Genomic DNA, 72,089 nt, shown 5'->3' on the forward strand with positions numbered 1-72,089 from the left:
TATTGTGAGCTTCTGCAAGGAAATAGTACCCATCAACTTATTATTATTCAATTCACTATATTGACAAAAATAAGCCAGTCCAATCTACTGTTTTGTGCATTCCTTAGCAGAGGTAGAGTCATCCAGGGTTATGGGGGGGGGTCATAGACCCTTTACTTTTTTTTGGAACAGGCCAGGTCCCTATGTATAAGTCAATCAGCTTAGGGAGCGTGAGGGCCACTAAGAAGAGTCCTTGTCCTTTCATGCTGATTGGAGCCAATCAGAGTGAAAGGATGTAAGTCAGCCACTGAGAAGACTCTCCTCAGTAGTTAACACACAGCCTCCCCTTTCATGCTGAGTGGGTCCTAGGGACATCTGTTGTAGTGGAGTGTGGGCTTGCAAAATGACAGGGAGAGCAAGGGAGATGTGGGAAGGTGGGAAAGGGGGCATGGCTGTGAGAGGGTACAGTGTAACTATCACAAAGGGACCCTGTATTTCTGAATTTGCCAGTACAGTACTGTTCCTTAGATAAGCTTACTGAAAGGTACTGTTCCATCATGATCATTATTGTTGCTTGTTTATTATCTTGGTTAAGGTGCTTTAAAAGCAGTGCATATTCCACTAAGTGTCTACATTACATCAATATGAAGAATGCAAAAATCTGTCAGGAACAGCCAAAGAGGCCTCAAGAGACGTTGTCAGCACTTCTCAGAGTGGTAATCTCAACTGTGCATCTCATCCTCCAGGGAGACAATTTAAAGTGAAACAGACAAACAAGCCAACCTTGAAAGACATCCAGATTCTTCTTAATAGTGTGTGTGTGTGTGTGTGTGTGTGTGTGTGTGTGTGTGTGTGAGAGAGAGAGAGAGAGAGAGAGAGAGAGAGAGAGAGAGAGAGAGATTAACTCCTCATAGTAAGCCCAGCATTGCCAAATCTCAAAACATTATCACAAGGCCCTAAAATAACAACAGCATAATCCAAACCTAAGAACTGACGTCCTCTCATTCTGGCTAAACCAGGGATACTCCAGTGGAAGTCCCTCAAACAGCTGCCTTGGGGCTATGCAAACTCAGCCAATGAAATTTAAGCAGGTGGAATTTACACCAGCATAAATCCCCCCCCCCCAAAAGGGCGCTCTACAGCATGATGGGAACAAAGACAGACTTACACCTATGCCAACTTATTTAAGCTTAGCCATGTGACCTGGCAACCCAGAGGAACTTTAACTCTGTTTTAAAAACTTGTTTTCTCCTCCTGAATGGAGTTTGGAATAGGCATAATTTACGCTGGCTTAACCAAAGCCAGTAGAATTTATGCCAGCTTCCTATACTCAGGATTCCTCTGTAATTTCTTGAAAATGCTGCCCTGGAAATGCACGAATGGCCACTTTTGAGTTTATTCCGAAACACTGCACAGAAGTTCTTTCAGAGTTTCCTTTGCAAATGGGAGTCCTTCATTTACTTCCAAAGGAACCAGTTTGCCTAAGTGTTTGAATATGTGTAATTAAGACTGGCCCAAGATGCAGTTAGAGAGACACCCTTATGCTTGCCTGTTTCTGTATCAGCATTGTGTAAGATTTGCTGACAGACTCTGGGGAAATACAGAAACGTGTGCGTTGTTAAACTAGAGCAGCTCCGTTGTTTGATTTGTCTTCAATCCTGACTCTTTTTTTCAGGTTTCTACCTGGAAGCCTTAAAGGTGCTTGCAAGACCGGTTTGGGCAGTGACATGCTCTGTAACACCCAAATGACTGCTTAATAGCTAGCTGTCTCTGCACTAGGGTGTGCAGATGCCACTGCATCTTTTTTAGCTGGAAGCTGGAAGTTCAGCTGATGCTAGCACCAGCTGAGTGAGATGCACATGGCTCCCCAGCTAAACGAAGCTCAGCTGATGAGTTAATTAACCCCAATATGCTGGAGTGTTTGTTAAAAATATGTCAGTAAATTAATCTGGCAAGCTGAAGATTTAAAACTGATTTTTCTGGAAAGTATCCTATGATTCTGTATCTGTAAGAAAAGAGAAAATTCAGCCAAGTACAGGTTTTCTTGCAACATTGTAATGAGAAAAACCACAAGGTGGAATTCTCCCTTCCCCCTACACAACTCTTAAAGATACAGAAGACCTCTTGGTTGCCAGGCCAGCCTCCAAGAGGTCTTCTGTATCTTTAAAAGTTGTGCAGGGGGAAGGGAGAAGTCTACCTTGTGGTTTTTCTCATTACAGTGTTGCAGAAAAACCTGTACTTGGCTGAATTTTCTCTTCTCTTAAAGATACAGGATCATTCTCCGGCCCTGAGCCTGGCAACCCTATCCTATGATGACATTTGAAGCCATAGAGTTTAATGCTCTGGTGCTCCTCAGTCCACCACAGGAACATAAGAGGAGCCTGTGGGATCAGACCAGAGGCCCACCTCAGTCAGCATCCTCTTCTCACAATGGCCAGTCAGATGCCTGTGGGTAGCCAGCAAGCAGGACTTGTGTAGAAAAGCACTCTCCCCACTTCTGATGCCCAACAACTGGTATTCAGAAGCATGCTGCCTCCTACAGTGGAGATAGAACATAGCTTCTGACAGTCTTATCCACCATGAATCTGTCTAATTCTCTTTTTTAAAGCCATCCAGGCTGGTGCTCATCACTCGTGGGACCAAATTCCAGACTTTAACTATTTTTATACATAGTTTATACTGTAATTAAACTTAAAATGATGGGTACAGTTCAGCCAAAATTAAGGGGCAAGACTGTAGCTCAGTGGCAGAGAACATACTTTGCATGCAGAAGGTCCTAGAATCCATACCTGGCTGTCCTATGCTATTCCCCTGAACAATACAGCAATATAATAGGTTTCCTTCAGAGGCCGAGTCTACACACCGTTGTAGAGGTGACATGGTATGTCTCTTTGTTAAGGGGGTTTGAGACACTTCTCATGATAAGGCTCCTTATTTGCCCCGTTTAATTCATCCAACATTTTACAAGCACTTCCCCTTCCTCATAGGGTATCTCCATTCCCCAGAATTGTGTAGCTGCTCCATTCATAGTTCTCTGTTTTAGTCCTTCCCACTTAAGCCTGGCTCTTCTCAGCTTTCCTTGCTGCCTTTGAGGCTGAGGTAAAGTTCCCTTTTGCGCTGTATTGTTGGCACCTGCTTCTACCTCTCTGTCTATTTGCCTTTCCTCCCCTGTCCTACCCACCACCTTACATGCAGACAGGGGCTGAGTTGGTGTCTTCAGGCTGCTAAGTCACCTCCTCCATGGCTTTATTAGCTGCATCTTCACCCAGCTGTGTCAGATCGAGTGAGGTGTGGTAGTTGGGGCTGTTCCTGGCTACGTCCTCTCACTGGCACCTTCAAAGGGGGCAGGGTAAGATTCCTGCCTGGAAACCCGGAGAACCACTGCCAATCAGGGCTACAGACAAATAAATACTGAGCGAGAAGGACCAGCGGTCTGATTTGGTATAAGACAGCTTCTGATGTTAAGCATTTGAAAATCCCATTGATGAAATTGAGAGAGTAAAGCACACGATTAAGCACCTCTGAAGCGCCATAGGCTGGTTTGGCTGTGTATAGATTGCTGTATTTAAATATTTAAGCTGGTTGCTTGTAACTTTTATTATGATTTTCTTCACATTCCTTCTGTTTCTTGTGCACAGATGCCCTCTATCATTGCCATCCTTTGAAAACCAGCACTCCTAAGCACTTAATACATAGTAATTCCATAGTGTTTATTTTAAGTCTAGCCAGCTGGAAAAGGCCATGCAGAAATATAGGGCAGCTGGGCTGATCTCAAAGAGGGGAAAAAAACAGTTCTGCCAGCAGTGATAGCATGGAGGACAATTGTGAAAAAGAGCTTTTTCACATGTAAGATTCTCCAGCACAGCCTTGTAATACATAAGTGACAGAACAAAAGTGGCTTTAATACTCTAGAATCACACATCCAGATGCTATGGTAGCACGTAGATTATTTGTTTGCTTATACCATTCTTAACCCGCTCTTCAGCCACCATGTCTCCCAAAGTGACTTCCAGGACAGACTTGCACCCAGGGCAATGCCAGATGGAGATCCAGCCCATCTGGAGGAGTGCCCAGATACAGGAGAAAAGACTTCAGAATGACCCTGGATATCGCTCTCGTGCTGCTCTCGTTTGTGTTTCTGCTTGGGAGTCTCTCACCTCCTTAGTAGCCCAGTGAGGACAGGACAGCTTTGCCCTGACACCACTGTTGCAGTTTGTTAATAACATAAAAAGAGCCCTGCTGGATCTGACCAAAGGCCCATCTAGTCCAGCATCCTCTTCTCTCAGTGGCCATCCAGATTCCAATAGGAAGCCTGCAAACAGCACCTTGGTATGCAGATAAACCATGTTCAACCCCATCAGTTGACAAAACAACACTCTAAACTCAACCCAGTCTGGGGAAAAGATTTTCTGCTTCATGCATTTTTCCTTGGACCAGTGACATAATCAAGACCCAATACAGTTTTTTAAACTTGCTTCAGCAGTCCTTTTTCTGTGCACCTACAGGGGCTCCATCACTCTCCAGGAAGGGATAGGGGAAGGTCACTGCCACTCCTGGTGGATGGGGCTCCAAAATTCCAAAACCCTACAAAATTTATGGGCCATTAACTTTTTCGCTCACTTCTGTTGGTGAGGATGTGGCACAGGCCTTGCCTCATGCCCTGTAACACCATATATTAAAACATCAGAAATGAGAATAATTACCTAATGTTCAGGACTGGGTAATGGTTCTCTGAACTTTAGCAGGAGGTTATAAAATTGTATACATAAAATGAGGGAAACTATCACAATCTGAGGAAAGAAACAATACTTCTTGGACTGTTTCTCTATAATATACAGATATTCTGTGGAATATACAGTATATATGATATTTGCCTCATATCTATCTGATTCCATGAACAGCTGAAACTTATATTAAAAAAATGGAAAAGAGGAAAATCAGGACTTCTGTTTTTAAAAGATCTTTAATTTTAACAATGTATTGTTATAACAGTATTGCAAAAGATTATAAAAATATTAATTAAAATAATAATTTCAGTGAGCTTTACACAAGCAGGACACATTTTGAGATCTGAATGAAAGACACACATAGCAAAAAAATTAAGGATGAATTTGTGTGTGTGTGTGTGTGTGTTTAGGATTTCATTTAGTATACCGTCTCAATTTTCATAAATTGTATTCAGCATTTAGTTCTCAAGAACAGAATTGAGTAAGTATCTTAATTACACTGACATTTTGCAAGCATTTGGGGCTGGGAGGAACCGCTATCTACTTTTAGCTTTAACCTTTCAGACAACATAACCAAACCTTTTAGTAATGTACTCAAAATTTAAAAGGCCATAATCACACAAAACCAAAATTGTTTAAGCTTAAAATTGCTGGAATTTTTCACATGATTTTCTTTTTCTGAACTTGCCATAATTTTTCTTTTTCTGAGAAAAAATTCAAACGTAATATTTTGCTTGCAAGTTGATGGAGAAGGAGAGATTTGTGGCATTTTTCTTCATTACATACTAGATACCCCACTGCATATTTACGTTACTAATAAGCAAAATATAACTGAAGCCATTTATGTAAGAAATACTCCTGTGCTTAAGGCACAGCTACAAAACTAGCTAACGTATAATGTATAGTTTAGCCCTGAGTATTCTTTTCGACAGGAAAGGAATAAACAAGATTATAGGAACATGGGAAGCTGTCTTAGACTGAATCAGACAATTGCTACATCTAGCTCAATATTGTCTACACTGACTGGCAGCGGCTCTGCAGGGTTTCAGACTGAGGTCTCTCCCGGTTTTACTTGGAGATGCCAGGCATTCAACCTGGGGCCTTCTGCATGCACAGCATATTATTTGTACATCTACTCCTTCTTTGGCTGGTGTCCAGGATGGTCTCCCTCATGCCATGGAGTTCTTTCTGGGAGGCAGGGGTGCAACCTTCCCATGGCTCTCAGCCCCCTGGTGGATGTCGGAAGCCAGCATGTGCTTGCTTTCAGCATTGCTGTCCCAAGGCAAGTGGCAGTTCAGACTGTTTCTGGCAGGGAAGGCAATGTGCAGAGATTCCTAGTCAGCTGAAGTTTCAGCAAACATTTCATGAACGTTATGGAGTGAGCAGGAAATAAGGAGTCTATGTTACCAAACCAATCTTTATTATTCCCTGTGCAAGTAGGTGTTCAAGAAAAAATGAAACACTCAACATTCCAAAACAACAAGGAAGTAATAGCTTGCTTTGTTCACCCAGTTCTTTCTAATGTGAAATTATTCTCTGGAGCCCCATGACTGTTATAATCAATCCATGCCTCAGACGAAAGGTGTCACAATGACTTCTCTCGGGAGTTGTGAGGCACAGTATGGAGAACTGTGGCAACATGCTTTTACCTGTCTTGTTTTTCCTGTTTAAAACACTGCTTTAAAAACTTTTTAAACAAGTTAGTGTGGAGAGGTTAAAGGAAAGTCAAAAGTCTCACCCAGACCATCAAAATCGCTGCACCTTATTGGGAGTAAAGTACCAATGCTTGTAACAAGTAACTGGAACCAGTGGGCATGTGATAAATGAGATATATAGTTTGGGAACTATAGTATGTGTAGTGTTAATATGACACAGCAGAAAATGGATTAACCTGAATTAACTTAGAAGCAGAAAAGCAAAATTCCTCTGTGGATACTAAAAGTGCCTGAGAAGGCCAAAATGCTTAGTTGCTGTTTGATGCTCAAAATGCTAGCTTACCAATGTAACGGGACACCTTCCAAGAAGATAGGGACTGAGCGAAGAATATGCTGTGCCTGGGGGAGTTAAGAACACAGCGGAAGAACGCTCAAGGTTAGAAAGCCAGCTCAATACAGAGACAATGAAATTCACTGAGAAAGTGTTGCTAACAAGATGGGAGGGGCTGTGTGTAAGGAGAACTTGGGAGCCAATATATCAATGTATCTGTGTAGCTATGCCTCAGACGGGTTTTCAGACACGAGTCGGATACCTGATCTCTCTTTTGCAAAAGAAGTTAATAAAGGTGTTGTTTTATATCTGGTTTCTCATCTGGTGATTATTGGAGTTTCCTCCAGATGCAAAGGGCCTTTTGGCGTAACAGGCAGGGGGCAATAGACAGAAAGGCCATGTATTCTTCCCTCACTGATTCCTTCTTTGGTAACTAATTGTTGATAAGTAGATTGCTTTTCCGAAGCTTGACTTCCTTCCCCCTCCTTGTCTGTTAGTGTTAATATTAAACTCAAGTCTCCATAATGGCCACATGTACATCTGTACTTAGAATGGTTTTATTTCCCAGGGGTAATAAACGTTAAATTTCTTTATTCTTTCAACCACCAGCCTTAACAGACTATTCATTTCTGCACTCCGCTGCTGTGTATAGGCCAAATTTCAATAAGCATATTGTGAGATCTTTAGACTGTTTGACTACAACTTTGCTTACAGATTTCATATCGTTTGGGGCTATTGACATACCAGAATGTTAATGTGCACAGATCTGATTTTTCCTTGTGTGCTTTTGTACATGTTTGTCAACACGTGAGCACTTCCAGTTAAACTCTCACTGTCTCCTGTCCACACTAGTGGGAAGTGCCTGATGGGATGTATTCTCACTTGTGTATTGTTATCCCCTCCCTTCAGTTAGTACTTCTCCACCCTCCCTGAATTCCAGTTCCAGAAACTTGATATCTGTTTGTGGGCATGCATTCAGATATTTGTTTACCTGTGCACACAGCCAATTTTTTATTTATTTTTGACGTACAAATTTTCCAGTATCATATTTTGCTGTGTGGCAATTTAGAAATGTTGAAGAGTTATTGGACTCAGTGTTTATGGAATGTCATAAGGAAAGCAACTGACTGTTCAAATCCATGAAGAAGAAGGAATCAAATTAAGTTTTGAATACTGGGGCAGGGGGAGAAGGGGTGGACTTCAGGCAATAACTTTTAATAAATTACTGACCATATTGATTTCAACAAGATTAATTATGAACCATAAGGCATAAAAAACACATGGTATTAATTTGGTTCAAGTGCAAACTTGCTAGGAGGTTGAAATTAATTAATATTGTGATTTTAGAGTGTATTAATTATTTTGGTAATAAAAATATAAGCCTTCATTTCTAGCTAATTGATCTTTGCACATAATACTTCAGGCACTCACTACACACTCAGGCCTAAATGCTGAGGTGGTAAACCTTATGTCTGGATTGTAATAATGCAGACTGTAAGGAGTGGGGCTCATGTGGTTGAATAGTCCTCCACATCACCATTCCAAACCTGTTCTAAATCACAGAGAGAAGGGACTAGTCTCATCTTCTCTATGGCCACATTCACACCAGACATTTATTCCACTATTATTCCACTTTAAACAGTCATGGTTTCCCCCCAAGAATCCTGGGAAGTGTAATTTGTAATGTGTGCTGAAAGCAGTTAGGAGACTCCTGTTCCCATCACAGAGCTACAGTTCTCAGTTTTCTGGGAAGAGGAAATGACTATTAAACCGCTATGGCAAATTGTAGCTCTGTAAGGAGGATAGGGGTCTCCTAACAACTCTCAGCACCCTTAACAAACTACACTTCCCATGATTCCACTGTTTAAAGTGGAATAAAAGTGGAATAAATGTCTGGTATGAATGTGGCCTACGACATACTAGTTTTTTAAAAAAATTGGAATGCATTACTGTTTTTTATCAGCAACTTTTCTGTAGACCAGGTGTGGGGAAGATTTGGCCTTCCAGATGTTGCTGAACTACTACTATTCCTGGCCACTGGGCATGCTAGCTGGGGCTGATGCAAGTTATAGTCCAGCAACATCTGGAGGGCCAAAGGTTCTCCACACCTGCTGTAGACCAAAGAGTAGTGCAACCAAGACACCAAGGAAAACTAGTCCTCATACACACAGCAAACCAAATGACTCAGAAGATACTTGCTTGAAATATTGGACTTGCAAAGTCTGATACTAACCATGTTACTGGGATTCTACTTAGACTTACATTCAAGTCAGAATACTTAAGACACGGATAGGGAATCTCTATCCCACAGGCCTGGTAGAGCCCTCAGAACCTTCCATCCGGTCCCCAGGGTGTCTCTTCCTCACCCCTGATCCCTCCACCTTGGCATCCATTCAGGCTCCAGATGAAGGGGAAAGAAGGAGGTTATAGGGTGTGGCCTGATCCAGATTGGGATCCTGGTATGGTGACAGAGGGGCTTTAACCCTTTGCTCCATGCTGCAGCCCCAGTCCAGCTCAGGTCTCCCTGCAACTTGCCTGCAATATTCCAAAAAAGGATTCAACATTAAAAAGCTTAGGAAAAGGCAATACAAAAACATGCATTCCTCAGAACAGCATCAAGCAGATATATGTATAATTAGTAAATATACCATCAGGGCAGACTTGAGGGTCAGAGAAGGGGAGTTGCTGCAGACTCCAGGAATTCCATTTCTGTCTCCAGGCTTCCTGTCCATTTGAGTGGGGATCTAGAGTACCTGTACCTGGCAAAGGGGAATAGGGACAAACTAGGGATCCTGATGGTTTACCACCTGCCCCACTGTTTAGCAGTTTCCCTGTCTGAGTTGACAGGAGGTTGTCTCAGAAATGGTGCTGAGAACTCCTGACTCTTGGTTGTGGGAGAGAACCAGAACCAGCACATCCATGCTGAGGCTATTAACTCTGGAGTGGCTCAGGACTTCATGGCTGACATGACATCCATGGGGCTCTGTCAACATATCATTGGCCCAATGCAGGTGGCAGCCCACACTCTGGATCTGGTTTTCTCAACCAGGCAGGTGGAGTGTAATCTCAGAGTGGGGGTTATTAACATCAGTCCCATGTCATGGTCAGATCATCTCCTGTTGAGAATTAGGCTCTCAGCTGCTTTCCCCCTCCATAGAAGCAGGAGACCTATTAGGTTGGTCCGCCCTCAGAGACTGATAGATCTGGGCGTTTTCTGGCTAGTATGACTGGCACTCCTGTTGAAGGCCTGGCTGATCAGTGGGATACATGGATGACCCAGGCTGTGGGCCTGATTGCCCCTAAGCACCCTCTCCCACTTGGTAGAGCCCAGTTGGCTCCTTGCTATACACTAGAGCTGAGGGAAGTAAAACAAGTTGGGAGACGGCTTGAAAGCAAGTGGAGGAAAACTCCAGACGAATGCAATCTAACACTGATGAGGCACTGAAGGCAGCAAAGAAGACATACTTTGCGACTTTCATTGCATCATCAGACCTTTTCCGGGGAGTGTGGGGCCTTTTCCAGACTATCCCAAAGGAGGTGGTGGAACTGATGGTGGCTTGCTGTGACTTGTTTGCAAAACATTTTGAGGATAAAAATGCATGCATCCTCCAGGAACTCAACTCCACTGTTTTAGCAGATTAATCTCAAGAGGTGTCCAGAACACTTTCTAGTCCTCTGTTGTTAAATGAATTTCACTTGGTAAGGGTCAGGGATGTGACAAGGTATTTGGCTTCATTTGGGCAACCACTTGGGCACTTGACCCTTGCCCTCATGGCTGATAAAAACTAGAAAGGAAGGGACAGCCGGCTGGGCCAGGAAGGTGATTAATGCCTCCTTGTGAGAGGGGCTGGTCCCTGCCTGCCAAAAGGAGATGGTGGTAAGGCAACTTCTTAAGAAATTCTCCCTGGACTCGGAAAATTTAAATAGTTATCAGATAGTCACTATTGTTCCCTTCCTGGGCAAGGTTCTTGAGTATGTGGTTGAGGACCAGATCCATGCTGTCTTGGATAACACTGATTTTCTAGATCCGTTTCAATTGGGATTTAGGCCTGGTTTTGGCATGGAAAAGCCTTGATTGCCCTGTATGATGACCCTTGTCAGGAGAAAGAGAGGGGAATGTGCCCCTATTAACCCTCCTTGATCTCTCAGTGGCTTTCAATACCATCAACCATGGTACTCTTCTGCAATGACTGTCCAAGTTGGGGGTGAGTGGCACTGCTTAACAGTGGTTCCAATCCTCCTTGGATGATCATTTTCAGATGGTGGTGCTTGGGGACTGTTATTTGGGCCTGAGGAGTCTTCAGTGTGGGGTCCCACAGGGTTTAGTTCTACCCCCTATGCTGTTTAACATCTACATGAAACTTCTGAGTGAGGGTATCTGGAGTTTTGGAGTGTGTTGTCAGCAATATGCTGATGATACACATCTCTATTGCTCCTTTACACCTACAAGTGTGGCAGTGGATGTGCTAGATTGATGTCTGGCCGCTGGACTGGATAAGAGTCAACAAACTGACACTTAATTCAGATAAGACTGGGGCACTGTTAGTGGATGGTTCCCTAGAATGGGTGAGTGAGGCATGGCCTGCTCTGGATGGGGTTACACTCCCTCTGAAGGAACAGATGCATAGCTTAGGAGTACCTCTGGATCCATTACTGTCATTTGAGGCCCAGGTGGCTTTGGTGGCACAAAGTGCTTTCCATAAGCTTTGGATGGTGGCCCAGCTACATCCCTATCTGGACAGGGATAGCCTAACTTCTGTTGTCTATGCTCTGAAGATGCACACCCAGGAGAGGGTGAGGTTGGACTACTCCCACTACCACCACCACTTCCTCCTTTTGCTGCTGCCGCTGGCCACCCAACTAGCCAGTGCAGATGGAGATGCTGGCAAGGAAGATTCATAGGGCCCCCCTTGGAGGCAGTTCCTCCTGGCCATGGGACCAGTCACTGGAGCTATGCAGACAAGGCAGAGTGGGCCTCTGATTTTCCCTATTGTGAGGGTCACATGCAGTTCCCCATCAACATCAACATGACAGCCATTCTCTTTAGCCCCCAGCTAAAGCCCGTCCTGCTCTCTGAAGACAACCTGCCTCCCAGAGAGAACAATGGACAATGGACTTGGACAATGGACAATGGCCTTCAGAACAATGGACACACAAGCCCACCAAGGCTTGAGTCCTGGAGCCTCGCAGCCAGTGGGTGCTCCCACTGCCCCCCCCGGAGCAAGGAGAGGCAAGAGAAATGGTGGCAAGCCGCACCAGGGGAGTAATAGCCTTTTACCTGCTTGTCACCCTCCTCCATGGTCAACATAATTTCCATTTTCTGACCTTTATATTTATTTATTTATTTATTTTGTTAAATTTCTATACCGCCCCATAGCCGAAGCTCTCTGGGCGGTTCACAACAATCAACATCAAATAAAATAAGCTACATATAAACAATATAAAACTATCTTAAAACTTTTTTTAAACTTTATAGAGTGGGGAGGGCAGCTTACAGGCTTCCCTTGGTGAATTCTGACTTTTATACTGTGTTTATGTATATGTTTATGTATATATAGATATTGTTTATGTATTTTGCTTTGTAAATTAATTTGATATGTTTTTTATTGTACCTTGTGTATTCTATTGTAAACCGCTTTGAGATCTTTTAGATAGTAAGCTGTCCATAAATGAAAATAATAATAATAATACATACTCTAATATATCTCTTATTTGGGAGGGGCAGAAAGTTGTTATTCATTACATGATGCAAAGTAACGATAAAGCTGTGGACATTATCTTAGTAAAGAGGTGTGGCCATGGCCCCGTATTAGTTAGCCAAGAGCATATCTATGTTGCTTTTCTTAATTGGGTCTGAGGCTCAAGGTGCCAGTTTTAACTCCTGATATTTTTATTTTAAGTATCACAATCAGCAGGGCAGGAAAAAGGTTGGGGCCTCAAATGAACGGCTGCCCTTTGGAAAAGACAATGTTGGGGCAGATGAGACAATGGTCTGATTTAGTCTTAGGCAGCTTTAATGTGATAATTACTGAAAATAAGAGAGAGATTAAATAGTGCATACAATACCATAATTTGTTTGGGTTTTTTTGAAAAACAACATGAAATTATATTTTGAAATATAGGCACAAAAAGGAAGCACACATCTAACAATACAGTAAGATCACTCAAACAGGGAAAAAGATAACTCACTGATTACAGTCCTTAGTATATCTTGGCTAAGCTTGTGGGACAGCTTAAGGAGAAACTCGTATTCATTGAGGAAGTCTGGATGTATAAGTTCTATTGCTGAACCATAGTTAGAAAACAGTCTCCTCTTTTGCAGGCTGGCTGGTGGAGAAGGAATGGGACAGAGGAATTTCAGGCTTCCTTTCATGGACTGCAAAAAGGGCTGGGGTGGCAGAGCTTGGCTCACTAATAGGTCTCCCTGGGAATGTGAGTGGAACCTGGGCCGAGATGATCACCTGACCCATAGAGAGTATTACCTGCTCATTAGCCTCTATTCTCTATCTTTTGTTCTGTTCTGCCTTTTTGTTTGTATTTCTGTAAATCTGAGTTTTAATTGAGATGATCCTATTCATTGTATTGTATAGCGCCTTGATCTCTTGGATGTTAGGCAATATAGAAAAAAATCAAATAAAATGGTTTTCCCCCAAAAAAATATTTATAACTTGACCTTTATCCAAAGATTTCAGGGCAAGGAACTGTAAAGCTGCCATTACAATACAATATATAACAGCAATAAAACAGATAAGCTGATAAAATGGCTCATACCAGCACATCATTACCAAAAGGTAACATCCCATCCCAGCTGAAACATTTATCACTTCCTTTTTTTTTTACAATAATTTTTATTCAAATTTTCATAAAACATACAAAACAAAATCATAAAACATTCAAAGACAAAAAACAAAACAAAACAAAAATAATTAAACAAAATAAAATAAAATATTGACTTCCCATTTGTCACAGATCAAATCAGTTATAGGTCTACAATATATAACAATCCTGTCTCTTAAATCATATTATAAAATCACTTTCCTCCAGTAGTTATCTTAATTAATCATCAAATCTCTTAAACATTACTTTATTCTTTCCACAAAAAGTCAAAGAGAGGTTTCAATTCTTTAAGAAATATATCTATCAATTTTTCTCCAAATAAACATGTCGATTAATCCATCTCGTTAATAATTATAATAATCTTATTGTCATAACCATAGTCCAAATAAACATTTCGATTAATCCATCTCATCAAAATCTGTTAGGTTCAATAATTTCAATAGCCATTATTCCATTATCCCTATTAGTTCCATCTTCCATCTTCAATAGTCCTGTTAAGTCCAGTAATTTCAGTGTCCAATCTTCCATTATCAGTATTCCATAATAATCTTGCTGTCGTAGCCATAGTCATATAATAAGAGTCTGATGGGAATTTCCTCTATCCCAAATATTTTCTTGCCATCCATTCTGAATAAGTTGCTGAAATACTGTTGTAAAGTCATATCTCTGTTCTTCTTTTTTACAAAATGCACTGGCTCATCTCTTGAGAGTTTTTCCATTGTCACATGGCTGCAGTTAATTCCATAGATTTTCTCTATATCAAACTCCATCACGTCATTCCAGTCCAAAAGATTATCCAAGCCATTGATAACTTTATCTCTAATATTTTCATTAATTTCTTCAGAGATAACGTTAAATTCCAAACAGTAGATTTTATTTCTAAAATCCATAAACTCCAGATCTTTTTCCAATTCCACATTTGTTCCAATCTCCAGGGCTTGTATCTTCCCTTTATTTTTTCTTTTCTCATCTCTGATCTCATTCTCCTCTCTCACAGGATCCCCTATTTCTTTAAGCTCCTGCGTCATTTTGCTCAGTTCAATTTTCAGCTCCTTACTACCCTGTCTCAGGGTTTGTTTCGTTATCTCAATCTCATCCATTATTTTCTGAAACATAATTACTTCCAGATTCTCAGCCACTTTCTTGATTGCCATTTTTAAAACCACGAAAACAAAGCAAAACAAAAATAAAGAAGAACCACTTCTTATTTCAGCAACAATTGGGTTAATATTCCAGGCTTGATGACATCACAGTATAAACAGAGCAGCCTGCCTTATCTCTCTATGTTCAAGAATCCAAAACAAATTTAGTTCCCAGCATCAAAACAGTTAGTGGCGTCGTGAAGAAGCAGATTCGTCAAAATAAAATAGACCAAAAAGAGAATAGTCCCAGACAATATAATATTCCTCGGAATAGAAATCAGGAATAGAAATCCCTCTTCTGTTTATATCTTTAGAATGCACTTCCAGGACAGCTTTTTGCGACAGAAACAGAGATAAGCTGTTAATTTCGTGAATAACAGAGAAGAGTTATAGCTCACCCAGAAGTTGTCCAAAGCCGATCAATCTGACAAATCTCCTTTTGCTGCAACAATTTAAACCAAGTAAAAAAAATAATAGAAAGAAGGGTGCTTGCCTGTTAGTCCGTTCTCTCTTTAAAGAAAAGATAAACGTATCGCTTAAACAGATAGAGCTTGTTCGAAAGTCCGTCCGGCATTGTTGGCTGGACCTTATCTCATAAATTAATGAAATCCAGTCCTCCCAACAAAAACAGGCTTTTGAGGTTGATCTCTATGTTTCTCCCTGCCCGGGAGAAATTTCATCAGTCAAAAAAAAATGTTCTGACTGATTTATATCTGAATAAGCTTCTTTTGAGGCGGGAGCCCATCCCAAAAGCAGGCACAAGCGAAGTCACCCTTCCCGGAAGTCCGAAACATTTATCACTTCCAAAAGCCTGCCTAAATATCAATGCCTTTAGCTGGTGTCTAAATGAGAACAAAATAGGAACCAGCTGAATTTCAGAGAGGAGGTAGTTCCATATATTGGGCACCACCATAGAAAAGACACGTGTACTTGACTGGAATTTGATCAGCAGCTTGGAAGGCCATAGCATCTTTTTTTAAAAAGTTTATTGGGATTCCTTTCTTTCACTTACTGAATACATTTATACATAATCTCCCTCAAATGTTAATAATCCACGGCTGAATAGAAGGTTGCTTGAGGAGACTTCTAATTCCATACTATACATGACTTGGGTGGTGTATACAATTGGTTAAGAAGGTCTATATACAGGAATCCAGGGGCAATTGGGTTCAAAATGGTGAGGAAACGTAATGGTAGGAGTTACTTGCAGTCTGTTGTGGAGAAATTCCTGGCAATGGTCAACCATCACGTTCCTGAATTCCCACAATGTTGAACATTTCCACCAAAGGTGAAAGCATAAACCAACATATCCATATTCCTTCCAACAATTATGACTATAGCTATCAGATATTATACTTTGATCCTTTAACCAAACTATTTTGGTTTTTTACTAGTTGAGAATTCCCATCGTTCTCTTTTGTGCTGGTAGCAGCAGAAAAATTGAGTCAGGGTCATTTCAAGATCTTTGTATTCTTTAATCTCGTTGATGCTAAGTTACATGAGCTTTTAAAAATGATGCATTACCCACATTTTAATTAGCAATAATACTGTTTTTCATTAGTTCCCATTTAATCAGCTTTTCAGCCTGGCAAAAAAGAAGTAATGTTCTTGATAAGGAGAAAGACAGGCATTCCCCTGCCTTAATTTAAATATATAGATTTCATTAAAATCTTTCATTGCTGAATATGCCATATGAAACAGGTTCTGGAAGGTGAAATTGTGTTAAGGCTATTGGGGCCCCACTTTATGACCTCTCTCATTGAAAAGGCAACTTATCTTGAAGGCAAAAGCTCATAAGGAAAATATGAGGGAGATAGCTCCCTGTCCCCACATTTAGGACCCGTCCAGATATAGCTTATGCAGCCTGGGGGGAGGGGTTTCCTGAATGGTTCCACATGATATCACTGTTATTCTCCTGGTATTCCAGAATAATGTAGGTCCTAGGCTTGTTATTCTTGAAGAAAGATCTGGTATGAGCTCACTATATATTCAGTAGAGTAGAAGGTGCTGGGTGCATTTTTGCTGTGTGATGGGGGTGAGAATGATCGGCATGACCTGAGCGATGCCTATGCCACGCCACTTCTGGATCACTTCAGTCTGATTGGAGAAAGCTAGCTGTCATCTGAGGAGAGCAAGAATAGCAGGCAACACTGAAGGAAGCTCTTGGGGTTAGCCATAGTGGTTGGGGGTATCATAGAGACAGCAGGAGTTGGATATTTACTAACAGACCAATTAAAGAATTGTGGAATACCAAGGGTGAAATGTTTTTTTTTTTAAAGCATACAGGCGCATAAGTTGGATTTTTAGTGGTTGAATTCTGACATGGGGAAGGGATTGACATTGTAAGAGTGGAAATGCCCTCAGAACACATCTTGACAATGGTGTGGATAACAAACTGCAGTTTCACTCTTCAAAAAGTATAGGAATCGTTCTGATGGTGTGTAAGATTCACAGCACATTCTGTACGGGCCCTTGGAGTATGGAGCATGGTGTTAGGCATATGCTACAGGTGCACAGCTCAGTAACTGGCTGACAGAGAATGAATGCAGGCAAGCTTTAAAAAAATCAGATACAGTATAGACTAAAGTAATAGTGGTCAGCAGGGATTATTCCCTGGCTGGGCCAGCTCCAGTGTGAGTGGATAGTGAGGAAAGTGCCCCTTAGTGGACCTTCCCTTTTGTCTGTGGCCCTGATACACTTACCTAGGAGTGGATACCATCTCCCCAGATAGCATCAGGCAGCTGTGTCTGTGTCTAATTTCCTACAGTACCCTGGAGCAATGCTATATTGATGGCACTGTGGGAAATTTAAATGGCAGCTGGACCTGGCTGAGGCTGCTAAGACCACTGAGCAACAAATAGGGGGTGGGGAGACATGAAGAGTGGGCCCTGTTGGTGTGCTGGGTCCCTGACAACTGCCCAAGGATTCCAGGTACTTAAACTGTTCCAGTTGCCTGGATGGGAACAGGGACTCTAGTCACTGATGAGATTCAATTTCTCCTTGTAAAACTTCATTTTGCAGCATTGGGATGCTCCAAATCCATCAGTTAATCTGGGAATTTCAATAAATATACCTAACATAGGTTTACCAATAAATGTTACAGTACTCTAGACAGTAGGGACAGGCAAGAATTTCACTAAAATTGAACTTGGCACTGGTTCACTATCTTTGCAGAACGATCCTGAATGCTGTGAGTTTCCCTGGCTTTTCCCAACAGATTTTTTTTAAAAAAAAGCATTGAACTTTGCTTTGCTAATGAGAAACAGAACAACCTGTCTCTTTGCTTTGTCAACTTGAAACTGACAAGCTTGTGTCTTTGCTTTGCTAACATGAAATCGACCAGCTTGTGTCTTTGGTTTGCTAACCTTAAAGTGACCGGCCTATGTCTTTGCTTTCCTCAGTCTGCTCTTTGCTTTGCAGCCTTTGCTAAGGTGAAACTGACCAGCATGTGTGTTTGCTTTGCCAACATGAAATTGACTGGCCTATGTCTTTGGTTTACATGAAAACAACCCCTCGCTTTCTCCCAGGGCTGGGGTGAAGGATTCAATACCATTTGGGAGGAGGAGGAGGAGGGATTGAGTGAGAAGGTACTGGGCAGAGGGAAAGCTGCTTTGATTTCCAAAAGCAAAACATTGTTAACAATATTGTTATATTTTTTGGAAGGGGGGAAGTTTGGAACAATAAAAGCAAAGAATATTGGAAAAATAACTAACCCAAAACAGAAGTAAGTCTTCCTTGTCAGTGGAGCTTACTCCCTGGTAAAGATGGGCAGATGTGTTGATGTTGGTTTCTCTCAGTTTCTCATTTTTTCCAATCTTAAGTTCAGTTCTCTACATTTCTGCATCAGTTCATGATTTTTTTAAAAAGTACTCATGAAAATTCATGAACATTAGGGATGTGTTAGAATTTTGAAAAATTTAATTTGAATTAAATGAAATATTTAATTCACTGTTTTTGTCCTCATGGACTGGGTTTTTTCTAGCAGTTTGCCTCAAAATATTGATATTAATATTGATATTTCCTTCAAAATATCAATATTAATATTGATATTTTGAGGAAAATATCAATATTTTTTAAATCTATGAAAAAAACTGTTTTAAAAATATTGATATTAATAACAATATTTTTTCAGGGGGGAAAAACCAAATCAGTATTTGTCACAAATAGTAAACTTTGATCTCTTACAAAGTGGTACCAGAAGGAAGTTCGATGGAGCGAAAACTGAACTGGCACCGAAATGCAGATCCTATCCCTAATTAGTATTTTAGTTTTCTTCTAGTATATACAATTTTGTATGCAATTTTGCCCAAAGTACATATTTTTGCAAGTGATTTCCCTAATATAATGGATTTTATTATTTTCACCTTTAAATGCATTTTTATATACACTTCCCTGAATATATGTATCTTTGTACAATTTTTTGGTTAGAGAACTGCATTGCAAAATTTGCACAAGTGTTAATTTGAAGGATAGACGTGTTTCACATATTGTTTTAGAAGGTGCAAATTAGGCAGGTTTGCATTAAAATGAGAACCATACCAAATTGCTCCATCCCATCCCTACTTCCTCGTAAGATTGTTTAGGATTCCCACCTCAATCAGGTTTTCCCCATGAAAATAAAATTGGGGCAGGAAGGACAAATGTGTGCCCTTGATTTTGACTATTGCAGGGTTTCCAATATATGCTCTATTAAATAAATAAATGATGATACAACCTTCCCCAATCTAGTGCCTTCCAGCTGTTTTGGACTACAACTCCCATCAGTTTGGGTCAGCTTGGCCAATGGTCAGGGATGCTGGGAGTGGCATCCCAAAACATCTAGTGGGCACCAGGTCATAGAAAACATAGAAGACAGAATACAAGAACAAAGAAGGTCACCAATTTTGAATCAACCACTTGTGTCATGATATTTTGTGACGTGGACCGGGAAGACCCTTTCTCCTAATATTCCTGGTTGCCTTTCTGACTTATTTTACTGGCTTATTTTACTTTTCTGACTTATTTTACTGCTGTGCAAATCTCAGTCTTTTCAAAATACATAAAACTTTTGGTTTGGTTGTAACTGTCCAGTACTTCCCCATTATATGTTTCATTAAGATTGAGTATTTCTTGTCTAGAACTTGGGCTAGGGCAGGAGGGAGGCACCTCTAGCCCTCCAGATGTTGTTGGAATTAAATGCCTATCAGCTGCAGCCAGCATGGACAATGGATTATGGGAGCTGTGGTTCAGCAGCCTCTAGAGACTACAGGTTCCTCACCCAGCTTTACATACAAACATACATACAAAGTGACAATTGCTGCCATATACATTCACCCTCTACCTGCTTTGTGAAAACTGCTTGCCTTGTGCTTCTACGCATATAACAGGCTCCTTTTGTGATACAGCACCAATGCAGATGGTGTGGTTGCCTCATCTTGTAAAGGATGCACCCAGATTATACAAGATCATATTATTACTACAGTGGAACTTCATATATTCCTTTGCCCCAAATGCACAGACAATCAGAGGTAGACAAATGAAAATACTGTTTCTCTTCATTCGCAAAAAAATGTGAATCTGTGCAAATCGACTCTTACTGTGGTGACATTAGCATATGGAACATTCTACTGTAGTCCTTTTGCTGAATATTTCCAAGCTTAACAACAACCAAAAGTCACAAACTAATTTACAGAAATATAAAATGCTGTTAAAATGACAAAGACCATCACTAATAAGCAGTTTTGGTTTCAATAAATAAAGTTCTCCTTGTTTTTTGAAAATTACAGGTTGTCTAGCAATGTTCTAGATAAGAACCCAATATAACACTGGCAATTCCTTTGCATTTGTATATTTGCGCAAATCATTTAATATTGATTAAGCAAATCAATACACAGTACTTAAACTGAAGATTTATGATGCATTTGATTTACTTGAAGCTATCCTTCAAGGAATAAAATCCAGAATCTTGAAACTTATTAATATTTGTTGAGTGTTTACATTAAAATAAATGCTGTAGAATATTTCCATCTAAAAAAGAAGATTTGCGGTTACTTTATGTCTACGCTTTTCCAGAAAATGCAGCATGTCTTTGCAAGTAAATTGCTCTACTGACAGGTTTGTTAAAGACTGGACCTTCCCATTATGGGCTTATTAAGTCAGATCTGTCATTGAACTGGGAGTTAACTAAAGTAAAACCTTGTTCACAGGGAGATAACTTGGGCAATTTTCACTTCAAAATTTTCCAAAATAATATGTAAGCATTAAAACTCTGCCTTAGAGTTTTAACATTTAAACTTCTTTGAGCCTCTTACAGATGAGAATCACTTTCTTCATTGCTGCTTCTCGGCATGTGGGAAACAATTTTGCTGGGATGGCTGTCTTCAACAGACCAAAAGAGAGAATAATTGATCCCTTGCTTGCACAAAATTATGTGGTTGGACAGGGGATCTGTTTTTTAAATGTCCAGAGAACCATATATATATATATATAAATCTGTGGTTATTCTAACATATTGGGCTGTATTCAACTAAGCCCTATTCAGAATAGACCCATTAAAATGAATGAACCTAAGTTAGTATTGTCTTAACTTCCATGGATCTACTCTGAGTAGGACTAGCATTGAATACCACTCATTGTGTCTGGAAAGCTTGATCACACACTGAACACAGGTACAAGCTATCTCTACACATGTATAAGTGTTTGGGTAAAAAATTGTACACTTGTTGATTTGTACAGCTCAACTCTTGTGTACACGGGTACACAGACTACAGTCACTTGTGTTACATGTGAATAACTGTTTAAGTGTATTGCTCAACTATTTGTGTACACAGATTGTACACTCACTGAATGTAATATGTGAAGATGCCTTGTGTCTTGGGCCTTGGGCCTTTTTCCTTTCAGTTTTGTAGGATTTGAAACCAGTAGTTAACAAGATTCTGTGGGGAGGGGGGAACCTTCCAGATTTCCCAGGCCACTTTTTCGTAATATTCTTTACTTATAGTATTCGCTTACACGTGGGTACAGAAGATAACTGCATTCATGTTTTAACTTCCTTTTGGGCTATTACAATCAGTTATCCTAAAGTGCATAAGGACTGTTAAAAGAAAATTAGCTTTACCGTTGGTAACTAAAATGAATATAACATGCCTGACTGGGTAAAGATGCTGAAAGACAGGTGGAGACAGTAAGTGAGCAATTAAAACATATTGTATATGTATATATCTACCTGCACATTTAACACAGGAACATAGGAGGCTGCCTTATACTGAGTCAGACCAGTGGTCCAGCTAGCTCAGTATTGTCTACATTGACTGGCAGTGCTCATCAGAAATTAGCCCATTTCCCCAAATCAATTGATTTGTTGTACCCTGACCAGAATCATAAGCTGTGATGTTTTTAACACAGAGAAGGTGAGTAGACCTAGGGGACAACCTATGCTCAAGATCCGCCAGGATGAGCGAGTGAGAATCTGGCAGATCTCCAGCTCAGCCGGGGCTACACTGGAATTAAATCTCCAACCCTGGCTTAGCCAGAGGGTGCAAGTCCCCCATCCTGGCTCAGCAGTATATCAGGAAGGGAAGCTGGCTCAGCTGAGGCCAGTGTAAGTCCCCAAAAAGGGGTGCTCTGAGAGTGTGGTGGGGCAGCAGAAGACTTACACCTAAACAAAATTGCTTTCACCTCAGTCATGTGACCTGGCAACCTAGTGGAACTTACATGGGCAAAAAGAGTGGTATAAGTCAAACTCTATTTTAAAGGCTTTCCCCTCACTGCCAGGCTTGGGCTGGCTCAGCCAGCACTAACCGAGCTCCTGAACAGAGAGTGGAACAGGGGTTGTGTGGAACAGGGGTTATTTATGACAGCTTAATTTAAGATGGCATGAATTCTGCCATCTTCCTATAGTTAGAGGTGCTCTATATGGAAGAAAATAATTCATTAAGCAAATGTGGGTATTGCAAACCAAATATTCCACACAATATAACCCCCCAAAGTACAAGCCATGATAACAAAAAGGATAGAAAAATAATAATATAAATGCTATCAGCCTCAAAGAAAAGCTTGTCAAAATCCAAGAAGGATTAAAATGAAATTTCACACTGTGACACTAGAAACCTGGTAATGACTTGGAGAAAAGGCATAGTCACAATGCACAAAAATATCTAATTAGGCGCAAATGCAATGACCAAGCCCAGGAGAGCTATTAAATTTATTCCCAGGGACTGCTTGGAATGAATTTTCCTAGTGTAGGTTTCTTATCATGGATCTTATCATTTTGCAAAACAGTCTCTAGCCTGAAATGCATTCCATGAACTGCTCAACTGAACTTCAGTTCATTTTTGCATTTTCCACCTTTCCTCTAACCCTTTCATTTCTTATGTGTTATGACCCAGTGGCCTAAAGCAAATACTTTTGTAATTAGGTATAAAAAATGGCAAATTTGTTTTATTTTAGTTTGTTAAAGGTAACATAAGGACATATGTCAGTTATCTGGGAGGGGGGGAACTTCCCATAAATCCATCAGTGGAAATTTAGCCTCCCTCAGATATAAGGCTTGGAGAAATTGCCCGTTCTGCACTACTTGCAAAAATACTTGAAGTTCAAAATCCATTCCTGCAGCAATTCAGATTTAACTCTTGACCACATATCAACTCTTCAATGCAAACAGCAGCCTCTCCACAGTGTACATTAATCTGATTATATCCTGACCAGAGGATAAGAAGTCCATGACATCTTTTTCTGGTTTTCTTTTTGTAAAAAACTGCAGTCTACTATACAACTTTCTGAACAGTTGCAGTACATCAGAAAGGCAGGATGCAACAATTATGCATAGTAATTGTACATGTATAATTAATAGATTAAGACAAGACATGCAGCGGGAGAGTATACTGCGGATTTTCAATCAATATTCATATGAAGCCTTATGATGCCTGCCTTCTCTCTTCCACCCGTTAATATAGTCCTGTGCAGCCAATAAGACAAGGTTGAGGGCCAAAGTAGATATTATACCTTCCACACAACTAGCAATTGCATTCATTGTTGTTGTTTTTTAAGTACATAATAAGTAGAGGGGCCTGAACCAGATCAATATCCTGGCATGCAGGCTCAGTTTCTAAGTTCCGGCACGTTCCAGTTCCAGCAAGTAAAGCAAGGTGAAGCAAAGCAGGACAAGGTCTAGATTATGTCCTGGCATGGATTCAGCTCTGTTCAGGGTTCAAGCTGGAGATCCCATAAAAACAGAGGACAAACGTTATGGACCTCAGAACTCCAATGCATAGAGGATAAGACTGAAGATTGGAGCCAAGTCTGGGAATATTCACAGAGAAGGCTCTAATCAATTAAACTCCTTAAGCTCAAGATACTTCTGTGCTTACTTCCAAACCCTCTTTCCATTTAATGCTAAGAGAGCAATCCAAACTATAGAAAGATTGTGTAATTTACACCATGGCAAATTATGCTGGTGTAATTTATCTCTATTCCAAACTCCACTCAGGAGCAGGGCTACTGCCAGCTGAGCTGGCCAGAGCCAGCGAGGGAAAACAAGCATTTAAATAGAGTGTGACTTACACCACCCTATTACCAGTGTAACTTCTGCTGGGTTGCTAGGTCACATGGCTGAGCTGAATGGTGTTTAGAATAAGGGTAAGTATCCCCCTACCTCATCCTGTCCTCACCACTCCCCCAGAATGCCCCTTTTCCAGGACTTACCGTGGCTTTGGCTGAGCCTGACTGAACTGGGCTGGAGGATTTTCACCAGCATTCCGGCTGAGCCAGAATGAGGAATTTCAGCTGACGTAGCTCTGGCTGAGACTGGGCACAGCCACAGATCTGTCTATTCCAAACTCATCCTGGTGGATCTTGGGTTTGGATTGCTCCCTAAGCCTCTGTACCTTGAGAATCACCAACAAAACTGCCAAGAGGGAAAGTAGCAAATTAATCTCTCATTGTTGATTCTGTGAATTCCACAGGAAGCGGCTGTGACCAGATACAAAATCCTTGATTTGCAAGCTGTTGGTGCAAGATCTCCTTTAGCAATTCATTTGCCCTTCCTAATTCTGGAAAGGGATAGGCAAAGCTATCTCAGTTGCTCATTTTTCCAATCTTACATTCACTTCACCACATTTCCATGCCATGGCCTTCAGCATCATTTGCATATTTTCAACCCCAGAATTATCTTCTGATGTCCAACATTATATTATGGCATGGCTTTTGGACATTTCAGCCTGGATTCTTCCTTGGTACCTGAAACTTGATATGGTGAAGAGAAAACTGCTTATCTTTCCTCCTAAGCCCTCTTTGCAATATACATTTTGGAACACTGTTAAAAACATACCTCTCTATCCTGTGGAGGAAGCACATAGCCTTGGTTTTACTTTTTACTCTTTATTCCCCACATTAAGACTTGCGGAATTAAAATTCATAGGTCTCAAACTTTGGTTCAGACTTTGTAAGTGCAAAAGGGGAGATGGGAAGAGTGGTATCGTAAGAATACTGGAAGGATGTGTCCAAGGATGTTCTGAGAAACTCCTGATGCTCAGCCCTCTAACCACAATTAGATAAATATGTTTGCATAGTGCTGATGCTGATGTTTCTGTACTGATAAGGAAGTTCTGTTTCTTAACAGGCTAGAAATAGCTATCTGCATGCTCTTGAAAGTCACTATAAGTATTTATTTATTTATTTTGTTCAATTTTTATACCGCCCGAAGCCAGAGGCTCTCTGGGCAGTGCACAATAAATACAATACAATAAAAATACATTAAAATGACAATAGTAACACTGAGCATATATTTTAAACAATTAACAGCCTGGTCTGTATAACAACAATCAAATGTAAAATTTTTAAAAAGCCTGGGAAAATAAAAAGGTTTTAACCTGGTGCCGAAAAGATAAAAGTGTAGGCGCCAGGCGAACCTTGTCGGGGAGACTATTCCATAGTTCGGGGGCCACCACTGAAAAGGCCCTAGATCTTGTTACAATCCTCCGAGCCTCTCTGTGAGTCGGAACTCGGAGGAGGGCCTTTGATGTTGAACGTAGTGAACGGGTAGGTTCATATCGGGAGAGGCGCTCTGCTAGGTATTGTGGTCCCGCACTGTGTAAGGCTTTATAAGTCAAAACTAGCACTTTGAATTTGGCCCAGAAACCGATAGGTAACCAGTGCAAATGTGCCATAACAGGTGTTATATGTGCGGACCGTCTGGTCCTCGTCAACAGTCTGGCTGCTGCGTTTTGCACTAGCTGTAGTTTCCGAACTGTTTTCAAAGGCAGCCCCACATAGAGTGCATTGCAGTAGTCCAATCTAGAGGTTACCAGAGCATGCACAACTGAGGCGAGGTCGTCGCTGTCCAGATAGGGACGTAGCTGGGCTACCAACCGAAGGTGGTAGAATGCATTCCGTGCCACCGAGGCTACCTGAGCCTCAAGAGACAGGAATGGATCAAACAAAACCCCCAAGCTACGAACCTGTTCCTTCAAGGGGAGTGTAACCCCATCCAGAACAGGTTGAACATCCACCATCTGGGCCGAGAAGGCACTCACCAACAGCGTAACCCCATCCAGGACAGGATATGTATCCACCATCTGATTGGAAAAACCATCCACCAACAGCATCTCAGTCTTATCAGGATTGAGCCTCAGTTTATTAGCTCTCATCCAGTCCATTATCGCGGTCAGGCAACAGTTCAGCACATCAACAGCCTCACCTGAGGAAGATCAAAAGGAGAAATAGAGTTGCGTGTCATCAGCATACTGATGACAACGCACTCCAAAACTCCTGATGACCGCGCTCAGCGGCTTCATGTAGATGTTAAAAAGCATGGGGGACAGAACCGATCCCTGTGGGACTCCACAATGGAGAGTCCAGGGTATCGAGTAGTGCTCCCCAAGCCCTACCTTCTGGAGGCGGCCCACCAAGTAGGAGCGGAGCCACTGCCAAGCAGTACCTCCAACTCCCAACTCCGTGAGTCTCCCCAGAAGGATACCATGGTCGATGGTATCAAACGCCGCTGAGAGATCAAGGAGAATCAGCAGGGTTACACTCCCCCTGTCTCTCTCCCGACATAAGTCATCATACAGGGCGACCAAGGCCGTTTCAGTGCCGAAACCGGGCCTAAAACCGGATTGAAATGGATCTAGATAATCGGTTTCATCCAAGAGCACCTGGAGCTGGCTGGCAACCACCCGTTCCAAGACCTTGCCCAAGAATGGAATGTTCGCTACCGGTCTGAAGTTGTTCAAATTATCTGGGTCCAAGGAAGGTTTCTTCAGGAGTGGTCTCACCACCGCTTCTTTCAAACGGCTAGGGACCACTCCCTCTCTCAAGGAGGCATTTATCACTTCCCTGGCCCAGCCAGCTGTTTCAACCCTGGCAGCTTTCACTAACCAAGAGGGGCAAGGTTCTAGTACAGAGGTGGTTGCACGCACCAGTCCAAGTACCTTGTCAACTTTCTCAAGCTGTACCAACTGAAACTCATCCAACAAATGAGGACAAGACCGTGCTCCGGATACCTCACTAGGTTCAACTGCCATAATATTGGAGTCTAAGTCCCAGCGGATCCATAAGATTTTATCTTGGAAGTGCCCAGCGAACTCATTACAGCGGGTTACCGATGATTCTCTGATATCCTGAGGGCTGTGATGTAAAAGCCCTCGGACAGTTCTAAAGAGCTCCACAGGACGGTTGAGGGATGATTTAATAGTGGCAGCGAAATATCGCTTTTTCGCTGCCCTCACCGCTTCTGTATATAGTTTCGTAGAGGCACTTACCAAGGCATGATTGCATCCGTCAGGAGTACGCCTCCATCTGCACTCAAGCCTCCTCCTCTCTTGTTTCATCACTCTCAGCTCCGGGGCATACCATGGAGCTGCATGAGCTCGACATGGGAGAGGGCGCGCAAGAGCGATCGTGTTGACAGCCCGGGTCATTTCCGTGTTCCACAGTTCGACCAGGGCTTCAACAGGAGCGCCAGTCTTATCAGCCGGAAAATCCCCCAGAGCCCTTTGAGAACCCAGAGGATCCATTAGTCTCCGAGGTCGGACCAACTTAATAGGTCCCCCACCCTTGCGGAGGGAAAGGGTCACTGTAAGCCTAAACTTCAGCAAGCGGTGATCTGTCCATGACAATGGAGTCGATGAAAAACTCCCCACCTCCAGATCACCATCTCCATGTCCAGTGGCAAAGATCAAGTCAAGAGTATGCCCCGACACATGTGTTGGGCCAGTAACAAATTGAGACAGCCCCATGGTTGCCATGGAGGCCATGAAGTCCTGAGCCGCCCCAGATAAAGCAGCCTCGGCATGGATGTTAAAGTCTCCCAGTATCAATAGTCTGGGGGACTTCAGCAATACCTCCGAAACTACCTCTGTCAGCTCAGTTAGGGAAGCTGTTGGGCAGCAGGGTGGGCGGTACACCAACAGAATTCCCAGTCTGTCTCCTTGACCCAGCACAAGGTGGAGGCACTCCAAGCCAGTCGTCACCTGGACAGGGTGCTTGATGAGCGAGAAAGAACTCCTATAGATCACAGCTACCCCGCCTTCCCGACCCTCGGATCTACCACAGTGTATGTGCTGAAAACTGCTTGGAGGGAGAGAACTCTTGGACTTGCATGTTGTCTTCATGCCTGTCTGAATTTCTCTCCAAGCAGCTGCTTGCTTTATTTTAATGAAGTGCCTCTAGCAGATGGAATTCCAGCAAAAAATGAAGCTCTGTTTCTTCCACAGACTGTAGTAAAGTCCTGTCATCTCTCCCTCTATAATATTGCTAGAATCAGACCATTTTTGTCTCTCTCCTCTGCAAAGATGTTAGTTAATGCGTTAGTTATTTCTTGCCTTGACTACTGCAATCTTCTTTTGACTGGTCTTCTGCAAACTGGTATCAGTCCCTTGGTTTCCATTTAACACTCTGCTGCCAAGGTAATTTATTTGGCCCATCGTTTTGACCATGTTACTCCACTTTTGAAGTCCCTTCATTGGCTCCCTATTTATTTCAGGATGCAGCAAAAGCTTCTTGTTTTAACTTTTAAAACTTTACGTGATCTGGCTCCTTCTTATCTCTGTTTTCTCATTTCTCATGATAGCCCCAGTCAGACACCGCTTCTCAAACTCTGTGCTTCTTACCCGTCCCAGGGTCGTTTGCTCATTAGGTTGACTTCTTCCATTTTCTTGCAGTTCCATATTCCTGGAATTGTCTTCCAGAGCACTTTCGGGTTTTAAGTCATATCTAAAAACCTTCCTTTTCCCCAAAGCTTTTGGAATGTTGGCTTAGGTCTTTATTTTATTTTAGTTTATATTTTTATAATTTATATACCTAGAGTATGTGTATTTGCAGTCCACACTTTATCCTCTGTTTGTTTCCCCTTCCTTCCTTTGTTGTCTTTATTTTATTTAGATTGTCTGCCTTTTTGGCAGGGACTGGTTTGTATTGTTTTATTTTATGTACAGTGCCATGTGCATCTGATTGTGCTATGTAAAATTATTATTGTTATTATTATCTTCATCATCATCATGTGCTTTTTTTAAACAAAAATTCTCACAAAAACATCAGCATTTAAAATATATTGTTCTTAATATACTTATTTTGCAAGCAGTTTACCCCTATATAATGTATGTCATTTTCATTAATATATGCATTTTATGCACACTTTCCCCAATATACACATTTTTTTATTTGGAGAACTGCATCACAGTATTCAGAGACGTGCAGATTTGAAAGGATAGTTGCCTCTCAGTTCACATATTGTTTTGAGAAGTGTAAATTTGGTATGTTTGCATTACTGAACCAAATTTATCCCCCACCCCCAGTTTTGGATACCTAGCTATTGTTTTCATAACTCTGTCCTGCCAGTCTTTAACCCTACCTGCTCCTAGTCTTGCTGGATGCAGCAGCTGACAAAAGTAATAGAAGAGCTATCAAAATCCACTTTTAAAACGGATTCAATGGTTTGTAAGTATCTGAGCATGGCTTCACCACTTATCTAAGGTCACATGCGTGGGTAATTGGCATAATGACCTATTTTCTGTCAAAACGTTGAAAACGGTAGGGGGAGGAAAGTAAACATAAACACATACAAATTATACTTCAGCTTGTAGTAACTTGCCAGATTTTTGAAAATATCAGTCTTGTTTAACACTTGGAGAAAGGTGTGATTGGGGGGGGGACAAGGTGTGGGTGTAAGCAGTAAACACAGGAAGCCAATTTCCTCCCTTAGCATAGAAACACAAAAGAAAAAGAGTATGAATATTCAACTTGGTAGGGAATGGAAAGAGTTGTCAATTTTGGTTCTTTCAGTTCTCATTTTTCCAATCTTAAATTCAGTTCTTCACTTTTCTGCAGCAATTTGTGAATTTGTATGTGTGTCTCTATTAATCCTCCTTGATCTCTCAGCAGCTTTCAATACCATCGACCACGCTGTTCTTCTGGAGCAGCTGTCTGAGTTGGGGGTGGATAGCACTGCTTTGCAGTGGTTCCGGTGTCCTTGGATGGTCATTCTCAGAGGGTGGTGTTTGGGAATATTATTCAGCCCTTTGGAGCCTTCAGTGTGGGGTTCTGCAGGGTTCACTTTTCTCCTCCATGCTGTTTAACATCTACATGAAATGGCAGAGTGATTCAGAGATTTGGAGTCCATTGTCAGCAATATGCTGACGACACACAACTCTCTGTCTCCTTTACATCTCCAGGTGTGGCAGTGGATGTGCTAGACTGATGTCTTGCCTCGGTAATGAACTGGATGAGAGCCTATAAACTGACAAGAGTGTTAGTAGGTGGTTCCCTAGACTGGATGAAGGGGATGTGGCCTCCTCTTGATGGGGTTACACTCCCTCTGAAGGAGCAGGTGAATAGCTTGGGGGTAGTCCTGGATTCATTACAGTTGCTTGAGGTTCAAGTGGCCTCAGTAGCAAGGATTGCCTTCCATCAGCTTCAGTTGGTGGTCCAGCTACAACCCTATCTGGATAGGGATAGCCTGACTTCTATTGTCTATGTCCTGGTAATCTCTAAACTAGATTATTGCAATGTGTTATATGTGGGGCTGCCTTTGAAGAGCGTTTGGAAACTGCAGCAGGTGCAAAATTCACCAGGGTGAGATGGTCTGAGCACATAACATCAATTCTGGCACATCTACACTGGCTACCGATTAGTTTCCGGGCTTCACTCAAAGTGCTGGTTTTGATCTATAAAGCCTAATATGGCTTAGGACCCCAGTATCTCAAGGACAATCCCTCCCATTATGAGCCCACCCAGACCCTGTGTTCTGCATTTGAGAGCCTTCTTCATGTTCCTCCACTGAGGGAGGTGTGGAGGGTGGCAACATGAGACTGGGCTTTGTCAAAGGTGGGGTTCTGCTTAAAGAATGCTTTCCACAAGGAGGCATGTCTGGTGCCATCATTATTATTTTTTTAGGTGCCAGGCCTAAAACATTCCTCTTCTTCCAGGCGTTTGGCTCATAATTTTGGAGGGCTTTTGGAGGGCCCTTGATGTTGTAGCCTATTTAAGGTGGTGGGTTGTTCTACCACTGTTTTATTTAGGCATTTTTTTTTACTTTTTGTTTCGTGTAAGTTTTTATACTGGTTTTAACATTTTTATTGATTGTAAGTCACTTTGGATTCACTTAAATCCACATGAAAATTCTCCAGCATTTTTTGGTGAATTTCTCCAAATAAACACATATTTGTAGATAGTTTTTGTAGAAGTTTTTGTAGTAGTTTGTGGATAGTACACATTTTTGCAAGCAATTTCTTGTCATATAATGTATTTTGTTTGTTATTTTCACTCATTTTTTTCATTTTCATACACACTTTCCCCTAGTATATGCATTTTTGTAAACATTGATTGGTTGGCAAACTGCACTGCAAAATTTGAAAGAAGGCTGTGTTTCAGTTCTGATATTGTTTCAGACCATGCGAATTTGATAGATTTGGCTTGAAATATGAATTGAATCAAATTTCTCCCCCATCTCTAATCTAGGTTGAGTGAGCAAACTAGCTTCACATGTAACTTTCAACAGTAAGATTTGTATCCTGTACCTTGTCATTACAAACCTTGGTAACACCCTTAATTATTTTGACCTGACTGTCTTCCTTCACACCTTTGTTTTCCCCATGTACAATATCCTACACGTACCTGAGGTGCTGTCATAGTTGTCAAAGTTGTCTGATGATCATCCAAGGCTTTTGATTAACTATTTGGACATCACAGGCCTAAGCACGTACCTGAAACCTATGTCAGTGCAATTAGCTAAGGTGAGGGGGATTTATTTAAAGCACAAATAGTGATATAAAGTACTGTAGGCTAGGTTACTTCCCAAGGAAGTCTAGGTCAATGTTCTTTAATGTAAAGTGCTATGAGAATAATGTGAACATTAAAACCAATAATAAATGGAGTAGCTTGGAGGTCTAACCATCCCAGCATGCCCTGGACCAATGGCTTTCATGGTGCAGTCTCCTTAGAGTGTATTCTGAAGCTGCTTACAAAATGTGCCTCTGAAGCACTTTAAATTAAAAGCACTTAAAACACTTTAGAGTGGAAGAATTTTAGAATGTTATAAAATCCCAGTATGAAACTTCCCTTGTGTGTGTTAAATTTTATAGCCTGTAATGTTTAAGTCTGGTAGAAAGAAAGTAAAAAAAATCTATATATGAAAAATGAAATCCCCTCTTTAACATAGTGTTGCCTCGTGCAAGAGTCTGTCTCCTGGAACATTCAAGGTGAAATGCAAGTTCCATCTCAGTTAAATAATCTGATTTGAGTCTATGAAAGAATATTGATAAGTTTAGTAAAAAAAAAAATGGCATGCCTTTAAGTCGGAGATAGTTAACATGGTGCTCTCCAGACTTAACCAGAATGGCCAATGTCAAAGATGATGGACGTTGTCATCTAACAACATGTGGAAGGCACTCCTGATCTGTCCATACCTAAAATAAAACTCAAGGCAAATTTGTAATAGGTGTGGGTTTCATATACGCAAAATATATGTCTGTGAATGTGGCTCTGGACATTAAGGATGGAATCCTCTCCTTTTGTACATCGCATTTTTAAGTGCAGCCCCCTGGTGGTTGTTAATTATCTGATTACTTTTCCTCTGTGTGTAGTGGTTAAGGTGTTGGACTACGACCTGGGAGACCAGGATTCAAATCCCCACATAGCCATGAAGCTCCCTGGGTGACCTTGGGCCAGTCACTGCCTCTCAGCCTCATGAAAACCCTATCCATAGGGTTGCCATAAGTCAGAATCTACTTGAAGGCAGTGCATTTACATTTTTATCTTTTCATTTTTCCAATCTCCTCCACTTTATTTTTATTTATTTTTCTTACTTTGCAGAGAATTATCAATATTATAATCACTATTTAATCACAAGTCTCCACCGGTATCTATCTTTATTCTGAACTCTGTAATTTTTGCCTGTTGACATTCCTTTCCAAATGCATTTTAGAGCAGATCAAGGCAGATGATCAAGTCAGTGTCTTCTCCCCTACTGCTTACAATCAAAACCTCCCCTGCTGCTTCCTGTCTGTCAGTTACAATCAGCACTTCATTGATATTAGTGAAAGTGAATACACATTTGAAGCATCCACATAGAAAGTAGATTGATAAAAGTATCACTCACACTATCAATGATTTCAAAGTGATTTTTTTTTAAATCAAAGAAAGAAGAAAAATGAATTGGAAACTAGGTGTGGAGAGTTGCTACTTCAGAATTCTCTCCATAGAGAGAGAATATCAGAAATAATAATTAATCCAATGGCAAAGCTGATTATTGCAGAAATGGAGCCCATCGCTACTGGACATGGATAAATTCTCCTTGGATCAATAGTGATAAGCAAGTTCTCTTTGGTCAGTTCACAGCAGTGGTAACAAGGTTGCTCAGTGAGCATCCAGAAAAAAAGCATGCCTGTTTCTAAAAGATGATGCACAGCTGCTGATGGCTATACACAAGCACCTTATCATGTTGCTTCCTGGGAACTGACGTCTCCAGCTTAAGCTCTGGCTGACAGCAGCTTAGAAATTCACTTCAGAATGGGCTAGCATGCCTGCAAATATCATTAAATTCTGCAATAAATGAATAAATAACCATTATATTCAGTAGGGAGACACCTAAGCTTCGAAGTAAGGCCCTGCTTCATCCAAACCAAAGTGCCATGTCAGTTTGAAGGTCTGAAATGCAGTGGTCACCCAGCCAAAGTGAGTTCCAAACCAAATCTTTGTTCACTGTGCATGTCACTACTGAAATTACAACTTCATGGGCACTGCTAGAAGATTATTAAAGGCTATTAACTTTCTGCTGAAGATAGAATAACTTTCCAAAAATTAAAATTTCTGAAGGAAACAAAAACTTTTGACATTCTTGCATCAGGGAGAAAGTATGTTAAGGGTGTTGTTTAATGCAGTGTGTTGATTTATTGCTTCAATAGCAAATGGGGGATTATTTCTCTTTGCAGAACTTGCTGATCTGTTCTAAGAGAGTCTGTGCTAGCTGTGAGTACAGCAGGGGAGAAGGAAGAAGCTGATTTATCATATAATGAGAACAAACTCTCATGAGGGTTGAGAAGCTGAAGCCCACTTAAAACAGAGCTTTAAAAAGATAGTAATGCCTATGAAACGTTTGCATTCAAAAAGAAGAGCACATATTTTGTAAAAGAATACATCTGTCCTCAAAAACTAAGTTGGGTAAAAATCAACTATATCAGGTGGTATTCAGTGCTAGATCCATTAAAATTAATAGACATGACTAAATCGGGTCCATTAGTTTCAATGAGTCTACTCTGGATAGGACTTAATTGAATATAACCCATTGCATGCTTCTAAATAATATAGAAAAGGGATGGGGAACCTTCTTCAGCCCAAGGGCCTCATTGTCTTCTGGGCAACCTTCTGAGGGCCACATGCCAGTGGTAGGAGAGACTAGAGGCAAAAGTAGGTGGAGCAATGAATGTAAATTTTGCCTCTGTGTAGTAGGTTAATTCCTACACATGCTCACACACCTTCTCTGTCCTCTATCCAGACAAGAAAATGCATTATTAGAGTTCAATGCCACATTCCAGCTAGGCAAAAGGACCCATGGTGTGAAGCAGGTCCAGTGAGGAGTGTGGTCTGAGGAGAGTCCCAAGGGCCAACCAGAGAAGCCTGGAGGGCCACGTTTGGCCTCCAGGCCTGAGGTTCCACACCCTGATGGAGAAAAATGAAATACAACTCTCATCCAACATAAGAATATTGAAATGTTGTCAAAATAGATAAAAATTACTAAAATACCATAACATCTATTCAGGTCAATGCCTGATCAACAACCTAATATGACCAAACAGATGACACCAAGATGACAAACGTTATTCATTAATAGAAAGTAGGTGTGGATAAAGGGGAATTGTTGTTGTTAACAAATTTCCAGCATAAAACATAAAAATGCCTTCCAGATTTTTTGGACTATAACTCACATCATCCTCTGCCATTGGCTACGATGGCTGGGTCTGATGGAAGTTGGAGTCCAAAACATCTGAAGGGCACATGCTGGCTACCCCTTCTGTAGAAGTTCTGTGGGAGTGCATTTGAAGATGGAAAATCTGAGAACATTTAAGGCACTTTTGCAGATGATGCTGTTCATCAGTGCAGACTGCAGCTGATTTCTGGAAGCACACTCTGCAGAATGACTACTTATGTTGACAATTTCAGAGAAAGAATGGGGAAATCTCTGCTAAAATATGTTGACTTGTTGGATGGAAACCTTTTTACTACTGACAATAAGGCCAGACCCACAATCTAATGGTGAATATTTTTGTTGCTGAGTCAACACTTCACTACTGAACTGTAACACAAGAAAATGGCTTGACAAATCGAAGCTATAAAGAAGGACCTGGTAAACTCCAAATTCAAGCCTTTACAATTACAAAAAGAATAATGCAACAGGAAATGGGAAGGGAATCTAAACAATACTGCATAAGAAACAAAGCCCAAAGCATCTGTTTGCTATCATTAAGCAAACAACAAGCTAATATGAGGGGCTTTATGTGCTTTTTATCAACACATAGATATGATTTTAGTAGTTATTTATTTGACAAAATTTGTATACCCCTTGATTGTAAATGTAAGCAGTTTACAAAAGACATTAAAATTATCAGTAAAACAGTTAAAACAAGTAATTAAAACATTTTAAAAACAAAGCAGCAACAAACTAAAAATATTAAAGCACATCAACATCTACTTGGATAGGCTTGCCTAAACAAAAAAGTTTGATGTTAAAAGGCAGAGAGAAGAGGTGCTGCCACACTAAACATGATTTTCAACATACAGTAGGGCCCCGCTTTACAGCGATTCACTTTACAGCGATTCACTAATGTGGCGGCTTTCAATTAGGGAAAGTCCCCACATTAAGGCGCTTGTTCCGCTTTTACGCCGGTTTTTTCCCGTCGCGTGCCATTTTGATGTCATTTTCATGCGACGCGCCCCATTATCATCAATGGGTTCCACTTTACGGTGATTTCAGCTTTATGGCAGCAGTCCGCAACGGAACCTGCCGTATAAGCGGGGCCCGCCTGTATTCTTTTTTAAAGCATTGCTGACAGACATTCATCTCTCTTACCTTCCCCTGTTAACATTTAGGCTGCAGAACCTGATCCACCTTGTCAAGCATTGATCTGAAGTAATTATTTTTGAAGTACTGAAAGGAAGCTGAAACAGTCATTTCATATCTGATGCTCTTTTTCCATTGTTTCCCTTCTGTGCATAATAGCCTTCTGTGCTATTCTCTCTGTCCTCCATATTTCTTCATGATCCAAGCATATTATGTTGTGCCCACTTTAAGGGACAAAGTTGTTTGCAATGTGGAATTGATGTCATGACTCTGGAGTCCAGCAGTGACCAAGACACCAAGTCATAGGCTACCATGTCACCCACTAAGGTGCTTCAGTGGGTTCCCAGCTCTGAGCCTCATATTGGTGATCAAGGGACAACAGAACCCAATGCTGGCAGGCAGAAGTACAATGAACCAGATGCTACAGCACTAGGACCTATAGAACCAGAGCCAGGATCATCATAGATGTCTCAATAGTCCAACAGTGCACAAAGTACATGAGGTGGGAGGCCATGGAAGACAGAAGAACTACCCATTTGCAGGTCAGAGGATGGGCTCTTTAAGAGACTCTAGCTCTACAAAAGGGAATGGAGCCTAAGAGAGGTCAAATGGAAGCAGAGGTTCACAAGGCTTCTGTTCACTTCCAACCCTTATTGGAGCACATTGCTCACTGTGAGCTCTCCATGGTGCTATGACAACCAATCTGCCTTAATCTCTTGCTCCACGGGGTCCTCTGCAAGACCAGAACAAGACAGTTTGAGCTGATGGGGCATCCATCTTCCCTCCCATCAAGAGACCCCTTGAAAATGATACTATGCTATCATGTAGGATCATACCCAGGGCTATATTTTTAAGAAAAATGTCAACGGAGGACTGAGTGCAGGCAAACTGCTGTTTGGAGCTGCAGATTTTCCTTCCTTCCTTCCTTCCTTCCTTCCTTCCTTCCTTCCTTCCTTCCTTCCTTCCTTCCTTCCTTCCTTCCTTCCTTCCTTCCTTCCTTCCTTCCTTAGTTGAAAGTGTGTGCAGGGGGGACAACCACTGTTAGCTTGTTAACACTAAATACACTCCACCTGAAAGTGTAGCAACTTTTGCCTACCCATCCCTGAACATTCTCCCTCTGCTCACCTTCAGAAGGGATGAATGGTCCTGTGGGGATGGAATGCTGACAGCCCTAGAATAAACACTCAAAAGTGATGCAACATTATTTTCTTCTGTTGCTCTAGAAAATATGTAGCCTCCTACAAATAAATGTATAAATTTATTGTATTTATACATTGCTTGTTTTTTATCTTTTTGTACACCGCCCAGAGAGCCTTCAGGCTTAGGGTGGTATATAAATTAAATTAAATTAAAAAATAAATAAATAAATAAACCACTGTCCTAGATAGCTACACCCCACTTGCCCAGTGGTAACAATGGTCCTGCCCTCAATGGCCCTTACTCCATATACCCAGATTACTGACTAGGTCAGGGGTGGGGAATCTTTCTAGCCAGGCAAGCCAGACAGTTATCTCCCCAACTCCTCAGGGCCCAAGTATGAGAGGTGGGCAGAGTTACCCACCTGTCAATCACCTGATGTCACAGTGACACCAGGTGGCCCTTTTTGGCCTCAGGGCTCTTTAAGAAACCCCTTTCAAAGCATTGTTTTTTTGCAGCTGATTGTTGGATCTTCTGAAGTCCCATTCAAAGAACAGGGCAAGATAGCATTTTAAGTCTAGTGATAAATTATTTCTAGTCTAAAGTTGTCCATATCACTTTTGGTGAAATCTTTGATATTTGCAGATGATCCTGTACTTTTAAATTATATTCCTGTAGTGGGATTAATGTTAGGACAACAAAAGTAGATTTTGCAAACCCTTGTGGTTGCTAAAAGATTTATATACTTCAAGCTTCAAAGGATAAATATCCACCGTCTATCATACCATGATCTGAAGATGTCATCACCCTTGCTACATTTGAACATATCTCTTATGAACATCAGTCTCATGTGGATACCTGTCTGGTCATTTGGATGTGTGATATCAACCTATATGTTTAAATTAAGATGGATGCATTGATGGTTATTGTATTTTTAAAGTGAACTAATTGGGCTTTCTTTTCTTCATGTCCCCACTTCCTTTCCTTTCCCTTTGTTTTTCTCTTTCTTCATAAAGAGGGAATTGTGCACATTTCCCAAGTAAGTATGCATGATCTCCAACAGGCCTTGGGAAATATAGTGATTGAATTTTGAATATTCACTGGTCATTATGCATAATCCCCAACATGCCTTGGGGAATATGCAGATATCCTCTCCCACACCTGAAATCCCATATGACATCAGGTGGTGGGCATGACTTGACTTGGCTGAAATGGCCTCATGGTTTAAATGGGGAGCCCTGGCAAGCCTAATTATGCCCACATGTTGGAGGTTCACCACCCCTAGACTAGGTGGTTGACAATGCAACCATAGTAACAGTGTCTACAATGATATGAGAAAAGCGACTTGGGGACATTGATCCTATAATATAGAAATAACTAGGCAAAAGTTTCATATGGTAGGTCTGAAAACCTGACTATTATAGCTGCTTGCATGCAGATTTTCTTACAGCCGTTTGCATAAGGCTATAGTGTCAGCATTTATGTGAATCCACATAATAAATATTTCCTCAGCTTCTCCTGGGAAAGTGTTATTGTATCAATGAAAAGTAATGTAGTTTAGCCTGCATGTAGTCTCAGTGACGTTTACTGTTTATAATTGAGAGGGGACCAGTTAATCCCAGCTGTGGAAGGTCTGAGTAAGCTGGATATAAGAGAACCCAGACCTGACATTTATGAGGGCAAGGCAAACACGCAAGGAAGAAATGCATTTATTTCCTCCACACACCAACACAAGGATAATATGTTCTTAAAACCCCAGGTTATGGTTTTTGTAATAACACATATATATTTATAACATGCTTTCATTCCAAAGAATCCTGCAATGTTTCAAAACAGCAGGTTTAACAGAACACTATTTAAATGCAGACTTTACTGGATCGGACAAAAGGAGACATGCACACATGCAAGAGAAAATACAGGGACATTCAGCACATGGATAATGAACATGGGGCACAGAAGGCTCTGGTTCCCTCCCCCATAGTCTCGTATGCATTCCTGAGAATGCCTGTATTGTTAAGAATAATGATCATTATTATAATTATGTTATTTATTTATATGCTGCTTAATTGCCGCAATGGTCCTTATTCATTTGGGGTGGGTGGGGGAATGTACAACATCAAAAAGATTCCAAACAACCAAACAAAAAATAAAGAGAAGGAAAATTCTAACTGTATCTTATAATAAAACATTAGTCTAATAATCCTGTTATTCTTAGTCCCAACAATAGTTTGTAAATCATATCTATTTCTATTTTTAGGCACCGTAAAAGGAAAGAGCCAAAAGGGAATCAAAATTGATAGGGTTCTTAAAAACTAATATTGAAACAGAAATAAAAAATAAAGCCATCATTACTAAATGTTCATTATGAAGTCCATACTTTCAGTGCTATAGATTAAGGATGCTATTTTATACTTCGAGTTATAGATGAAATAAAAATTTGACATGTTGCATAAAAGCACAAGCTTTGCCTATCTCCCTTATCAGTTTCATTTTGCAGTTCCTGATTGCATGTACACCATCCTGCACACATATAGCAATATGCATGGAGTCCTTCTCTATTGCCATTCTAAGGAAGATGCATAGAGAAGGGAAGAGCAAGCCACACACACACGTATTCATTTTCCATGTTTTGATGCCTGAAAGGGTTTGTGTCAAACCCATACTAGGACTGATTCTTGCAACAATTTGATCACTATATATGATATTATCCTGTTCCAGCTCTCTTCCTACTACATTTCCAAAAATTCCTGGGATGTAACCAGAGCTAGAGCAACTGTAATAAGAGCTAGATTCACTGTAGCATTTTTACTCAACTCAAACAACCTGGTGTCCATCACATTAGTCTTTATATACTACCTGAAACCTCTAAAAGCTCACCTTCAGTCTTATGTACTGGTGACATAAATAGCAGAAAATAGAATGCAGCCTAAGAAATCTCATGCTATAATCAGTTTGTGAAGAACAATAAGAAGCACAATTCAGAATATGAGACAGAAATAGACATCCCTCATGAAAATGCATCAGCATTTTAGTGTATATTAGGCAAACTTACATATAAAATGTATATTAGAAGAAATTTGCACTGGAATGCTGATGAATTTTCATGAGGTCTTTTTTTTAAAAAATCACAAACTGATGTGTAAATGTGGGGAACTGAAATTAAGATTGGAAAAATGAGAACCTGACAGATTCACTCATCCGTATTTGGGCCCCAAATATCTTAACGAGATCTGCAGAGGAGGCCCTGCTAACAGTTCTGCCACCATATGAGGTTTGGGAAGAGTGTGAGATGGCCTTTTTTTGTGGCAGCATCCAGTTTGTGGAATGCACCCTCCCCTCCAAGGTGTGTCTGACATTGCCACTGTATGAATTTTGCATGTCATGTCAAGACACACCTTTTTGCACAGGCCTTTGGAAGATGTTACATGATTTAGCTGTATAAGTGCAAGGGCCAGTAGGTGGCAGTGAACATTTTAGAGACTTTCTCTTGGGAATAACATTCCATATAGAAACTGACCATAAACCCCTACTTGCTCTGCTGAGTTCCAGCTCATAAGATCCCTATCTTGCTCTTTGAGGACAGCAGTTGACAACTTTGGCAAATGGCTTCAGCCCAGTAGAGCTGTTGTTGGGATGGAAGCTTTGCTCCACAGTCCCCATCTTCCCTCCCCAGTTAACTCCATGTTGTCCTGTCTACCATAATGTTCAGGAATAGAATAAGCAGTACCGGGCTTGCCAGAAGACCATCTTTGACATGTAACATACAACCAAATCCTTAAAAGCTCTGTATTGTGTTTGGGTAAAGGATTCCCATGAAAAGTGGTAAGTGCAAGGATAGGAACCACCCATCATAACCAGGCACAACTGGTATAGTCAGGGGACACCCCCCCCATCAATCTGTCATGCAAGTCCTGAAATGCAGTCCATGGATAATACCCATGAGATTGTCCTTACTGTTTCTCCAGCCCTACTCCCTTGCAGAGGTATCCAGCTAGGGATAGACAACCATGAGCATTCCTGACAGATTACATAACATTGGGCGTCCTCAGCATATAATCAGTTAATAGCAGTTTATCAAGAGGATAAACTGACTTTCACAGGACATTATAATAATCATTATTATAGCATATTGTGTTTATTACATTACTTTGTGTTGGTTTGTTTTTTGTGTTGATATTGTCATCTTTCTTTAGAAAGGGGATGTGGTGTTAGCTGTATAACCACAAGGGCCAGTAGGTGGCACTGTGCACGGTGGTTACAGGTTGACAGCAAGAAAATAAAGTTAGCTATGATTTACTTCTTCCAACTCAGGATGGGATCCACTTGGTGGTGCTGGTTAGGATTGTATTCTGCTGAACTAGCAAGTGGTCATGGTCCATTTTTGTTACTTTTCACTTTGCTTTTACAGATTCAAGGAAAGGAAAGCAGATTTCTCTCTGCTCTGTGCCCACCCCTCTACACCTCCTCCTCTTGCTCCTGAATTATATTGTATCCCCCTCCCCACAGCCATGGGAGAAAGCAAGAGATCGCCTAGTCAGTTCTCTTAGAGAAAGGGAGAGATCAGCAGGTCAGTTTCATGTTAGCAAAACAAAGACTCATGTTAGTCTCTTTTGCCTTAGCAAAGCAAAGACCCATGCTGGCCAGTTTCACATTAGCATAGCAAAGACCAATGCTTGTTAGTTTCACTTAGCATAGCAACACAGCATAGGAAATACAACTGTAATAATTTTGTTATATTCAACACCATTTTTAAAAAATGTAATATCAGGAAAAAACACAGAAGTTCACAGCATTTGGGATTGGTCCACTAAGAGAGAGAACATATGAACTATGGGGAAATCAGGTGCCAAATTCAATTTTAATGAAATTCTTGCCCATCCCTGCTCTCAACATGGTGTCCTGCCTCTTTTTCAATCCCAGTTTCACTGTATTCAGCTGTATATATCTGCCCTGAAACCACATGGTGAAGAACAGACTATAAATGTTTATGTAGTATCTAGTTTGGCTCTAATATACTTTCTGCTTGTCCTTTCATTTTTAAAAAATTTAAAATTTTATAGAAGTGTGAAAAACATGAAATCCATGCACATGGGCACCCTTCATAATGGAACTGTTGTGCTGTTGAGAATAAGTTCTCGTGTTTAAAATGTATCTTATGGGGTAGCACTCACAGCATACAGGTCAGCACAATGTAACCTTCCAAGCCAAATGAAGCCTATCAGTCATCTATTGGGACCCAGAAAGGACTTTATAAAAACCCGGTTTTGCTGTCTGTTAACGACTGCAAAAATAGGGTGGTTGTCAATCACTGACAATCCCTAATACCTTACTAGTGGCCAGTGTTCAGCTTGGTGGGTCACAAATCGTTCCGACCTAGAAACAGATAAAAGTAGAATCATGATAGCTTGGGTTTCTTTAAACACATTGTAGCATAATCAATTTAGTTCCATTACAAAAAAATCTGCCTTGAGACATGCTCCTCATTTCACCATTAAGGCCTCTTTGTGACCATTTTTTCTCCCATGTCTGAATCAGTTATTCTTAAATTCTATGAAACTATGATTAGCTAATGTTCATGCATTGTCCTTTTTCCACCTGACTCATTCCTGTCCTAAAATGGTCTCACACACATTTGCACAGATAATTGATACCATTCATAGTTAGGCTGAAGTACATTTGCTCACACTGTAATAGAGCACAGAGACACTGCCAGAGTGCAGATGCAGGCAGTACAATTGGACAATTTCCTTATTCTTTCATCCCATTTATACAATTTATTCTCTCAAATAATGGGTCTCCTATTATTCACATTTTATGCCTGCTGTTCAATTATATCAGTCACCAGAATTTGACCTGTTATGACTATAATGCTTTTAAAACACAGTAATTATTAGAATAGTTAGGCTATTATTCACTATTGTCCCTGTCATCATAAGGAACTCTCCTACCTTGTATTCCTTTTGTTTTTGCTAAAATAATTGAGTTTCCTCCCATCCCTGACTCTGAATAGAAAGGATAGTGCTATCTGCACAAAGAAAATGTTCCCTACCCTTTTTGTCAAACGTAATAAAGAAAAGTATCTGAGCATATTATTTCAGCATAGAACATATACCAATACCAAGACAATTCTTGTGTAATGCTGGGGAGGGGGAGAAGAAGATATGTATCTTATGTTGCATCACTTTCTTAGGACTAAGGGGGTCAGCTGAAATCCCTCCTGAGTTTCCTACAAAACCAGGTGACAAGACAAACTTCTAGGTCTTAATGACAAATTAAAAATGATCATAGATAGCAGCAATCGAAGTGGTCATAAAGAACTCAAATGTGAAATTGCTGATCATCTAACGAAAAAAATGTAACTTGTTCTTAAGCTCAGCCTGCATACCTGAGAACTGGGAAATGGCCGATGTAACACCACTTTTAAAAAGAAACCCAGCAAGATTCAGGATATTACAGGCCAGTCAGCTGAACATCTGTTCTGGGAAAACTGAGGAATGCATTATTAAAGGTAAAACTACTAAACATATAGAACAGAGGTAGGATGCATCTAATATTTGTTCTGTGCATATGTCTTCATTTCATTTGCATGACTATGCGGGTGAAAAGGGGTGAATGAAAAGTGGACTGCCAATTTTCTCAGCATGGGTTACTATATAGCATCAGGCATATAATCACTAGATGTTTGATGACTATATGGAAGAGACTTTGTTAGGTGACAATGTATTCCCCACACTGTCTCACAGATGGTGTCTTGGAGGTGAGTCCAACTGGCATACTTTATTTGGTACAGCCATCTGTCTAAAATTATAGCCCAGAGCCCAAGCTCATAGCAAATCAACACTTGGATGGAAAATGTGTATGAGAGCTCTATGCTTTTCTGGCCACTGTCAATGATCTGATCCACTGAGTCATCTCTAAGAGTTTACAAATTATTTTTTTGCAGTAAGGGTTGGAACCACACATCCCTACCATTCTGTATTATTATTATTTTTATGGAGAGCTATTTGGCTACAAAGACTGACAGTAATTGTCTGCTGTGAATGAAACACTGGAAGTTGGAAACCTTCTTTGAATTTGCACATGCAAATGTCATACTTCAAAGTAAACAAAAACAGTCTTATAAAACATTTTCATTTATAATGTACAGGACTAAATTGATTTTTTTAAGTGCCAGAAATGCTTCTAATCTACAGTTACTGGTGATATATATAGAGAGAGAAACATAGGAAGCTGCCTCTTAATGAGTTGGACCATTGGTCCCTCTAGCTCAGTATTGTCTCTAGTGACTGGCAGCAGCACTCCAAGGGTTCAGACGGGTTTCTCTCCGGCCTATCTGGAGATGCCCTGGAAATGCTGGGGATTGAACCTGAGACCTTCTGCGCTACCACTGAGCTACGGCCCTTCCCCATGAATATCCTGCTTCACTAGATAATAGAAGAAGGCTGTTGTCAAATTCATATATTTTTATTCTGGAGACAACAGTCTCATATAAATCAGGGTGGCGTATGCCTAGCTCACTGGCTAGAACTGGCCAGGATTGATTCTATGTGATAATATAAAAACTGTCATGCTGAAAGGAATAACTTACTTTCCCAGCAATAATTACAAAGAAACCTCCGGGTAAAGGGAATGCTGAAAGCCAAAAAATGGAAAATGCTTAAGACAATTGATAAAATACCAAAGGTAAAGTTTATCCTAGCATTGTATTTTATTTAACTGATCATACGAGACAGTATCCAGTTGGAACAGACTGTAGGCCAATGCTCTGTTGAAGAGGGGAGGAAATATTTCTTAGGTAAAAATATCCTTGCTTCACAAAGCTCCCTATTAATTATGGAATGCCCTTTCCAAACCTGGGGCTTCCACTGCAATCTTTTGGACCTTAAGCAAAACAAATACATTTTTATTTACCCAGGCATTTTTAATTTGCTGGTACTCCTATTCTGCTTTTCAGGATATTGTTGTTATTTGTAATTTATTGTTATTTGGTATTATAATATTAATTTGTTGTGTACACCATCCTGAATTCTAAACAGGATGAAAGGCAGTACATATACAAGTTTGAATAATAAATACATTTCAGAGTCCAAATTTAAACTTGGCTCAAGCAAGAAATGGAACTGAGGATACTCACATGAACATGCTATTAATAACAGAAAACAGTGTTTGGTTTTTTCCTACACAGAATTCCTCATAGAGAACTGTAGAGAGATTCAACAACCACAATATCACAAGCTAGGACTGAAGCAATACAGGAGCTTTTTTAAATATTTGCCAGGCACATATACCCCATTCTTTTCTATTTAAATACAACCAATAGATGATCAATGAAACACATACCAGAAATCATGTCCAGATGCTCTGTGTAATACACATCTTAACACATCTGGGGAGGAAGACTTTCCCTACTGGCCTCCCAAAAAACAGAAATGTGAAAGGCTATCACCAAAAGCTGGACCTAGCAGGTTGTTGACCCTCTGCTTGTGGAGTTTCTGAGCCCTAATAACAAGGACCTCTTCCTTCAGCCCAGAAGTAGAAATGTTCAGTATGGAACTTTGGGTTTAGTTTTCCAAAGCCCAGAAGACACAGAACTTAACAAAACCTTGTATAGCCTAAGAACATCAGAGTGTAGCTGAAGAACCATGCAGTCTAGCACATGAGGAAGATTTTAGTAAGAAATTCAGTAAATGCATGGTGGGGTAGCAGGATCATGCCTACATCCCCACAGCACCCACTGGCCATACATCCCAATAACTGTACACACATACAGAAGCACACATGTAAAAGGCCCTACCAGCACATAGATGCATGTGCATAAGTTTCATCCACACATGTAGGAACCCCGAGAGGCAAGGTTTCCCACTTGTGTGGTGAAGGTCTGCACATTTGCACCCTTTACACTACTGCTGACCACCAGAAGTATGGCCAGTATAGCAATCCTGTTACACACTCAGATGTTTACTGAATGCATGGGGCAGTTATCAGAAGGGGGCTTATGTCAGCAACAGCAAAATGATACTAAAGGCTGTTTACATGATATCGTAACATCAGTCATTTCAATTATTGGCATTGAGATCAGAGCTTGGAAGATTACTTTTAAAAAGTAATAAATTACAGTTACAGTTACATGGCCCAAAAAAGTAGTAATTACCGTTACAATTACAATTGTTCTGAAAGTAACTGATTACTTTACTTTTTCTCAAAAGTAATCACCACAGTTACATTTCAGTTGCTTTTTTTAAAAAAAGCCTACAAGGTGCTGGCCTTGGCTGCTGCACATCTCAGTAGCCTAAAACAACATTAAAAATAAACACACACATACAGAAGTAGTAGAATAATTCTTTGTATCCATAAGATGGTGGTCTCTCCACTGGTAAGGGAGGTGGGGAGGGAGGTAGAGGCCACTACTCAGATTTTTGCATGTCAAACCAAGTGCAACCCCCCCCCCGCCAGCAAGCATCAGCTCTCTCACTTAACCGCCTCCTGGACCCTGCCCTGCCACCAACTAAGGGACGCTCACCCAAGCAAATATTTTCCCCTGAGATGCAAAAACGTTAAAATACTGCAAATGCAGCACAGTAGGCAGACAGGGTGGTGGAGGCCACTTTGTGTGCCAAGTGCAAACACAGTATATACACACACACACACGTTGTCATCTTTCACCTCCACAGTTCTTTATCTCCATTCTGCTGCTGCCTTCTTCTCCTCCTTCATCCTTGCCCTCAGGCTTTCTCGTTCCACTCCTTTCTTCTCCACCACCGTCCATTTTTGCAGAAATGTCTTTATCTCTCTCACCAATCCACGACGTCTGGCTCTCCACCTCCTCCCTTGTGGCCTCCTAACACAGAGCATGAGGGAAGAGCAATGCTGCACAGAAGCCCAGTGTGAGGCACATGTCTTTCATCCACCAATCACAGGAGCAGAAGACTCCCCCTGCTTCCTCCCCAAGTAACGTCCAAAAGTAATGCTGGAAACATTACAGTTGCAGCTGAAAAGTAATGAAATTACCACTTGAGGTTCAGGTAGCCTCGTTGGCACAGAGTGCCTTCTACCAACTTTGGTTGGTGGCCCAGCTATGCCCCTATCTGGACAGGGATAACCTGGCTTCAGTTGTCCATGCTTTGGTAACCTCCAAATTAGATTACTGCAATGCACTCTATGTGGGGCTGCCTTTGAAGACATTCTGGCCCACTTGCATTGGCTGCCTGTATGTTTCCAAGCTCAATTCAAGGTGCTGGTTTTAACCTATAAAGCCTTACATGGCTTAGGACCACAAAACCTGATGGACCGCCTCTCGCGACATGAACCCACCTGTACACAACATTTAGCATCTAAGGCCCTCCTCCGGGTGCCGACTCCAAGGGAAGCTTGGAGACTGGCAAGAAGGGAGAGGGCCTTCTCAGAGGTGGCCCCCCAAATTATGGAATGATGTAGCTGATGAGGTGTGCCTGGTGCCAACACTGTTATCTTTTCAGCACCAGGTCAAGACTTTCCTCTTCTCCCAGGCATTTTAGCATGTGTTTTTAAATTGTTTTTTGTCTTTTAAAATTTGTATATTTGTTTTTATTGTTTTTAATTGCTGTAAACCACCCAGAGAGCTTTAGCTATGGGGCAGTATATAAATGTAATAAATAAAATAAATAAATAAATTATGTGGATCTGTCCTTGTATGCTGTGCATTCATTAGTTAAATGAAAAGAACAATTTTAAATGATACTTTTTAAAACAAGGCTGTAGCTCAGTGGTAGAACACATGCTGCGCATGCAAAGGTCCAAAATTCAGTCTCTGCAAGAGACTGCTGCCTGGAACCCTGGAGAGCCAATGCTGTACTGAGCATGTACCATGACCGCTGTACTGAGCTAGATGGTTTCAAATGGCCTGACTCGGTATAAAAGAGGAAAGAGACCCAAGGGCCAGAGTGGTGCCAAAATTTATTTATATATTTTATTTAGAACATTTATATACTGCTTTATTGTAAAAAAAAAAAAACCCTCAAAGAGGATTATATAAGGAATTAAAACTATAAAAGTATTGGTAAAAACTGTTAGACAGGTATTTAAAAACATTCAAAATAATAAAACCAACACTGAGTTAAAAACAGAAAAAAACAATAGCTTCTACATGCCTGGGTAGGCTTGCCTAAACAAGAATGCTTTTAGAGGTGTCAAAATGAGTACAATGAAGGCACCTGCCTAATGTAAAAAAAATATAGGCAGGGAGTTCAAAAGCATAGGTACTGGCACACTAAAGAGTCGATTTCTTACAAGAGTAGAACAAGTAGTGTGTGGAACCCATAACATGGAAAGCACTTCTTGTACTAATCCTGGTAGCAAATCACAACCAGTGCAGATTTCGGAGCAGAGATATTAAGCGCTCATGTCAGCAATCATGCCACAGCATTCTGTACTAATGCAACTCCTGGGTCAGGTTGTGCTGCATGGGGATTTCTGTGACCTTGGCTGACTGGCTGTCAGGATTTTTTTTATTTTTGGTTAGGAACCCTGACTGGTTGTGGGATGCTGAGTTTTCTGTCTTACTCATAGGAATTGTGTTGTGGCTGGTATGGTATTGCATTTAGGAAACCATCCCTGTCTTTTTCTTTTTCTATTTGCATTTCATTTAACTCTGACCTTACTCCCTTACATCCATAGAAGCAGCAACAGTGGTTCCATGTGGTCAATTCAGCCTCCTTAAATCCACTAATGATGCACCTTGTTATTTGCATGATGGTTTGTTTCTTGCCCAATAGTGGTACAAGAGAATTCACATACTGGGCAGTGTGACTTCAACTGATGTTGTTCCCAATCTACTGCCTGTGAAGGTAGTCAAAACCATGTGTATGTTTTTTCTTTGTCAGTTATTACTCACTGGAATTGTGTTGGCTGTCCAATTGAGTTTATAGCAGCCCACAGAGTAGGCAGGAAAGAGTAGAGAATCTTCTTAACTCTTACTCATTTCTCAAACCTCTCTCTGCAGTGAAGGATCAAGTCTGTAAAGAAGTTTGGAGCAGCCACGTTAAAAGGTAGGCAGGGCATTCAAGGCAGGGGGTTGCCAAACCTGCTTTGATATGGATATTGTTGCAGAGGATTCCTAGTCAAGCCTTACCAACAACACAATCCTAACAATATCTACACAGAAATAAGTCTTGTTAAGTTCCATGGGGCTTAGTAAGTGTGTTTAGAATTGCAGCCTTCGGGGCATCCATCTTGACTCCTGAGTACTCCCTTCTAACATCTCCACAACACTAGGCTTTCTTCTTATAACAGCCTTCTGGTGACTGGCCTGGCCTCAGGGCACTTAAACCCTTCTTGCCAGGAGCAAGTAGGCTAGATTTAATATTCCTTACCCAGACTCTCTAAGCAGGTAAGGAGTGATCCCGTCACTTCAGCTGACCTGGAAATACCCTCATTTAATTTAGCTAAGATTTCTATCTTAATTTCCAATCAGAGAATTCTTTTTGTTTGAGTGGTATGCTGCAAGCAACTGTGGTTGATGCTTCATGTATCACTTAATGACATCACTGAGGCTCACCCCTATGACATCACTAGGCCACACCCCCTATGACATCATCAGGGCATGCCCCTATGACATCCACTATTTATTTGTGTGTTTGTTTGTTTGTTTATTGCATTTGTATACTGCCCCATAGCCAGAGCTCTCTGGATGGTTTACAACAATCACTGTCATCCGCCCCTGAAATCTCATGGTTTGGGATGCTTCTGACCTGGTAACCCTATCCTGACTCCCTGAATTAGCTACCTCAGGCAGCTATCTCTCTGCCTAATGGTAGGGCTGACCCAGTGGCCAGGGATAATTTCATGTCTCTCATTAAGGAAGCAGCTGTACACATTATCCCCAACTTATTTTGCCCAATGGATATATAAGGAAATGGTTTCCTATTCCTGATCCCTTTTTACCCACATGATTTCACTAATGTGCATTTAATGTCATGGCAGAGCAATCCATAAAGGAGGGCAGGGAGAGCCAAAAACTGGATGAACTGCTTTTTTCTATGCCCTGCTAAGCTCAAGTCGGCAGGGTGAAAGGTAGGGGGCATAATTTTCTTTGTTTGTTTTCTGTTCTATATTTGTATTATTCAATAAAAATAAACTTTCGGTCTCTGCAATTGATAAGTGAGTTGTCCCGACACCAGTAATCCCTAGGGTCCTAAAGTGCAGCTATTTTCCCCTCCCCTCCCCTCTATGCAGCTAGTGGCTTCTGTCTCCTTGTAATCTCCATTTGAGATCAGGTACTCCTTATAAGTGAGTTTCTATGACACAGTAAGTGGATGTTAAAAAATCCCTTGGTTTACATGGCTACTCAGAGAAGCAAGTCTCTTTGTGTGTAATTGGACTTACCCCCAGGTAAGTGGGTACAGGGTTATAGCCTAGGATTTCTTGTGAGGAAGGGGCAGAGGAGGGTTCATGGTGAGAGGGCCGCTTGTATGCAGCAACTTAGGAGCAAGCACACTTGAATACAATTGGGACTTATGCATGCATCTAAATGCACAATAATCATGCCAGATTGGCTGAAGCCTGGAGGTATACTAAGGAAGGTAGGGGGTGGAGGAAAAACTTCCTTTATAAAGATGCTTCATTTTGTTTAAAGGAAGAAAAATCTGATGCCTATGATACAAGCACTAAATCACATTTTGCAGCCATTTTACACCTCTTTCTATGTCTTCACAACAAGCCTGTGAGGTAGGTTGGGCCAAGGGCACCAAATTAGCTTCATGACTGAGTGGGGATTTCAAATCATTTTTGCTCAAAAATGAAAAAAATTCTGTAGTTATTATGATGTACTAATAAATAACCACAACAAATTAATCATTGCTTGATTTTAACTATTTAAATCTTGAATTTATCCCAGCATGAGCATCTGAACAGAATTGCTATAAATCTTAAATCACTTTCAGCCCCCTCCATCTGAGATACAATGCCTGATTGTGCACTGATTGTAGCATTACCAGCCTAAGATCAGCCGGTGAAAGATCTACAGTAACATAACTCCATCCCCTGGCTGCATCCAGACTCACACCCAGCTATATGGATCTGCGAACACACACACACAGACTCCCCCAACTTATTTTTCTCTCCCTTTCCCTCTCTATCTCCTGGCTTTGGGGTGGAACAAAACGGCACATCCCCTCCTTTTTTGCTTTTTTTAAAAAAGAAAGAGAAAGGGGGGGGGTTAGCAATACATTTTCTCTCTCTGTGCTCCAAAACAGTAAAGTACCAATCTGAGGTGTCTAGTTATGCTTTAGAGTGGAACTCCCCTGCCACACACAAAAGATCAGTCACATGGGATTTCATTTGCATTGCCTGAGTTTTTTGATGGTCTTCCCACAGTTGTTATTGAGATACACACTTAACTGTAGTAAGCCCAGGGCTGGCACCAGAGGGCAGCTAGGTTGGGCCCTGGCTGAGGGCCCCTGAAGGGCCCGTACTTAGAGTGAGAGGGTGATGCTCCTATTCCCTGATCCACAGCAGTGTCAGGTCCTGCAGCTTGACCCTGCTGTACATCACAGAGAGGGAGCTCCCAGGCATCCCCCCAATACAGACAGCGTGGGTTACAATAAGTCTGCACCATGTCCCACCTACCTATCCCATCATTGTGAATGCTGTGCACACTGTGCATGCATGCCTGCCATCACCCAAGATGGAGGGGGGCTAGCCTAAGTGGCTGATGCCCTTGCCACCATCTTGGCTGATGGCAGGCATTTGTGCTATTCGTGCACATCATTCACGCCGGAAGCCTCAGGAGGGGAGAGTGTTCTTGCAGTCGGGTCCTGCTTGCGGGCTTCCCCCAGGCACCTGGTTGGCCACTGTGAGAACAGGATGCTGGACTAGATGGGCCACTGGCCTGATCCAGCAGGCTCTTCTTATGTTCTTATGTTCTTACGACACAAGAGATAAGTGGGGCGTGCACATGGGCCTTTTTAGCCCCGCACTGCATGCATGGGGTGTGTTGGGCTCCGGCACCACGGGTCCAAGCCAGACTGGTGCACAAGGGCCCAGTCATGCTTGGCGCCAGCCCTGACTAAGCCCCACTGAATGCAGTGGGATTTACTTCTGTGTAAGCATGCATCGGAATGGGCTGCAAGGCTGCAATCCAAGGCACATTTACTTAAGAGTAAGTCCCCATTGAACAAAAGTGTGCTCTCGCTCTCTCTTTCTCTCTCACACACACACATAGTTACACGCATGTGCTACTTGAGCAAGCTCCCCCCCTTCAGAAAACTCTCTGGGGCAAAGGAAAAGAAGCACTTGCTGGCAGGCAACAGCATCTTCAGCATGCAGGGACCCATGCATTGCTCCATACTTCCCTTCACAACTTTCTTTAAAAGCAAGCCCCAGTCACTCCCCCAAAGCTTGCTGCTGGCTGGCAACCTGAGCTTGCAGTGATCGTAAGAAAATTACATGGGCTTTGCTGTTCACCCTCCTCTCTCTGTAAACTTCTCTCAGGTCCTCATGACTCCATCATGCGTTTGGCACTTGGGAATTGCATGACTTGACTGGCTGTAGAGACAGAGGGGCTGGGAGGGGAGTGCCTGCAAAAAAAGTGATGGGACTGCATCCTGAGGTGTCTCATTGTTAATATACCCTTGGTCACAACTTGACCGAAATGGCATTGGGCATGATCAAACATAAGGGGGACCCCCATATGAGGTCTAGTAGGGTGCTAGGCAACCACACCCCTAGCTTAAGAGGGGTTGGGCCTCATCCAACTCACAACCAACTCCCACTGGTCGGCTAGAGGGATCACAGGCAGATGGGCTAGCACCTCACCTGGCCAACTCCCAAGGGTGATTCCCAATTAATCGCTTGTTGGGCTGATTCAACCTTCCCTCAGCGAGGGCTTCCAGAATGAAAGCAGATCCTTGCCCTACTGTCATGCAAATCCCACTTACTTGCTCTGATCATAAAAGTTGTGGTCTGATTTCATCCATAAACCATTTGTTGGGGGACACATCTTACACCTGCCTCACAAATTTTATTTCCTATATTTTACATTTTTCTACAACATGAATTAAAAAACAAGGGGGGAAAAGAAACTGTGTGGAATTCAAAAATGAAAACATAATAGTTTACCATGCATACTGGCAGCTTATTTCAAAAGATGTGCTTTCTAACCTAACAGAGTAATGGGAAACACCATTCCTAAATCAACATCACAACTATGTGACAATGCCTTAGTAGAGATTGCCATTTCTATCAGCACTGATAGTGATCCGCCTTGCTAGGTTGCAGTGTCATGACTCTGCTTGAAGTGTCAGCACAATACCAGAAGTGATAACATCTGCACCCCATTCTAAAGTGCAGTTGCTGCACCCTACACTGTTGAACAGCTACTATTGTTCAGTGGCTGCCATGTTGGGCTTGTGGGATGTGAGAAACTCATTTCAAAGCATTCCCAGTTCAGCTATGAACCTCACTGGTGGGGTTTGGGGCATGTTACTGTCTCTCTACCTAACCTGCCTCACAGGGTTATATTGACCATAGAATGAGATCAGGAAGAGCAGGATCTAAATAAAATAGACAATATGCAGTCAGGATTTAATACATTCCAGATAAATTTGTTTGTGTTTAGGCCCAAAAGTAGGAAAAATTGCCGTTCAGAATTCAATAGTCAAGCTGAGCTGAAAGCTTGCTCTCAGCAATATGGCTTTGCATTTGATTGCTTCATTAATAACATTCTCAGGCTGCTTTAAAATGTTATTAATGTTGCAATTAAGCTAAATCAAATAAGTTTACAGTGATTTGAACTTTGACAAAGTTTTAAAAAATCAAACTGACAGAAAACAGTAATTTTGTTCTGTTTAAATGTTTGCTATTGCTGGTAAAACACACCTCTATTTTTTAGTGTGCTTTTGACTTTCCTGTGAAATTGTGTCCATTTTTTTTGTTCCCGCTCTGGGGAACATAAGTAGGTGCCTACAATCCCCCAACAGCCACAGTGCGCAGTTTGGGGAAAGCTCCTGAGCTTCAGGAGCAAAGGACCTGTATTATTATTTATTATTATTATCTTTATTTATACCCGCCCTTTTTCCAAACTGGAACTCAAGGCGGCTTCCAGATAAAAATAAGTACATATCATTAAGAACCTATAAAAATATAAAACATATAAACATATAAAATCAGCATTAAAACAGGATTAAACTATTAAGATGTTAAAACCAATTAGATATACAAAGTACTGTGATCTTGCTCCTCAACCCAGCTAAGCTAACACTTAGCTCCTTTAGAAGCCCCTATGTAAGCCCTTCCTTCCTTTATTTCACAGGTAACAGCTCTGCATGGCCTCATCCCTATCTTCAGGGACCCTTATAAACCAGACTTGATGGACTTTTGCACAGCTCTGCCTAAACTGTGATTAACAATCCAGGACTTGAATAAAAATTAGAGAAACACTTTCAGGATTTTGTTCAGTTTGCTTAACTGTTCAAAAGTTTCTTTAACACTGAGCATGCAAATTTCAACAGAAAAATCAAAAGCCATGAGACTTCAGCTAAACAGTATTATTTATTGGAAAATTACTCCCAAATTATGGGACTTCCGGGAAGGGTGACTTAGCCTGTGCCTGCTTTTGAGACGGGCTCCTGCCTCAAAAGAAGCTTATTCAGATATATCAGTCAGATTTTTTCTTTTTTTGACTGATTAAACTTCTCCCGGGTAGGGAGAAACGAAGAGATTAACCTCAAAGCCTATTTTTGTTGGGACGACCAGATCTCATTAATTTATGGGACGAGGTCCAGCCGACGAAGGTGGGACGGATTTTTAACAACAAGCTCTATCTGGAAAAGCGAACGTTCATCTTATCTTCTAAGAGAGAACGCACTAACAGGCAAGCACCCTTCTTTCTATATTTTTCTTTTACTTGACTTAAATTGTTGCTGTTTAAAAGAGATTTGCCAGATTGATCGGTTTTTGACATCTCACTGGGGAGCCATAACTTCTCTCTGCTACTCACTAATTAATAGCTTATCTCTGTTTTTGTTGCAAAAAGCTGTCCTGGATTTGCATTCTAAAGATATACACAGAAGAGGGATTTCTATTCCAGATTTTTATTTTGAAGAATATTATATTGTCTGAGACTACTTTCTTTTTGGTCTATTTTATTTTGACGAATCTGTTTTCTGACGACCGCCATTAATTGTTTCGATCCTGGGAACTGCATTTTGTTTACTTAAGCATGGAGAGATAAGGCTGTCTGCTCTGTTTATACTGTGATGTCACCAAGTTTGGAGTATTAACCCAATTGTTGCTGAAATAAGAAGTGGTTTTCCTATATTTTTCTTTTAAAATGGCAATTAAGAAAGTGGCTGAGAAGCTGGAAATAACTATGTTTCAGAAAATAATGGATGAGATTGAGATAACGAAACAAAACCTGCGACAGGGTTGTAAGGAGCTGAAAATTGAATTGAGTAAAATGAAGCAGGAGATTAAAGATATAGGGGTCCCTGTGAGAGAGGTGACCCTGGAAGGGGTCCCTGTGAGAGAGGAGACCCCGGAGATTGGAACAAACGTGGAACAGGAAAAAGATTTGGAGTCTATGGACTTTAGAAACAAAATTTATTGTTTGGAGACACAGGAGATTAAAGACATAGGGGTCCTTGTGAGAGAGGAGACCCTGGAGACTGGAACAGGGGTCCCTGTGAGAGAGGAGACCCTGGAGACTGGAACAGGGGTCCCTGTGAGAGAGGAGATCCCGGAGATTGGAACAAACGTGGAACAGGAACAAGATTTGGAGTCTATGGACTTTAGAAATAAAATCTATTGTTTGGAACTCAATGTTATCTCTGAAGAAATTAATGAAGATTCTAGAGATAAAGTTATCAATGGCATGGATAATCTTCTGGACTGGAATGATGTGATGGAGCCCAATATAGAGAAAATCTATGGAATTAACTGCAGCCATGTGACAATGGAAAAACTTTCAAGAGATGACCCAGTGTATTTTGAAAAAAAGAACAGAGATATGATTTTACAGCAGTATTTCAGCAACCTATTCAGAATGGATGGCAAGAAAATATTTGGGATAGAGGTAATTCCCATCAGACTCTTACTATATGACTATGGCTTTGACAGCAAGATTATTATGGAATACTGATAATGGAAGATTGGATACTGAAATTACTGGACTTAACAAGACTACTGAAGATGGAAGATGGAAAATGGAACTAATAGGGATAATAGAACAATGGCTACTGAAATTACTGAACCTAACAGATTCTGATGTGATGGATTAATTGAAATGTTTATTTTGACTATGGTTATGACAACAAGATTATCATAATTAGTAATGAGATGGATTAATCGATATGCTTATCTGGAAAAAAAAATTGATAGATATATTTCTTAAAGAATTGAAACCTCTCTTTGACTTTTTGTGGAAAGAATAAAGTAATGTTTATGAGATTTGATGATTAAGTAAGATAACTACTGGAGGAAAGTGATTTTATAATATGACTTAAGAGACAGGATTGTTATATATTATAGACTTATAACTGATTTGATCTTTGACAAATGGGAAGTCAATATTTTACTCTTTATTTTTTATTTTTGTTTTTTTTTTCTTTTTTTCTTTTTGTTTAACTATTTTTGATTTTGTTTTTTGTCTTTGAATGTTTTATGATTTTGTCTTGTATGTTTTATGAAAATCTGAATAAAAATTATTGAAAAAAAAAAAAAGAAAATTACTCCCAAATTATTATCGCTTAAATAGTAATAATGAACCAAGTTTCAAAGCCCCATGTTGTGGTGACAAAAGACAGGTAGTTAAATTACATTGACCACTTTAGGACTATACTGATCTGTCACCAGCAGCAACACAATTTGTGACTTACAAGGAATGTAGTAATTACATAGGTAAGAAAAAACAGTTTATAATGTTAGAAAATAAGTAACAATAATTCAGTATAGCAGATAGTTTCATAAATGTTAAGAACATTGGAATCCAAAGGGGCACTAAGCCAACTGTGATACCAGTGCTGTGATGGAGTAGAAAGCAATTAATTGTCCTTGCACATCAGCGACCACCCATTAAATTGCAGGAAAAGCAGAGAATGGGAACTGTATTCCACTGTCTTAAAACCTGATAAGAAAGGTCCTCATCCAAACATTAAAAAGAATTGCACTGGCTGCAACCCCAGGGTCAGGTCGTGCTGCATGGGGATTTCTGTGACCTTGGCTAACTGGATGTCAGGATTTTTTTAGTTTTGGTTTTTGGTTAGGAATCCTGACTGGTTGTGGGATGCTGAGTTTTCTGCCTTACTCATAGGAATCATGTTGTGGTTGGTATGCTATTGCATTTAGGACATCATCACTGGTGTTTTGTTCTTTTCCTATTTGCATTTCATTTACCTTTATTCTCACACCCTTTCATCCATAGAAGCAACAGCAGTGGTTCCATGCGCTCTGCTCAACCCCTTTAAACCACTGATGATGCACCTTGTTGGTTGGATGATGTTTTCTTTCTTGCCAAATAGTGGGAACAGAGAATTCACATACTGGGCAGCATGGATGCAGTTGTTCTTGTTCCAAAGCTGCTGCCTATGAAGATAGACCAAACCATGTGTGTTTTCTCTCTGTGAATTTTTATCCACTGCAATTGGGTTGCCAGGTTCATGGCCTGAGACTGATCCTGTATCTTTAGGAGAAGAGAGAGTCAGCCAAGTGCAGGTGTTCTTGCAATCCTGTAATGAGAAAAACCACAAGGTGGAATTCTCCCTTCCCCCTGCACAATTTTTAAAGCCTGGCAACCATGAGGTCTTCTGTATCTTTAAAAGCTGTGCAGGGGGAAGGGAGAATTCCACCTTGTGGTTTTCTCATTACAGGGTTGCAAGAACAACTGCACTTGGCTGACTTTCTCTTCTCCTAAAGATATAGGATCAGTCTCAGGCCTTGAACCTGGCAACCCTACTCCTGAGGAGCATTCATCTTTACTCCTGAGTGCTCCCATCTAACATCTCCACAACACTAGGCTCCTTTCTTCCTACAGTAGCCTTCTGGTGACTGGCCTGGTCTGAGGGCACTTAAACCCTTTTTGCCAGAAGCAAGAGTTCTGTCTTAATTTCCAGTCAGATAAATGTTTTTGTTTTAATTGTATGCGCCAAGCAACAGTGGTTGATGGTTAATGTATCATGCTTAATGACATCACTCAGGCACACCCCTATGACATCACTAGGACCCACCCCTGAAACCTCAGGGTTTGGGATATATCTGTCCTGGCAACCCTAATTGAAAAGGATTGTAGTACATAGCCATCATGGCCATTGATGATCTTATCCTCCATGAATTTGTACACACCTGACTTCCTGTGGTTGTGGGAAGGCAGTAGTTCTTGGTTTGCCATTGAGGCAGAGACAGTAGACTGCCAAGCCCCATTATGACAGCTGAAATTCTGCAGCTTTTAAAGTGGCCACTCTGTGGTTAGCGGCCATCTGTTTCCATCCTTAGTTCGACTCAGTCTTGTAGACAAAAACTGTACAATGCTCCCATTTAAACATAGCTACTTCTTAACAAAGGAGCCTTTGCCAAGTAACAAAGTTCCCACACACATTTTCAAAAAGTTGAGTAAGAGAAGGCAACATCTTGATTGACATTGTACTAGAATCTTATTGCCACAGCATGGTATCACACTTAGGAAGCGTGCAATCTAATGTTTCAATATACTTGTTAAAATAAAGCTGAAATGGGGCACATACTCTCTGCAATACTTCAAGAATCCTGCCAAATATTTGAAAGATAAAATAATAGGGGAAGATATGCAGCAATGCCCTTGAAGATACCCTAGCAACTCCTGTGAAGTGATGAAAAACTTGATTTTATTTTTTTACTGGGGAGGAATGACATGTCAAGGTTTGATTACAGTGAGTGACAGCACCCAGCAGTGCAAGGAGTCAAATGGGGACAGCCCTTCATAAAAAAATGATAAAAGCTGCCAGTGCCACACTCCCAATAGCAGCTGTCATGTCACAAAGGGGAAAAGGAGACGTGATGGAGGGACAGAGAGCAATTACAGCCTGTTTCGTCTCCTTCTGAGCATTGGCAGAACACCTTCCAACTAGCCATCTCTCCAGTGCCAAAGGAACAAAGAGTTCACACACACTCTTTTTTCTCAGATTGAGGTAAGCTAAAGTGAGAGAGTGACAATGAAGAGTCAAAGTGTTCAAAGTACCCTTAACTCACACAAGACTTTCAAGACATATCCTGCAGTGTAGCACAATAAACTGAAGCTGGAGAACAGAAGGCATGAGACTAGTGTAGCTTTTCTTTGTAAAAAACATGTCGGAGTCAGGCATTGCAGACCTTCCCACATAAAGTGCACAGGATTGCCAATTATTTTCTGCTATAAGTAACCAGAAAATTTTGTGACTTGGGATTTATTTATTTATTTGGACTATTTATATACTGCTTATATTTTAGAAAAGAAAAATATCTAAGGGGTTTAAAGCATTTCTTAAAAGATCATAAATAAAAATCAATCTTTTAAAAAACTAGAAAAATCCCACATTATAAAACAACACTATTAACAACTGAGTGGTGGCCTCATAGGCATCAGAATAAAACATTACACATGAAAATACAATGAAAATTCCACATATGGGTTTGTAGTTAACCAAGTCCTACTCACAGTAGACCCATTGAAATTAATGAACCTAAGTTAGTCATGTTCATTAACTTCAGTGGATCTACTTTGAGTGGAGCTAGCATTGAATACCATCCATGATTATACAGCCACAAGGGTGGTTGTATACTATAGCCAGCATGGATTTTTCACATTCCGCAATGTTAAATTGAAAATACCCTCCTATACCATTCTGATGCTTCCCATAAGATCATTTCAAAACAAAACCTTACAAAACCTATAGTCCTGAACTCAGGAGTGCTTGCTCAACATCCCTCTAAGTTTTCACAGTGATACACAAAACACTCAGAGAGAATCCAGAGTTCAAAGTGTAAAAAGAGGGGGGGAAACCAGAGCCCTTTTGAACTTTTTTCTCTCAGTTAACATAATTCATTGAAATTAATTAAAAATCAGCCATATTCACAGAGTACCTGTAATCCTGTTGTTACCCTTGCCCCATACTCTGACCTTCATCTTCTGCAGTTTAAAAGTTAAAAAAATGCCTGGCTGATTTTTAATTAATTTAAGAAATTTAGCATTGGAGTCAACGATAAACCTGGGCATTCTCAGCAAGAACCAACTGTGAGTGTTCTAAAAGCCAGACTCACAGCTGCTTGGCTTGGCTAATCAGGGGTCCATACCCACACCAGACATTTATTTTACTTTAGACAGTCCTTATTAGTGAATTATACTACAAGCCACAAGACCCCTTACTGCTTTTGAAACATTTCTTAACCAAACAGTGAGGTGTGGCAGGGGCACCATGTCTACAATATAAAAATACTTAGCTGGAAGAGATTGTAGGAACCCATGTTGAATATACAGTAAGATGCTTTAGGAAAAGGATCTACTATTTAGTTAGTTAGTTAGTGTTGGAGAGCCCATTACCTCTCTAGGTAATTGGTTCCATTGTCATATGGCTCTAACAGTTAGGAAGTTTTTCCTGATGTCCAGTCTAAATCTGGCTTCCTGCAGCTTGAGCCCATTATTCCGTGTCCTGCAGTCTGGGAAGATTGAGAGAGATCCCAGCCCTCCTCTGTGTGACAACAACCTTTCATGTACTTGAAGAGTGCTATTATATCTCCCCTCAGTCTTCTCTTCTCCAGGCTAAACATGCCCAGTTCTTTCAGTCTCTCCTCCAAGGGCTTTGTTTCCAGTCCCCTGATCATCCTTGTTGCCCTCCTCTGAAACTGTTCCAGTTTGTCTGCATCCTTCTTGAAGTGCAGAGACCAGAACTGGATGCAGTACTCAAGATCAGGCCTAACCAGTGCTGAATAGAGGGGAACTAATACTTCACGTGATTTAGAAACTATACTTCTGTAAATGCAGCTTAATATAGCATTTGCCTTTTTTGCAGCCACATTGCACTGTTGGCTCATATTCAGCCTGTGATCAATGACAATTCCAATATCTTTCTCACATGTCGTATTGCTGAGCCAAATATCCTCATTTTATAACTGTGTATTTGGTTTCTTTTTCCTAGGTGTAGAACTATGCATTTATCCCTGTTGAATTTCATTCTGTTGTTTTCAGCCCAATGCTCCAGCCTATCAAGGTCCCTTTGAATTTTGTTTCTGTCTTCCACGGTATTAGCTGTGCCTCCCAATTTTTTGAATTGAATCCTGGTTGAATCCTGTAAAACAAACAAAAACAATATGTCATTTGTAAACCTATGACCTGGCCCTGGACCCTTAATATAGCTACTTTGGATCTATTTTGGATTTTTCTTATTGTTTTTGTATTGTTTTTCTGTTAATACTGTTCTTATTGTTAACTATACTGTGTATATGCTCTGTATCTGTGTAAAAAATCAAATAACAGGGTTTTTAAGAGACAGAGAGAGAGAGAATAACTCAATCATTTCATCCAAGCAGCAGAACCTTGTAAATTAGGATTTGCCACAACTTGAAAACTGAGAATTTGTTTTCAAAGAAATGCTTCAAACCTGTTGTGTCTGTGTGTGATATAATTGCCAGTATTTGACTGAGACAACATATATTTGAGAATTTCCAGGTGATATATTTAAGTGATGCAAATAATTCTAGTCCTCACAAGTAAACAAATGTTTACTGGTGTATAGCCATAGTTTGACAAATCATTTGTATTTGTATGTGTGTGTGCATGTGTGTGGTGCATGCCAGACAAGTAGATATTCTTTAAATGCTGAAATTGATGTAGGGTACACATATTTTTACACAGTGCTTTTTTGATTAAAAAAAATGTGGTGCCAGTACTCATATCTTGATAAAAGTGCTGTGAGTACCAGCACAAAAAGGCTGCCAATGGCAGCAAAAAAAGAGGCGACAGTACTCTGTACTGGTGAGTTCCATCACAAAAAAAGCATTGTGTCTATTAATAGACATAAATTGCAATCCACTGGGAATATCTCCCATGGATGCCACCCTGAAAACTCCAACAAGTTCATTTCAGTGGGGCTCGCACATGACAAATTCTGAGTTAATTGTGTCAGAACTTTGTGATATCCTAAATAGTCAGACTACATTATGCATTGTGAAATTCCAGTGGCTTTGGGAAAAAACCCTCTTTGCTAATTAGAGTTTCTGAAATTTTCTGCAAATAAGTTAGTTTGATTTTGTGGCTTGTTGTGTATGCATGTCAGTAAATCATTCATAAAGTGCTTCTGATTGTAGCTATTACCATGAGCTCCAAAAATAGTCAGATTGAACAGCTTTTGGTTTTAAGAAGTGTTCTTACGTACACATGCATTCATTTCTGATGCAAAGGCAACATTTCTCTTCAGTGACTATGTATGTCAGCAAGCTGTTATTTCTGTTGTCCTTGGTTAGTTCTTCCAGTTGCCTGCAATTTTATACATATATTTCAAGTGGCCCTGTGTGTGTTACCATCTGTTGGTCATGGTTTTTTGAACATATCCATCCCAAATGTATACCAAGGAGCAGAAGGAGAAGAAAAAGAAGAAAGAGTGCATGATGTCTAAATATTGCTATTTGTGTAAACTTACCCTTGTCTCAAATCAGCCAATAAAAGAACAAAGAGGTAAAACCATGTGGGTGTGACATCAAATGTAATAAAAAATGTGAGCCAAACCATTAGCTTCTATTGTAGAATTGTATGCATAAGAAATCTCTCATTCCCAAGTTTGTTAAAATGTAAGGTACAGGAGTAGTACCTCACATCATTGTGGAATTCCCTCCCCAAAAAGGTGCATCTGGCACCTTCACTATACAGTTTTCAGTGAATGCTGAAGACACACCTCTTTACCCTGGCCTTTGACATGTGAAGTGTGTGTTTTCAGGACCCACCTTATTCCTGTGACTGTACGTGTTTAATATTTATTTTTAAATTGTTGTATCCTGCCCTGGGACCTGCAGTGAAGGGTGTGTGGTGGTGGTGGTGGTGGTTGTTGCTGCTGCTGCTGCTGCTGTTAACAACAACAACAACAACAACAACAATGCTATTAGGGTTGTGCAAGCCCTGCCCCCAATCTGATTCAGGGTTCAGTTTGGCGATCTGCCCAGTTCAGTTCAGATCAATACAGACCTGACCAACCAGATACAGAAATCCAATCTTATACTCCCATCAGGACACCAAAATTGCCATAACTTTTTTGTTGTTGTTTTCACATAGGTACATGAAATTCAGAGACATGATAGCCCCTCAAGAGGAGATTAACTACGCCAAACTTCAGACACGTAGCTCTAGGTGGGTTTGTGCTAGCCAACTTTAAGGTTTGTTTTTAAAAAAAGAATTGTACTGCACTGATGTGGGTAATATTACACTGAATGTGTGCTGCTTGTGCACTGATTGTATACAATACAGTTGGACAAGTATTTTGCTAAAATTGAATTTGGCACAACCTAATAGTTCATCTGTTCACTATTTCTCAGGACTGATCTTGAATGCTGCGAGCTTCCACAGCTTATCTTGACACCGGATTTTTGCTAACATGACACTCATGGGTCTGTGACTTTGATTTGTTAATGTGAAACTGACCTGCCTGTGTTTTGCCTTGCTAACATGAAACAGACCAGCCGGTGTCTTTGCTTTGCTAATGTGAAACTGACCACCCTGTGTCTTTATTTTGCTAACATGAAATTGAGCAGCATGCATCTTTGCTTTGCGAATGTGAAACTGGTTTTACCAAAATGGTAAAAGTAGAAGATAGTGTAAAACAAATAAATATGGAACATAGCTTCCTTCCAGTTCAACGGAATGCAATCAAACCAGCACCAACAAGTGGATCCCATTCCTAGTGTACAATGTACTAGACTGTGTACAATGTACTCAAAAGACTTACTGACACACACAGAGAGACGAGACAAAATACTAATAAAAAGAGACACAGAAAACAAAAGAGCTGTAAATAAAATGCAAAACTAACCTTAAAAACTAGGGCCAAATTGGGAGGGGAGGGAGAGTGAAGGAAAATGACACTTCCTAAGTAGCTAAAACTAAGGCACAGAGAACACACAGTTTCTTTGTAAAAGCATGGGACTGGAATTGATTGGGAAATTATGTATAACAAATGGGTATACGGCTGGATAGGGTACTGTGAGGGAAACAAAACACAAGCTGAAAACATGCCACCACACTCTTTCTAAGAACTTACAAAAGAGTGAAGTCAGTGTGAGCTTACTTGCTGCATTTTAAGGCTGCACCATCCCTCCCCGCAACATTCTGAATGGAGAGTGATGGGTGAGATTCTAGGCTTGGATTGGAAGCTACAACTCTCAGTGAACAAAGTCCATATCCCCTCTTCCCCCTCCCCCAACCTGGTGTTCACCTTATATTGTGTTGCAATCAATAACTGCAACACTCTGGAGACAGACAGCAACTGTTTGCAGCTCTGAATCAGCACAAATCACTACAAACTAATTGGGGTTCATCCAACTCACTCTATAGCAGTCTGAATTCAGCACAAATTGGTACAAATAGGCTCAATTCAATTTGTAATTTGAACAAATTGCTTGCAGAGCTCTAATAGCTGGTATAGTTATAACCAAATCTTTCTTTAAGTGAAATCTGAGATAATTTAGAAAAGTACTGTTCAACAGAAACATTTGTAGGAATTATGAGCTAAATTCTTTGAAATAACAAAGTTATGCTGGAGTCTGGAAGATTGGAAACTTTAGGGGTCCATAACAAGGGTCTTTGGGGAACTCTGGTTTGACATGAGAGAGTTAGTAAAACTCACCCCCTTAGTAAAATTTGTAAGAGTGTGCCATCGGGAATAATGGTTATAAAACAACATGGCATCCTGTTCTCACCACAAGCACAGGAAACTAACAGTACAGTGCAACTACAAGAACAGGGAACTAATACTGATTATCTGAAGTATGTATTGTAAACAGGTTCTTAAGATCAAGGCGAATGTGAGCTTTGCTCCCATCTATTGGTGTCCATGGTGCACAATTTGAATAATACAAGTTTCTAGGTTTTCATATATTATATTTAAGAGGGGTCTTCAGAAGGATGAAGAGCTTGAGATATATTAGAAGTTTAAGTGTGATCTAGATAGTTAAGTTTAAATGGTAAAGGAGTTGGGCGATATAAGATTTTAGTTTAAAAAATTAGAGGGGAGATCAGAGATTGTGGGTGGTTCTAAATATAGCATAAGGAACAGACCTCACATAATTAAAAGATATTGTGGGGACCATGGAACATTTAATAAAGGCCAACAGAAGAGAACTATTAACTGTCTCTGTACCATTGGAAGATTGCAAATAATGTCCTGTTGTTGTCCCTAGCAAGCTGAAATGAATTATAAGGGCTATAAAATGGCAAAACTAAAGATAATATAAGGTATAGTTTAGATAAAATCATAAATCTACGAGCTAGAGGGAGCCCCAGCTGACGAAGCGTCAAGGCCCCAGCTGACGAAGCGTCAAGGCGAGTTAAGCAGCAGAGCGAAAAGAGGGTAAGTAGCTCCCATTGATTCCATTTTTTAATTGAAGTAAAACAGCTCAGAGCAATAACTAATAAGGGCAGCCCAAGGTCACCCTGAGCTAGGAGCCAAATCCTGAAAGAACCTATATCTTAGGAGACAGATCCTAGGAGAAGGAAGCGTATAGAAAGGTAGTTTTCAACACCACCCTAGCAGGAAAACTTCAGGGGACACTGTAAACAAGGCTAAATTCCAGTCGGAGAGAAGGGGGAAAAGGAAACTCCACCGATACATACAGGGAGAGAGTCAGCTCAGTCCCTGCTAAAAAGGGCAGCTTCAGCCTTCCTGAAACACAACCACAAGCTCTGTTTCCCTAGGTTAAAGAAAGGCCAGGCTGTTCTAGGTGGGAAAACAACAAACACAAAAGACTTGCCTGGAAGGCGCAGCCCCTTGCTGAGATTAAAAGCAGCCAAAAGCTTAAACAGCCCCACCCCTCGCTCAGGAAGGAAGCCTGAGAGAATACTAAAGAGTTAAGCCCCAGCTGATAGCCATCAGCCTCAAGTAATACATCATTGGCTGGCAGCAGTAGCTGGGAGGAACCAGCCACACATATAAAGTCAGAGCACCCTAGCGAGGGAGCCTGCTCCACGAGCTAGAGGGAGCCCCAGCTGAGGAAGCGTCAAGGCCCCAGCTGACAAAGCGTCAAGGCGAGTTAAGCAGCAGAGCGAGTTCGGCAGCAGGGCGAGGAGGCCAGGGCCCCCCACTTTGCCCGTCTGTTCCCTGACCTCAACTAAACCGCAGTCTCCAACCCATTGACGTAATAAACCTTAAACAAAACTATGCAGGTAAGAAGCCAGCAGGGGTGTAGGGGCTTTCCAGTGTTTTGCACCGCCTGCAGCATGTACGACTATCTGCCTGTTGGACAGAAGTCGTGGGTGTGCTCTCGGTGCAATGAGCTCCTGGCTCTCCGGGAACGACTTCATTTCCTTGAGGCCAAGGTGGCGGACCTGGAAAAGCTGAGAGAGGCAGAGAGGTGTGTGGAGGAGGCCTTCAGGGACGTTATAGCTGTGTCCCACTCCAACGATGATAGCTCTCCTGCTATCATGGAGAACAATGGTCTCGGGGAAGGAGAGCATCCAGCTGAGGAAGAGGGAAACGATCCCTTAGAAGGGACCCATTCCTTGGGGGATGAGCAGCTATCCTCTCGTGCCAAGGATATATCTCCAGGGGCTGGAGGGATCCTTGTAGTGGGTGATTCGATCATTAGGAACATAGACAGTGGGGTATGTGATGGGCGTGTAGACCGCAAGGTGTTTTGCCTGCCTGGTGCGAAGGTTGCGGATATCGCCCGTCATTTAGATAGTTTGGTAGACAGTGCTGGGAAGGAGTCAGTGGTTGTGGTGCACGTTGGCACCAACGACATGGGGAAATGCAGCCGTGAGGTCCTGGAAGCAAAATTTAGGTTGCTAGGTAGGATGCTGAAAGCCAGGACCTCCAAGGTGGCTTTCTCTGAAATGCTACTGGTTCCACGCGCAGGACCAGCCAGACAGGCCCAGCTTCGCAGTCTCAATGCATGGATGAGACGATGGTGTCGGGTGGAAAGGTTTGGATTTGTTAGGCACTGGGGAACATTTTGGGACAAGCCGGGCCTGTACAAAAGGGACGGGCTCCACTTGAACCAGAATGGAACCAGACTGCTGGCACTTAAAATTAAAAAGGTGGCAGAGCAGCTTTTAAACTGACTGAGGGGGGAAACCCGACAGGAGCTGAGAAAGGTCCGGTTCGGAATAAACCTCCCCCCTGGGATAAAAACCAAAGAAATGATGAAATTTTAAAAGGGGTAGGCCTAGAAGTAGGCATTGTGAGAGCAGGGGCACAGGATATAAATTCAGAAGAGCAAAATTACCACAGGCCTAACCACAAGTGCCAAAGACACTTGAAGAGAGACACTGCTTACAAGTGCCTGTACGCTAATGCTAGGAGCCTGCGAACTAAGATGGGAGAACTGGAGTGCTTGGTCTTAGAGGAGAGCATTGATATAGTGAGCATAACGGAGACCTGGTGGAATGGAGAAAACCAGTGGGATACGGTTATCCCTGGATATAAACTATATCGGAAGGACAGGGAAGGACGTATTGGTGGCGGAGTCGCTCTATACGTGAAAGAAGGCATTGAATCCAGCAAGCTGGAAACCCCAAAAGAGGCAGACTCCTCCACAGAATCGTTGTGGGTGGTGATACCATGCCCCAGGAGGGACTTAATACTGGGAACGATCTATCGTCCCCCTGATCAAAATGCTCAGGGAGACCTGGAGATGAGATATGAAATTGAGGAAGCATCCAAACTAGGAAATGTGGTAGTAATGGGTGACTTCAACTACCCGGACATAGACTGGCTGCATATGTGTTCCAGTCATGACAAAGAAGCAAAGTTTCTAGATATTCTAAATGACTATTCCCTAGACCAGTTGGTCATGGAACCGACCAGAGGGATGGCAACCCTGGACTTAATCCTCAGTGGGGACCGGGACCTGGTGCGAGATGTAAGTGTTGTTGAACCGATTGGGAGCAGTGACCACAGTGCTATTAAATTAAACATACATGTAACTGGCCAATTGCCAAGAAAATCCAACACGGTCACATTTGACTTCAAAAGAGGAAACTTCACAAAAATGAGGGGATTGGTAAAAAGAAAGCTGAAAAACAAAGTCCAGAGGGTCACATCACTCAAAAATGCTTGGAAGTTGTTTAAAAACACTATAGTAGAAGCTCAACTGGAGTGCATACCGCAGATCAGAAAAGGTACCGCCAGGGCCAAGAAGATGCCAGCATGGTTAACGAGCAAAGTCAAGGAAGCTCTTAGAGGCAAAAAGTCTTCCTTCAAAAAATGGAAGTCTTGTCCAAATGAAGAAAATAAAAAAGAACACAAACTCTGGCAAAAGAAATGCAAGAAGACAATAAGGGATGCTAAAAAAGAATTTGAGGAGCACATTGCTAAGAACATAAAAACCAACAACAAAAAATTCTATAAATACATTCAAAGCAGGAGACCATCTAGGGAGACGATTGGACCCTTGGATGATAAGGGAGTCAAAGGTGTACTAAAGAACGATAAGGAGATTGCAGAGAAGCTAAATGAATTCTTTGCATCTGTCTTCACAGTGGAAGATATAGGGCAGATCCCTGAACCTGAACTAACATTTGCAGGAAGGGATTCTGAGGAACTGAGACAAATAGTGGTAACGAGAGAGGAAGTTCTAAGCTTAATGGACAATATAAAAACTGACAAATCACCGGGCCCGGATGGCATCCACCCGAGAGTTCTCAAAGAACTCAAATGTGAAATTGCTGATCTGCTAACTAAAATATGTAACTTGTCCCTTGGGTCCTCCTCTGTGCCTGAGGACTGGAAAGTGGCAAATGTAACGCCAATTTTCAAAAAGGGATCCAGAGGGGATCCCGGAAATTACAGGCCAGTTAGCTTAACTTCTGTCCCTGGAAAACTGGTAGAAAGTATTATTAAAGCTAGATTAACTAAGCACATAGAAGAACAAGCCTTGCTGAAGCAGAGCCAGCATGGCTTCTGCAAGGGAAAGTCCTGTCTCAGTAACCTATTAGAATTCTTTGAGAGTGTCAACAAGCATATAGATAGAGGTGATCCAGTGGACATAGTGTACTTAGACTTTCAAAAAGCGTTTGACAAGGTACCTCACCAAAGGCTTCTGAGGAAGCTTAGCAGTCATGGAATAAGAGGAGAGGTCCTCTTGTGGATAAGGAATTGGTTAAGAAGCAGAAAGCAGAGAGTAGGAATAAACGGACAGTTCTCCCAATGGAGGGCTGTAGAAAGTGGAGTCCCTCAAGGATCGGTATTGGGACCTGTACTTTTCAACTTGTTCATTAATGACCTAGAATTAGGAGTGAGCAGTGAAGTGGCCAAGTTTGCTGATGACACTGAATTGTTCAGGATTGTTAAAACAAAAAGGGATTACGAAGAGCTCCAAAAAGACCTCTCCAAACTGAGTGAATGGGCAGAAAAATGGCAAATGCAATTCAATATAAACAAGTGTAAAATTATGCATATTGGAGCAAAAAATCTGAATTTCACATATACGCTCATGGGGTCTGAACTGGCGGTGACCGACCAGGAGAGAGACCTCGGGGTTGTAGTGGACAGCACGATGAAAATGTCGACCCAGTGTGCAGCAGCTGTGAAAAAGGCAAATTCCATGCTAGCGATAATTAGGAAAGGTATTGAAAATAAAACAGCCGATATCATAATGCCGTTGTATAAATCTATGGTGCGGCCGCATTTGGAATACTGTGTACAGTTCTGGTCGCCTCATCTCAAAAAGGATATGATAGAGTTGGAAAAGGTTCAGAAGAGGGCAACCAGAATGATCAAGGGGATGGAGCAACTCCCTTACGAGGAAAGGTTGCAGCATTTGGGGCTTTTTAGTTTAGAGAAAAGGCGGGTCAGAGGAGACATGATAGAAGTGTATAAAATTATGCATGGCATTGAGAAAGTGGATAGAGAAAAGTTCTTCTCCCTCTCTCATAATACTAGAGCTCGTGGACATTCAAAGAAGCTGAATGTTGGAAGATTCAGGACAGACAAAAAGAAGTACTTCTTTACTCAGCACATAGTTAAACTATGGAATTTGCTCCCACAAGATGCAGTAATGGCCACCAGCTTGGATGGCTTTAAAAGAAGATTAGACAAATTCATGGAGGACAGGGCTATCAATGGCTACTAGCTGTGATGGCTGTGCTCTGCCACCCTAGTCAGAGGCAGCATGCTTCTGAAAACCAGTTGCCGGAAGCCTCAGGAGGGGAGAGTGTTCTTGCACTCGGGTCCTGCTTGCGGGCTTCCCCCAGGCACCTGGTTGGCCACTGTGAGAACAGGATGCTGGACTAGATGGGCCACTGGCCTGATCCAGCAGGCTCTTCTTATGTTCTTATGTTCTTATTGATATAAGATTCATATAGGCACAGATTATAGGTAATCATAATAAGAGAATAGGTATAGCATCAGACAAGGCTTTACTAAAACTTGGGGCAATGATGATTGACAGTGTGGTCAGAAAAAGCCCCTTCTCCCCTGAAAAGGAAAAATGAGAGAAGGTAAAAACCACAGAATTCATCACAAAAAAGGGGAATGTTGGTGCAGTTTGAGATAAACAATCTGTGTAGACAGAGGCAAATCCTTCTCAGAAGAGGGCTATTATCTAAGGAGAGTAAGACCCAATGAATGTAGAAAGATTAGCATGAAATTAATTAGTTTATTAGTGGGGCAGGGGTTTACTGGAAATGGGGGGGAGAGTATTAAGTGGGAACCTAGGGCAGCTCAGGGCCGTTAGCCTACTCTGAACCCAGAGGCATGTGTTGTCCGATTAGGGAAGAAGATGTGGCCCAAAGATCCTTGTTCTCTTTTAGTGTTTGTGCGCATTAAGTTTACTTTGCTTGCTGAAGAGTGTGGAGAGTGTGTTTGCTTCTATTTTTCCTGTTAATAATAAAATTCTTCTTTCAAAACATCAGTCTTGTCTTGGGTTCCTATTTTTGTTGGGTTTTAAGGAGGGAGGATATTTGTGCATGGAGTGGATGCAGGGGTAGCAGGAGTGTAAGGGAGCCCTCAGTATTACAATCCCTACAGTCACCACTACTGGAACCAAATACATAAGTACTGGGACTGGGCTTGTAGGCGTAAGAACCAACAGACTAGTTTCTATTGGCATTCTTATGCTTGGAAGATCCCCCTCCCCCGAATATTGCAACACTCAGAAGACCACAAAACTCCAGCTCCTCCCCACTATAAATTAAATAGCCCTTTGAAAAAAGCACCCACGTGACTATATTGTGCCATTTCCATGGAAATCAGACGCATGTTTATTGAGAAGTAAGATTCAACTTGTTTGCAACTGTAATATATCTTGTTGGTTACATGACAGTTTGTTTCTTGCCAAATAGTAGACATTCAATCAATCCTGCTTGAATATCAATATCTTTGCAGAGAATCCTTAGTCAAGCCTTAACAACAGCACAATCCAAACCATATCCACCCAGAAGTAAGTCCTATTGAGTTCTATGGGGCTTAGTCCCTTAGTAAGTGTGTTTAGAATTGCAGCCTTCAGGGGCATCCATCTTTTCTCCTAAGTGCTCCCATCTAACATCTCCACAACACTAGGCTCCTTTCTTCCTACAGTGGCCTTCTGGTGACTGGCCTGGCCTGAGGGCACTTAAATCCTTCTTGCCAGAAGCAA

Source organism: Rhineura floridana, chromosome 9, assembly GCF_030035675.1.
Source record: "Rhineura floridana isolate rRhiFlo1 chromosome 9, rRhiFlo1.hap2, whole genome shotgun sequence".
NCBI classification, from domain to species: domain Eukaryota; kingdom Metazoa; phylum Chordata; class Lepidosauria; order Squamata; family Rhineuridae; genus Rhineura; species Rhineura floridana.